This window comes from Strigops habroptila, chromosome 3 (genome assembly GCF_004027225.2).
Source record: "Strigops habroptila isolate Jane chromosome 3, bStrHab1.2.pri, whole genome shotgun sequence".
Taxonomy (NCBI): domain Eukaryota; kingdom Metazoa; phylum Chordata; class Aves; order Psittaciformes; family Psittacidae; genus Strigops; species Strigops habroptila.
In genome coordinates this window covers 44,901,268-44,973,356 of record NC_044279.2, presented here as the reverse complement: position 1 = coordinate 44,973,356, position 72,089 = coordinate 44,901,268, and the positions used below count along the sequence as shown (strand labels likewise).

At 38.1% G+C, this 72,089-nt stretch overlaps 2 protein-coding genes across 4 annotated transcripts in view; one reads left to right on the top strand and one right to left on the bottom strand.

Annotated features, from left to right (window-relative positions):
- The window catches only part of NTS (neurotensin), a 19,071-nt gene extending 512 nt beyond the window's left edge, over positions 1-18,559 (bottom strand). Inside the window, exons 1-5 of one of the 2 annotated variants that reach the window (XM_030478869.1) lie at positions 18,219-18,556; positions 13,890-13,951; positions 12,615-12,632; positions 7,480-7,704; positions 1-5,460 (exon numbers count right to left, since the gene is read on the bottom strand). The exon at positions 1-5,460 is cut by the window's left edge and continues 512 nt beyond it. In XM_030478869.1, the coding sequence (XP_030334729.1) occupies positions 5,314-5,460; positions 7,480-7,704; positions 12,615-12,632; positions 13,890-13,951; positions 18,219-18,279 (513 nt within the window). In that variant the 5' untranslated portion in view covers positions 18,280-18,556 and the 3' untranslated portion in view covers positions 1-5,313. Of the gene's footprint in view, positions 5,461-7,479; positions 7,705-12,614; positions 12,633-13,889; positions 13,952-18,218 lie in introns of both variants that reach the window. The other variant, XM_030478870.1, reaches the window with a different exon arrangement.
- Positions 18,560-37,762: 19,203 nt separating this feature from the next.
- Positions 37,763-62,136, top strand: RASSF9 (Ras association domain family member 9). Of its 2 annotated transcripts, none has more exons than XM_030478867.1 (2): positions 37,763-38,003; positions 60,769-62,136. In XM_030478867.1, exons 1-2 carry the CDS (start codon positions 37,957-37,959, stop codon positions 62,042-62,044), a joined length of 1,323 nt encoding a protein of 440 aa, XP_030334727.1. In that variant the 5' UTR covers positions 37,763-37,956; the 3' UTR covers positions 62,045-62,136. The 2 variants fall into 2 exon arrangements, with proteins under 2 accessions (XP_030334727.1, XP_030334728.1); XM_030478868.1 differs by lacking the exon at positions 37,763-38,003 and adding an exon at positions 38,331-38,346.
- Positions 62,137-72,089: the final 9,953 nt, after the last annotated feature.

Genomic DNA, 72,089 nt, shown 5'->3' with positions numbered 1-72,089 from the left:
GCTAAATGTTGGTGGGGGAGGAGGGAGGAATCTTAAATTCAAAAATATTGGATTACAAAAATCTGTTCTGCAGCTTGGATTTTTAAATAATGAATCTGAAAAGTTGCAATAATGATGCCAAGATTGTCTTTTAGAATATTTCCAGTCTATCCTCAAGATCATATTCACTGACGTAGAAACCCAGCAGTTTTTCATTCACATACTGTTCACATTCTGTTAGGCAGCTTAGACACTACATCTGGACTGAGGTTCTCAGGCTGCTGGCAGTCATTTATGAAAGCAATGTATAGACTATCTGGGAAGCCCCTTATGTACACAGAACAGAAACTTATACTGCAAAACATTCCTACAACTGAACTTCAAGAGTAAAACAGAAAATTGTTCCAGACTAAAACTGCACTGTATCTTTTGTGACAAAACAGATTGGTACTTGGCCCACTGGGAGCTCAAACAAATACTATTCCTTGCTAATTCAAGTCCAGTTATGTATAGTCCCATCTTTTCCTTCTGTATGAGATGTGAAGAGTCTCCTGAGACAACAGCTGTACACTCCCATCTACTTGGGAAAAGCAAATCTTAGTTGGGCAACTAACAGCTTCTGAAGGCTTTAAGTTTCTTAATAGCTGACACTCCTCCAAAAGTTCTTGGGTGGCTCCCAGGATGCCATTCACCATATTACCCCCTCAGAGGAGTCCTTCAGCCAGCCAACGCTTGCCTGCTAATGAAGTGCCACAAAGCTCTTTCTAATCCACTGTCTGATCATCGGGTCTGTGAGACCTATCCAAGAATGCTGGATCTGACTAGTTTTAAAATGAGATAATCCACATTGTGTTTTTGTGTGCCTTAATCTGACACCTGCTGGATTCAAGAGATTGGATGAGAATGTCAATTTTCAGTAGCAATGTATAAAAGCAAATATGGTTTAGCTCCTCTTGTCAACAAAACTTAAAAATGTGATTCAGATGTTCCCTGGCCTTCCAGTAAATAAAAATAATTTTATGTCTATTTATTACTTTATTTAGATGTCAGGGAGATTGATTTGTTTATTTATCTATTTACTATTTATTTATTTGCAGGTTTTCTTAGCCTTATTCATGACTTTTGAGTGTTTGAATTTGATCGCAATGAAAATCTCATTCCCCAGGTTCCTTGTGGAGATCAACCCCTCCCCCTACTTCCTTTGCTTCCTGGACAGCAAGGTACAAGTTCTGACTCCACAGTTATGTCACAGAAGTCAGTATACTTTATTTCTCAGGTTCTCTGCAACTCTTGTTTTATGACTGCCTTCAGCCAGTGCAGTATTTTAGATGTGGAAAACTTCAATGATCAGTCTAGAACCTTGGGGAATTTCAGAAGAACCTGCTCCTCTTTCTGCCCTCCTGCACTCAAGTATTATAGTGGTGGCTTGCACCTTCAATTTGATGTTGCATAGTGCAAACCGATAACTAATCTTGGAGAAGAGGCATAAAGATTAAGACCAAATTGTCATGTCTCCATTGTGTGTTAGTTAGGAGTAGTGTATGAGGCACAGCCACAATCATACTTCACAAAATTAAACCTTTTTTAATCTACAAAATTCACATTTCATGCACTCTGTTCACACCAAAGCCATTAAACACCTACCTAAAACACAGAACAAAGTTTCGACTCATAAAAGACAGAAAACAGCAAATTCTGTAATACACCACAAGCAAGACTCAAGAAATCTGAAGACTTATTTTATCACCACAATTAACCTTGAGAACAGTAACTATTATTTTATGTTTCTTTTAATGAAAAACTAAGAAATATATGCATCAGAAATTATCTAATTATTAATTTCTCTAGGATTTACTTGTATAGGGCATTGTTAATATTGTGAATGATAGCTATTAAAAATATATAAAATCAAATTAAATCTCAGTTACATTTAATTCTACATTAGAAATAACTGAGAAGTTTCTGCAATTGCTCTGTATGACAATATCCAATATTTTAGGAGTACGAGAAATAATGAAGTATGAAGTTTCTGAATAATTGGTATAATTATTCAGCTATGAACTTTGTAGAAACATCAGCAATGGAATAGGTAGGAAAAATGTACTCCTCTGCAGAGACAGAAAGTGTCTTAGTAATTGCCTTTATAAAACAAAATTGTTCATATCAAGAAGCAGTTCTTTAAGCCAAGGTAGCAATCTGAGTTAATGGTCTTCAAAACAACATTTTAAATTTAAGGTACCTATGACTTTCAGAAAAAAAGAAAATGAAAAAGAAAATAAAAGCGCTGTCTGAATTTAGAAATCTTTACATACTGTAAGAGCCTACTCTGGCTTGAAGTTTGTTCAGCACCCATTGCTGCTACAAATACAGCATTAATTTTGAAGGCAATGCACAGCTAGGGCCAAGGCAGGTACCCTGAGGATCCCACTGAAAGAATGTGTGAAATAGAGACAAATATGCATAAGCCCATCATTTTTTGTTTGTTTGGGGTTGGGGTTTTTTGGGGGGTTTTGAGTTTGTTTATTTTTTTTCCTGCTGTTATCCAAAAAGGAGGATTAAAGAAAGGCTGCAATTCCACAGCAGCGAGGTCATCAGGAGGTAAACACAGCTAGAAATGAGAAGGGATTTCTAGAAAATAAGGGTCCCCCAGACATCAAAATATCCCTTAACAGGTCTGCATACCTGCTTTAATCATATAGTTTAAGTGTGTTTTCTAACATTTTAATGCTTCTACGCTTTCTTTTCACCAAGGACCAACCAGCTGAAATGCCAGGATTGGCTTTTGCATCTTTACTGACCATGTTACAGTTATGGATATTGTTTCCTCCTCTAGTTAGGACAGTCTTTCGCTTTGGATAACATTCTTTGGCAGCTTCCTGAACACCTCCATCAGAAGCTGGAGAAAACTGAACAAGCTGCCTCCTCCAGTGACACACAGTAGCTGACCCTGTGTGGATTCACATTGTGCTGAAAGGAAATGGGTTATTTTAAGCCATTTTCAGCCAGTCAGTCTGGCTAGTCTGTTAACTCTGCACTGCAAGGAACAAGTACACAGTCACAGTATAAACCTCACTTCAGTGTGGAACATTACATAAGGGTGAAATGGCTACTCATCATCATTTGAGGTCCTCTGCCATCACCCTGAATATCTAAATCACCTCCAAAATGAAACATTGAAGGGTGGGTTTGTTTTTGAAAATTTTAATATTATCTATCAGATGACAACCACATTACCTTACTCTTTTTTTTTTTTTTTTTTTTTTGGCTCTTATGCTCTTAAACTGAACACCACAAGAGAAAAATATCATGGCAACCCATTTTTGTTTGTCTTACTCTTCCATATTCCCTATGAAATCATGATCTGAAGTTTCTTTCCTTTTTTCCTGTATATTGCTAGCAGTGAATTTTGGGATAAACTCTGTTGTGCTTTGTTATTTCAGACCAACAAGTAATTTAGAACTTAAAGCATCCATAATAGGACTAGGGAGCTAGTAGGTTTGTTGGAAAGAGGGATGTTTCTTAGCCACTTGAGAGCATACTGTGTCTCCAGTGAGAGCATATTGTGTCTCCAGTCTAATTCTATGACAGTTTCATAAAAAACCAAAAGGTATGAATCTACCAGAACCTTATTTAAGCAAAGTCCTTAAGCGCATTAAGCATTTAAAACATTGAGACCGAATGTGTTTAAGTGCTTTGCTGTACACAAGTTATAACAATTATTACAGTTATTACTGTATGCTCAGCTATATCCTGTGAGCACATGCATTTAGTGGCTATTGAAGAAATAAATGCATTAATAACATTTGCACTGAGAAAAGGAAATATAATTAACTTTTGCATACTAAAATACATTTTACTGTAATAAAACCCAACATCCCTGCCATGTAACAAAGTTGGTATAACCACTGGTATGGGTATGTTTTTTCTATGCATATTCCTGTATATGTTTAATAATAATTGACAGAAAATCTGACTGTGAGAGGATTTGGAAATTCTCTGAGTGTTTTTTGTTTTTTGTTTTGTTTTGTTTTCCGACAATTTGTTGGAACAACATTGCTTTGAAGAAATACCTCAAACAGAAAACAGGTAGGTTTTCAAAAGCAATGTCTGTGACCTTTTTTTGCCTCCCGGTCTGGGCATCCAGGCTTCATGGGTCTTGGACCTTTATTTTCACTGTTGTTGTGACTCCCAGTTCTTTCAAGCTGTTTTCGTCAACACTGGGACCTGGATCATTGAGATCCCAAGTCTCACGCACATCTCACAGACACAGAGTTGGAAAATGTCTTTCAGGTGGCACTTGATTCCTCATGGCTTGAAAACAATTTCTTCCATACTGGAAGCTTCCCTCTCCATCAGCTTCCAAGACTGTCTTTAAGCCCTGAAACTGCCTAGTTTTATTACAAATATGGCGAGGGACGGAAAGGAAATGCCTTTTAATTGTAAGTAGTTTAAGATGTTTTAATTTTAATTCCACTTTCAAATATCTCTTCCAAGTTTCTCATATAACCAGTTTAGTATTTTAACTTTAACAGTGACAGCACAGGAGCATGAATCAGCTTTTATTTTTTTTATTTTCTTTTTTCCTGAGCATTCTTTTGGTTAAGTAAACACTATAAATTCTTTTACTGATTTAATAAACCCTTTTCATTGTTTAGTCAGCGATACATAAGACTCTAAAGCAGGGTTTGTTCTCACTAGCATATTTTGTTAAAGTCTCATTTATGTGTTGTTTTCTTAAACTATGAATATTCAGTGGCAACTTAGGAGTCAAAAAATAAAAATTTATTTACATGCAGGCTATTTAAAACATGAATTATGAAAGTGCCGTTTAATAGTTAAATGATAGTGTTTGCTTCCTTCCTTCGACCTAATCCCTAAAAAATTAAACTGGCCAATACATAAAATATTGTGGTAGTTCTGAATAATATATTATATAAAAATTTGCAAGTGTATATATGTTTCAGGTGTTGCACTAGGAAATTGTAAGATTCTCAGTGGGGTTTATGGACAGTATCAATTTTACTTCGTTTATGTTGGTGTGCTTTATAAAATAAGAAAAGACTACAATATCATTGGAAATACGTTGAAATCTCCGTTTTGTACAATACATCATGCTTAGAAACTAGATTTATTTGCAAATGTATTGGTCCAATTAATCTCAAGTAGGAAAAAAATCACAATCAAAACAGCAATTGCAAAAAAGACACAGTTATGTTATCAACTTGATGATTTTCTATAATATATTTCCACACACGTATGATTTTAGATTTAAATAAGATAACCATAATGCACAGTTACCTAGAAACTAAATATACATTGTTTTCTTCTGCTGCATCAGTAATATGAACTTCTCTTGAGTATGTATGGTCTTCTAGCTTTGTTCACATGCAGCTGCCGTTTCAGAATATAGGGATTTTTTCTTTTCATTATTTCCTTGTCTTGGCTTGAGTTCTCTAGATCAAAAGCATCTTGCTGAAGTAACTATAGGATGTAACAAGAGACATGTTACCAGCTTTTTTTGGTAATGAAGATCATAAATTCCTAGAAATTTTATAACACTTTATTTTAACACCTGCCACCAAGAAAAATCTTTACCACAACAGGTTTGAAAAAAAAAAAAATAGAGACACAAAACTAAGATCATGCTAAAGATGAGCTGGATCCTATGGATGTGGTATTTAAATTCCATTAAAACAAACAAGGTCATTGTTTTTGACTCAAGAGAAAACCTGGTATGTTTCAGTCAAATTGACTGAAAACTTCTTAATGATTGTCACTCTGTAATCACTCATTTTGGCCAAAGACCTCCTAAAACACCCACTGCTAGCCGGTTTCAGCTTTTGAGCAATATTTTTATCTGTGACTTCCTACAGCTAAAAAATCAAAACATGTAATAAATAAGAAATGAAATAAAGCACAAGAAAGCCAATATTTTATCAATCAGAATTTCTTATATAACTGTATTTTGAGATATACTTGGAGTTTTTTGAAGTATTTTGCTCAGATTCCATATTGCTTTATCTGTTAAGATTTCATCTATTCTCTCACCACGTTCTTGCATGGTCAAGTACAGTCCTGGCTGAAAGGCATTAGACTGAAAACATTTTTGTACTCATCCTGGTATTTCCCTAAGCAATCAAACTCTGTCACTCAATTACTTGATGAATGAGTGCTCATCTAAATTCTGTTTAAATGAACGGAAAGACTCTCATGATTGCAACAGACTTTGGAGTCAATCCTGGATGAATAAGATCACAAGAACTTCTTTCATTACATAAATTGTTTATTTCAAGCCTTCTTCAAGCCTTCTCCAAGCCTTCTCCAAGCCTTCTCCAAGCCTTCTTCCTCTGGCTCTATCCCTTCTTTTATTGTGTCTTGTAAACCTCTACACTGCTTAAGCTGAGAGAGGAATATTTTAATTTTTTTTTTAATTTCACTTGCAGTACTGTTAGGAGTGATTGTTCCCAACCACCAGAAGACGTGACGCAACTGTAAAGTAAGGAACTGTGATTATGTCATATGGGTTAGTGCATATAGTGAGTTCTATGATAGCTTCTTTTCAGCAATAAATGAAGATATGAAAAGAATCCTCAGAAAACTCTGGTTCTCAAAGATGTTGCAGTCTTTCATATGGACCACCCCAGCTAATATCAAGGACTGAGAATAAGCCTGTAAATACAGAGCTGTGATTCAGCTAATAAAAGAGGATCAAGATTCAGTCAGATTGCCCATGAACCTGCAATAGCTGAAGAAATTGGGTTTACTGGAAAGTGCGTAGTGACACCAAAATACCTCTTTTCACTCTGCAAAGCAGCTTTTAATGTAATATGTAACAACACATGTGGATTGTGCCCAGTGCGCTTCTGTATGATCATTGCGCTGAAGTATCACAAATGGACTATAAACAATCAATTTTTAAGAACAGCAATCCTCATACAATCACAATGTCAACTTCCAAGGTTGCCTTTAGGTGTGGAGAAGCAAAAACTAAGAGTTCCCTTGCTGGTTTCCTAGCAATGATAAACCTAGACTGGCTGGTAAAATTACATGTATACGTGGGCTTGTGGTCCATGCATCTTGAATCCAGTTTGCCTTAGGGCCTTGAAAGTGTTTTCAGAAACTCTGCCTCAGTAAATCTGCAGTAATTTCATGTCTGTTAAACAGATATTACTTTTGTGTTCTGGCATACAGCTCACTTTCATGTGTTTGTTTTGTTCCTTGGAATGGCTACGAAGAGTGGGGAAAACACATAGTTGAGAATAACTCATTTATCCATGGGTTGATATAAGAAACAGACACTCAACTCATAAGAAACTACATTAATTCACAGCTCTTTCAATAAGAGGCATATTAGAGGTATTAGAGAATATAAAAAATGGAAGAAAAGTTCAAGCAATGTGATGGGGATCACATGGGTATGGGTTTTAAAAAAAATAATTACAAATTGAGCCTGAGAGTTTAACAGCAGTTGAAACATGCATTTGTGACAGTTTGGTTTACCTCCCAATGCTGAAAGGTTCTGCTGTGGCAAACTTTTTGAAGTTGATATACTGTCAGCATTGCTTCCAAGCTGAAGCCATCCAGAGCAGCAGGAAACTGTCTTCCTGAAACAAGATCCTCTTCATCTACCTCTACTGTATCCCCCACTTGGTTGTTTATGTTGTTGACAAGATTGCAGACATTTAGCAGGGTCATTTTCCAGTAAGGAAGTTTTGCTCTGTTAATCTGGAAATACAAATACCTACTATTTCATGTGTTGCAATTTTTCTTTTGCTTTTTATTAATAATGTGTAACATTCAAATATTTTGGTAGGAACAAGTTCATGTGTCTGAAGTATTTTTTGTCTGCTCAAATTTTAGGCAATAATAAGAGAGTGCTAAAATTAGGGCAACTCATTTATTAAATACACCAAGTCTGCTTCCCTGCAGCCTTACCCCCCAGTTAGATATACACGATGAAAAACTAAACTGTTACCGAACCAGAATGGCAGCATTTCATAGACATTCTGCACAGGTGCAAACAAAAACACAGATAGAAATTAATATAATATAAATTCACAGGTGTAAATAAGGACAATGAGTCAAACCCACAGGATAAATTCCCAGTACTGTAATCTAAGGTGGATGCCTGTGGTTAACTAGATACTCCTCCCCAGTTCAGAACAAATACCGGTAATTTCAAAATTCCCTGATAAAAGGAATGGAGTCCCTGCTTCAGGGCAAGCTGTCTGATGAAGCTGAGTCTGAAGTTATGGATCTGTAAGCCCCAGGAGTTCTGGATGCTGAAGAGTCATGAGCCTGGGAGATGTGAACCAAAGGTCTACGGGCTTAGATGAAGATAGAGAAAAGATTAAACAGAGCTGTGTAAACAATGTATTCCTGATTTGGTAACTGGACTGAAAAATTCAGACCAACTGTATTTAGGTGTTCCACAATGGACCTCATTCAGAAATGCTACAGAAAGACAGAAACAGAGAAATTTCACCATGGTTTGTCTCAAATTTGCTTGCTCCAGTATCTTCCATTATTAGAGAGATATTTAACTTTCAAACCCTTTTAAAAAATGTTGAGAAAAAAAATTTTTACTTTTCACTGGTACTGTTCTTTCCAAGCAGTTGTGGCAACAGCCTGCCTTAGTTTTAATTATCAACAGAAAAAAGTGAAAAACCTAACTTCTACCTCTTTCGCTGCATTTCATGCCTTTGCTGCTTTCTTGGTTCTCCCACTACCAATTATTTCATTCAGATTATATTACTTTTAGTGGTGAGTATTGAAATTGCTTTTCTTAAACTGGAACTGGTGACATAGTAATCTCCAAATGTCAAATAGCAAATTCCTATTTATTACTGGCAAGGGCTTCCATGCTTTACCCATTAACTGAAATGGAGTTGCTTCTTTTCCTGGCTGTACAAAGTTAAATATAGGTATTACATTAACAAAGATATTTGCCTTTTATACACTAAAGGCATTAATTAAAAGTGTGTATGCAGTGTTTACTTAGCTGAACGTTAGGTTGTTTCTTTAAAATACTTTCCTAACAAAGAGGCATTGTATGCAAGATTTATGCATATTAACCACACTTCACTATTTTTTGAGGGAATAGAGAGAAAATGGAGAGGAATGGAGAAGAAAACAAGAAAAGCTGGCATCACTATCAGCATTAGTTATCAAAAATTCCCTTTTGGCCATAACCATTACTCCAATATACAGCTGATATATGCATGCTTTTCAAAATGAGAATAATTTAGCCCTTTAATAAAACCACTTTGTGTTCTTAGATTCCTGACAAGGCTCAGAGATAAAAAAAAACAAAAAAGAAAAAAAGATTATTTTGGTGTCTGGGGCTAAGAAGAAATCAAATCTTGCATCTGATTCAGAAGCTTGAAATTGGTTCTGTATTGTTTACTTTGAGCTCATCTGTTGTCCCATCTAGGTGCCCTAATTAGCCCATTGAATTATTTGAAAAGATGTGATAGGTTCAAAATAAAAATTAACCTCTTCACAGAACGTCTGGTTTAATTCAGAGAACTTAAACCAGCAAAAGGAGCAAGCATCCACTGCAATTTCAGAATCTTCTTTGGTCTCTTTTAAAATATTTGTGAAATCTAAAAATATGGAGCTTTCCAGGACAAATGAGGAGACTTTTCCAGTGCACATTTCTCTCCTGGGTATACTAAAGAAATGGGAGTTAGCACTACAATAGCTAAACTGCAATGAAGAATAAAACCTAGGGGCAGTGCTACATGAGCAAGAGAGAGTTCTGAGATTAAAAAAATAAATAATTAAAAATTTAAAAAATATTCCAGTGGATGGGAACAGAAGATAAAGGATAAGGAAATTTGTTATGCCTTCTTGTATAGGCATCTGTTTATAGCATCTGTTTGATGCTACCAACTGATGCATAATTTATAGCATCTGTTTGATCTAAAGTTACTCTTTACTCCCTTATATTAGCCTGGTGCGTGCCTATGTTTAAAGGAACTTTCCTCTGTATATTAGTAAAATACTTAAACAGCAGCTTCATTAGATGAAACTGGTCTTAGCTGCTATTTATGAGGTTAAGGGAGAAAAATTCGCAGTGCTGTCTGCAAGCATATTTGTTTGTTAAGGGAGTCTAATTCCCATTGACACCACACATGTATCACCCCAAAATATTTTTATTTGAGTACACCTGCTTCTGCCTTACGCTGCTGCCAGTTCACAGAATGAGACTATAAAGCATTAAGAATTTCAATCAAGAGCGAAATATTTTTTTTAACTAAACATGGAGCTCTCCAGGTCATGTCTAGTTACTGAACAAGCAGTCACGATACTTTTTCACTCCACTCTTACAGCAAGGATTATTACAATCAGACAGCTTTGTTTTATAGATAATTTGAAATCTCTGAGGCCCTTATCCTAAAGGAATATGTGAAAATGCAGTTTAAGATGACCATAATCCAAATGTTCAGTTACATTTCCAATGTGTGATATATTCTCAATACAGGTCTAAGGAATACCACTTACAGTTGCTAAGACATGTTCTAGAAAACACCTACACAACAGATCAAGGAACCCATATCTTCCAAGACAGAACTAATTATTTTTTTTAAGATTATCCTGAAAAATATCTGGGAATGATCTGAAGGAACAAAAGAGACTGCTGTATGAATCAGAATTTAAAAGCTATTAATGCTGAAGTGAATACGATGTATGCATTTCCATTTTTGAACATGCTTCTGAAATAAGACTCAGATATATGGTTTCCCACACCTCATATTACTTGAAAGATAATTTTAAATCATCTAAGAAACTGAAATGAGCTTGAGAATATTTCCTTCTTTGAATACAGGCTTGTCCCATGAAAAACTAGAGAATCTCTTTCCATTTCTAGTTAAATGATACCCCTGATAGTTTGCTTAAAATAGTTCTTAAGTTACAATGCATACCACTCAAATGCCTTTTTTTTTTGTTCCCCCACAAAAAGAAAGTTTCATTCTCTGCCTTTTATATTCTTGTCTTTATCTAGTGAAAGCAGATGAAAAACCTATTCATAACCAAGTAAAACCCAAAGTAATGAAGTATCTGTATGGTTCCTTTTTGGAGTAGTAGTTGAGTTTTGTTCAGCATGTAACCATAATAAAAATACTCTCTGTCCTTAAGCAGATATGGTATTGAGTTCTGTTACAACAGTTCTGTCATGGTGTATACTTATGTCTGCAAACATAATGAATTTTTATGTGATGATTGAGCCAGGAAGTCAGTAACTCCTATGCAGCTGTAACCTTGTCTGCCTCTGACAACAAGGCAAAACTCTCTGGCCACATACAGGCAGCAATAGGCATCCTAAAGGGATGGACCCTCAGAGGCTCCAAAGTTTTATTCTAGTGATGATATATTCTTCAAAGAAACACTTTTTTTTTCTTCTCCCCCCCCTCCCTGCCCCTCCCTTAGCTAATATCATCTCAGTTTGTGCTCAGGACATTCTTCATGCGAGTGATGGCTTCAGGCAAGCATTTAGGAAGCTGGGAATGGAGCTATTTATTTGATACAAAATAGAGCAGATAACTGCATAATCGTAGTACTTCAGGTTGTGTTGTCCTACCAGATCTTCCCAATGTGTCTTTGGGTTTTATCTTAGACAAAAGACAAAGCATTTTAGGGACCGGTTTGATTCCTGTATCTTCTTTGAGATTTAACAAAAGGGAAGGGTAATAAACTGTATTAAATGTTGAAGACAGGTTGTAATAAGCCTGGACATACTGCTTTAAAGATGGAAAGTGATTCAGAATGAATATGACTTTAAAAAGCAGTTTGAAAAGGGCCACTAGACACTGAACAGCTGTCTGTGAAGTCAAAAGCATATAGTAACTTTTTCTATAATATTGGTTAGGCTCCAAAGGTGTGTGCTTAAACTCTAACTGTAGTTTTGATATTATACTTCACAAGTCCCTACTTAGGAAGATTTTTTCTGTAAAATACTGCAACCACAAGTAATAATCCACTTTGCAGCATTTTTAGATCTGAGCTTTCATAAACAATTTTTGTTCCTTTTTTTTTAATTCTCTTTCCTCCTCTCCCTATCTTAACGTTATTTAAATTGTCTGAATCTTCCTTGTTGCTTATTACCAAGTCAGTGTCAAAGAGGTTTAATGTAATTCGACAGTAATTGCCCTCAACTGGAACCAAATCTCAGGCACAATACAAGACAGTTATTACACATATCATCAAATTTGTCTCTTACACCAGAACCACACTTTTGTTCTAATGAGGGTTAAAAGCTAGCAGAGGACAACAGAAAAAAAATAAAAAGAACTTGTCATTTCAGTAATGAATAGAATAATGTTATCCCTTTTGTAGAAAGCACTTATGTACACTTTTTAGTGGTTCCATCATGCCTTACTTTGATGTCAAGAGACAATATATGTCAAACTGCTGAATTCTAGGTAGTGATTTAAGCAGTATAATGTAGAATTAAAGCAATGTCTCCACCATGCATCTACTGCTTATGTCAACTTCAGGTGTCTCTTGACTTATGGTATATACTACAAAAAAATTGAATAGCAACCTATACAGTGTAAAACAACGTAGAAGAGTATTATTGCAAACACCACTACATTATCAGCTGGTGCACTCTATTTGTGTATTTTAGTTACCTGAGATTGCGGTCTGTGCTGAGAGGGAGGAAAAGATGGAAGTGGAGGTTAGCTTCACAGTTCTACTGAAGTCAGTAGCAGAAATACCAACAGCTGTAGGGTTTCCTCCGAAGCATACTATGCTTTGCCACACAGAGAAAGAACTACTTTTGTCAGCCTCCTACATTTCTATTTGTCTCAGGAAAAGAATATCTATTAATCTTTCTATACTTTAAAGAAGCAAGTGGCAAACAGGTTTATTTAGGATCCAATGTTAATTACCATGCCAGTAAGGAACATGGGAACCTAAGAACTGCCAGACCGGATCAAAACAATGTGTTTTCTGACCTCATTTCTTATTCTAGTCTATTCAAAGAATCCTGTGAAAAAGCTCACATAAAAGTAAATACAGTAAATATGGAAGTCTTCAAGGCAGGTTTTGTCCTTAACATTCAACTAGTCAATGACTTACAAAATTTTTTGAGGAAAATTTTTCGAGGAAAATTTTTCACTTCTCTTTTTATTTTCCATTGAATTTAAGCTTGAACTCCACTAGAACAAAGGAATAAAGCATTCAATCTTAAGCTCATGGCACTTGTTTCAGTGTTTGTTCTTTAATAAGTTGCTGAAGAAATATTAGACTATATATTTCTTAGATCATTTGTGGAAAATAACACTGTTAAGCCTCTTCAGTAGATATGTGCAACACTTGCTGCTTCACCTTGTCAATATGAGATTGGAACTGAATTTTTGTCTATTTGTATTAAATAACATGTACATTCCTCACAGTCTGGCAACTTATCAAGGAAATGTCATTTATGAAATTAATATTTTCACAGTCAGGTCACCCTGTTCCTGTGCTAATTCTATGATTAAATTCTTAAACCAAAATCAGCATAACTATTAACAGTTATTGCTTTATGACTGTCTTAATTTTATATGCATATAGGAAAAATTCTACACAAAAATAGCACTTATGGATTTGACTAAAGGTTAAGTTAGCTTTCATCAGGCATAATGTTATTGGAAACACATTTCCTCCAATAGATTTACGTCTCTGCACATAACACAGTTTTGACAGTTTAATGAAAGTACCAGTGTTACAAGTGAGGAGCACTTTTAGTGTGTCACATCAACGCCTTTAAATTTCCTTTGAACTGGAGAAAACATTGCACCAAAGTAATGTCTAGCACTGAACTTTTTGGTCTAGACCATAGGTTATTACTTTGTGCAAAGACTTCTGTGTTTGTAATGAGAATTCATTTGCTCTCTACCCATCAGAGGAAAAACAGTTACCTTTGATGTGTACATATTGGTCAATAAATCTGCTTCTAACGCTTTCATTTCCTCTTCTGAATCTGGGAATAAACCAGAAACATATGTTTATTATTTCATCATAAATCATGAACATTTCAAATTAGCACACAGAATTTAGGTATATCAATTAGTTTTGAAAACCAACCAAATAAAACCCAAACACACTAACAAACGTTTTAGATAAAAACACAGCAACACAAGCTACTGTGAGGAGTCTTCAGGCAACAGCAACACTACGCTAAAATGGATACTCACTACCTTTTTAAAGCACGATCAAGTTGATTGAAGTGAATGAATCAATTCGGTAATCACCAGTAGACAGGCGCACTAATCCTTTCAGTAAGCAAAATTGCTGCAATAGTCTTCATTCAAAATCAGTATGGGTTTCATAACTGCTATTTGTCACCTCTGTTTACTTTGGAAGATTTTGGATATTTTTTTCAAATAATATTTACTTCAGTAACAGCTAAGTATTTAGGTGAATGGCAGTTGTGATTACATGACAAGATTTAGTCTCAATTATTGTTGATGAAATTAAAAATATTTTTTCTGATATGAGGGAATTGAGCTTCATAAGTTTGTGATGTAAGGTCTTGACAATATATCAAAAGAAAGTATTCTGACTTCAGATTTTCTTTACTAATTTAATTCACCTTTGATAGCTCAGCAGACTTGCAAGACCTGTGATCTAGTAAATAGGGTTAAAATTCCTGTACAAAGAGCAAAACAGCCACAAACTTTTCTACTTTGTGCTGTACAGAATCACAAGAAAGATCTGGCCTTCAAAATGCAGCAGCAATCACAGCTCAAAGGTAATATATAAACAAATCGGTTAAGGCTTCAGACGAAACAGAGTTCCACATGGCTTTTAGCTTTCCTGGAACATCAGCAGTCCAAAGACAATCAATACGCTTACTTATATTTAAAACCAAACTAAACCGTAATCTACTCCATATTCATGTAAATCATAGAATCATAGAACGGTTAGGGTTGGAAAGGACCTTAAGATCATCTAGTTCCAATCCCCCTGCCATGGGCAGGGATGCCTCACCCTAGAACATGTCACTCCAGGCTTTGTCCAGCCTGGCCTTGAACACTGCCAGAGAAGAAGCATTTACCACTTCTTTGGGAAACCTGTTCCAGTGCCTCACCACCCTCACAATAAAGAACTTCTTCCTTATATCTAACCTGAATTTCCCCTGTTGAATTTTAAACCCATTTCCCCTTGTTCTGTCACTAGATTCATCTCACCTTCATTAAAATAATGAATGCTGTTGGCATGTAACACCCTACCACAGAATCTGTGGATAGATTCTGTCTATGCCTTCATTCTGATAGCATAGGAAGCCAACTGTTACATTGCTCTTAAAAACCGATCACGACCAATCTTAATATCAACATCTTACCATCACGATGTTTCTTCTTCAGGAAATTCTTGCAAACTTTCAATTGTTATTCACCTTCTTCTAATTTTAAGTCTAATTTATTTCTAATGGTTTGTACATAACTTCCTTCACTGTAAGTGATGCCCATTTGCAATATTTACCCAACTCATGTATTTTTTGAGAGCAATCACAGCTCTTTCTCAGCTCAGATTTTAAAGGTGTGCTTACACAGTGATTAGCAAATAAATGCAAGATCCTTCTGCCTTTTGGACAAAAACTATTCCCTGAAAAACCCATAAATACTTCACTGAATGGCTATGTCCATAGCTATTAAACCCTCACCTGTTCTCCTCTTTTGTAATAGCATTGTATTGCCTAGCTCATCAGAGTGGCCCTCCTCTGTGCCTGATGTGATCTCGAGACAGCACAGCATAGCACAGCTTGGATCAGAAGCCTCAGTACTTAGCTACCGTAGTGCTTACCATTAGCTACAGGAAGTAGCTCTCTTACACATTTTTTGACTTTCCTTTTTTTTTTTTCCTTTCAGGCTGAAAAAATCTAGTATCTCATAAAAACAAACAAAAAAAAAAAAAGTCGAGTCTTTTATCTTCTCAGACGTTTTCAACCACCGTGCTTCTGTTAAAAGGAACTTTAAATAGATACTTCTATTGCTCCCTAATCTATTGCATTTTGTACTGCTGCACTGCTTCTCGTTATTTAGGTCACCAAAAACTTCTGGGCGTTATGCTGATCTTCCTCTATAGTGATGCTCCTGTTCACCTTTGCATTACCAGCACACCACATTCATTCATTCTTACTTTTTACACTGAAGTTGTTATTGAAAACACTAAATAAGGCTGGTTTGTAGATCAGTATTACAGCAAGTCATTAGCAACTAATCTCCACCTTAATGCCTTTCAGCCCTTTCAGCACTACTGGTTGTCAGCGTTACCTGATCTGTTAACTGCTTTACCATTAGCCAAAGTTCTGCTGGCAGCACAAAATCACCTCAGATGAATTTCTACTAATGCCTGCAGCAGCTCCTGTGAATGTGTCACATTGTGACAGCATCATGATTTGTGGTGTCCTGGGTACCAGCTGAGGACAATGAAAGGACTTGTCTGCTTAGCACCTGTTTTTTTATATTCCATAGACTATGGAAGGTACCTTCTACACACCATCAAGGTAGAAAGACAGCTGCAGATGTGGTAGATAGGTGTTAAAAAACATTTTGAATGAGAAAAGAACTCTGGAGGACATTATTTAGGAGGCTGGTCAAGATTCCTGATGTGAAGAATCAAGCAAAGCTTGGAGGAGGAGAAGGTAGCACATTTAGGTAATTCAGGAGTGAAAGAGACGGATGAGGAGTAAAAGCATAAAAGAGCAGACTCGCAAGTCTCTCGGAGAGCAATATATAAAAAGTCTGGCTACATATTATTGTTCATATCAGAGCAAAAGTCACACAGTTTTATGTCCTCTTGATTAATTTCTTATTCATAAGAAATACAGCTTCTACTAATATATTAATGTTCGACAGGAATAGTTACATTCTACAGCTACACACTTTCCTCTGAAGGCAAACATTTTCAGAAGAAAATTAAAATGTATTATCATTTTCTTTATGACATAACTGTCCATATTTGTCAAAATTGATTTGGCCACTCCACACAAGCTTCATTACAGCATTTCTTATTTAAATATAATTTCAGATTCTCAAACAAATAAACCACCATGCCAGTTACACAATTTTGCTTCTGGGTTTTTTATGAGCCTGTTTTAATTTCCACTGAATTTTTTTACTTCAGTGGGCTTTCATTCAGGTTCTACAAACAGTTGAATTTGAAAATGCCTGACTGAAAATACTGGTCAGATATTTGTTTGAAAAGCTTCAAACACGTGGCGAGAAAAAATATTAAGCCTTGTCACTAAAATCACCAGTTCTCTACAATATACAAGAATGATTGTTTAAACTGTGATAAAATGTAGGTATTATGTGTATTACATTTTTATTTTGCAGGGGAATACAAATTGCAAGCTTTCATCTAAAGTGAGAATTAGGAATTCAGAGTCCTCCTGCATACTGAAGCTGAAAAAAATGAAGGTACTTGTAAATTTACTCTTTAAATTTTGTGGAGTTGAAAATAAAAGTAATTTGCAAGGTAGTTAAAATGTGATTTTGAAGCCCATTCTGCTTCATGTCTGTGTGTACACACCTGTTTAACCTCCACCATACCTATTTTTTGTTATAAAGTCAGGGCATAAATGACACACACTTAGCTGTGCCATTTCCCAAAGGAGCAGGCAATGCATTTCAATGTATGGTTCTCCTTTTTTTTTTTTTAGGTTTCTAAAGCAATTTCTCTGGGATTAGAAATACGTTAACCTTCCTATTGTGCAATCTGCATCTGATTCAACATTTTTTGTCATAATTGCAAATCAATTGCTAGCATTTTTTTTCCCCAGAATACAAAAATTGCATTTCTGTCACTAGAAAGTGACTAAAGTGCATATATATATTCTTGTCAGTTTGGATTATGGCAGCTATTCATATAAATTGCAGAAATTATAATTTCTAGGGTAGTTTGGAAACACATGGTATTCAATAAATCGCGAATGAGGTGTCATAATCGAGCAGATGGTCTACACTGACTTATATTTCCAATTTCTAATCTACACTATATGCCATGATATAGATGCTGTGGGGAGGAATAGCGTAGATGAAGGGAGAAAGTTATCAGAGGGATATAAAAAAGCGATGCTGACCAGAGCCGGTTACCAGGGCCAGCTCCTTGGTGCCTAGAGGGCACAACCGCTGCAGCCTGAGGCTACTTCACCTCCTTCCCCCGGGTCCTTCTGAAGGCTGCGAGAGCGGATCAGCGCCCATTGGCCTGGGGGACTTCGGGGGGCGATGCGGGGCTCTTACCTGAGCAGAGGCTGCAGGAGGCCAGGGCCAGCAGCACCACGCACATCAGCTGGGCTCTCATCCTTGCCGCGCCGCCCTCTAGAAAGTGAAGTCCATAAATCCTGGGGAGAGACGGAGAGAGAGGGAGAGAGCAAGAGAGAGAGAGACAGACCGACAGACAGAGCCACGCCGCTCCGCGCCCTCTGCACACGCGCTGGCAAGCGACTGCAGGCACCAGACGGGGCACCCGGACCCTTCCCCAACTATATAAGCCGCGGGGTGATGTCACGGCGATGCCGACATCGCCTCCTGATGAAGCTCCCTCCCTCCTCCACACCCGTCAGCCCCCTCCTCCCCCCAGCTCCCGCTGCCCCTTCCCCGCCTCTCCGCGCCCGCCACCGCCGACGCCACTCGCCGCCTGACGCATGCGGAGCCCCGCGGGGCGCGCAGCGAACACCCCGCGCCTACCGCCGCGGGTGGCGGCCGGAACGGCATTTTCCCGAAAGGGAGTTATCCTCTGATTTGGAAGAGCCCCGAAATAAAATGTCATTAGTATTAGTATCAGTATTATTCAAAACAAAGTTACCCCGCTGGTGGGACCCCTGACGCGCGCTGCGCCCGCGGTCCTCGTGCGGCGCCGTCTGATGCGCTTTGTCTGTCATCTGTCTTAGCTTTCCCTGCAGCGAGGGCAAAACCGGGGAGAGAACGGCACAGAGGGCATGGGCAGGGCTGTTAAACAGGGAGTGGGTAGGGGGGTGTGTGCCATGGGGCATGGGCAGGGGTATAACTCTGGGCATGGGCAGAGGGCTTACATCGGGCATGGGTAGCAAAGAAAAAAGAATACATAGAGAAGTCTGTGTGAGAGAAGGAGAGATGGAGAAAGTTAACGGGAAAGCCACTTGGCAGAGATTTTTCACAGATGCGCTAAAAAATTCTGATACCCGACAGGGCGAGACTTCCTATTACTTGTGAAGAACGCTTGCCATAAGCCAGCGGCTAGGGTTTCAAGAGAGCAAGCGCTGCGGAGAGACATTTCTCCTGACATGCACTTTTCCCGGTTGATTTTTACAACAAATATCTTTCCTGAAACGACCACCAAAGAGCAGAATCCGTGAACAACACCCAAAGCTCAAGACCCCGGAAAACACGCAGGGGAAGCGGGGCGGGAGACAGCGCACAGAGGGCGCGGAGTGAGCGCGCACTGCCGCGGGAGAGGAAACGAGGTCTCCCGTCTCCCCATCGCACGCCCTCCTCACACACGGCTCTCCAGCCTTTCTAGGTCTCAGCTCCCGAGGCGTAAAAAACACTGCAATGATCCGAAGTGGAAGGTCGGGCAGGGTAATCTTTGACGTCTGAGTATATAAACGTAACGCTGAAGACTCGCATCAGCCTCCATCATGCTACTGCTTTTACTGCCCTATTTTACTTTTTTTTTTTTTTACTCCGATAACAGACAAATGTTCCATCTGTTGAATGCAGATACTACGATGCGGAACATTTTGATCTGCGTGAATACATTTAAGGACAGATACACATGGCACACATAATAGGAATGCACTCCATGAATGGCAGATTCTGCTGGCGTGGATGTTCTCTTCACTGCAGAAAGTTCAAAACGCAAAGAGCAGTGGCGGGTGCTACTTTCTTCCCATACCCTCTGCTCCTGTCCATGAGGCTGAAAAGGTGCCGCAGAAGCAGAGAACTCACAGATATTTTTTATTTTTCTTTTTTTTCAAAATCCTGACACATGGAACACCTGGTGAGAAAAGTTTAATCAATTGAATTCCTTCTTCCCTGAATGAATTTTTGTACACATCAAAATCTGAATTTGAATTTGTTTTGGTTTATGATCAAATAAATACAAAAGGAAATGAGTGTGTTATGGTGGTGTTAGCTGTTTTAAGAACACAGAGTTTTGCATACAGTTGGGAACACATCTTTCTGTCCTCCTAAGAGAGAAATTAGAAGCAACCGAACAGACAAAGACTCGAAAACACGTTTATCACATTGTATGGGCTGTGCTAGTGTGCCAGAAAGTTTCAGCTATTACTCATCTGCCTTAGCACGGAGGTTAGATAGCCACTCACACTCCCCTCTAGTCCCATTTTCTATTATTTCCATGATGTAGAAAGACCAATCTGCAGCTGATTTTGCTCTGTGGGTGTTCTGCAGTTCAGAAAGCTCTATGAATGAGAATCATATTTCATAGATATTTTCTAGTGCCTACTCTCTGTCACAGATTTCTTCAATAGTGTAAGTGCCCATATTCTTGTATAACTGGAATTTATAGGAATGAAGATTTATTTTTTCCTCAGGAAGAGAGTAATTGCCATTTTTCCTACCATTAAAATCTGTAATTACTTAATTGTTGCCTTTTTTTAAATTTTTTTTTTCCTTTATGCTGAGATACTAATTATGAGTGATTTCAAGATGAAGGTATAGTATGTTATAGGATAATCTTTCTAATCATTGCTGTGTTTTCACCTTTTTTTTTTTTTTCTGGAAAATGACACGGCAGAAACTTCAGTGTTAAAAATCTCTGCTTTCTTATCACGTTGAATGTTCTTGACATATTATCTTCAAGTCCCCTGGATCAGGCACAGCTAAGCTTCAATGATTACATTTTTTTTCTCGGTAGAACTGAACTCTCTTCTCTTTCTCAGATGCTCCTTTACTTACTTTTTCTACCTCTTTCCTACACCTGTAGCTTGTACTGCTCCATTAAGAATTGCATATTAGGAATTTTAACCCTTTCAACAATTAATTCCCTAAATCACTTTGACTTCCTCGAGACATCTTCTCATCACATTTCTCATTGGGATGAGAAGAGAAGCTTTTTAAGAAACCCACCCTCCACTCCACCCCGCTCTTTCCACATCTGTCTCTCTCTTTTTAAATATTCCTTAACTAAACAAAACCTTTATAACTATTCATTACTGTCAGTCAGCTTGGGAAACTCAGTTTGTCTTTACCTGCCCTCAACATGTGATTTAAACAGCCTGTCCAGGCCTATAAATCAGCTCCATGCACAACTGTGAGGCATCTGAAGATGATGAAACAATCAGGCAAATGGCAGATTCATGAAAGAACAGATACAGGAACCTCTATTTAATTTGCCACTGAAACATAAAACTACCATTGTAATATATGGATGACACCAAACACAAAAGCCATAATCACCAAAAAGAAGGAGAAAATCATTCTGCTAATGATCCAGCAATAGAAAGTACTGGAGACTATAATAAAGAACAGTCAGTGTTCCATTTAGCAGTCTTATGCCTTGGAAACAGAAATAACCACATTGAGCATGAATGGAAGGCAATCAAGCTGTTCAATCCTGTCATTAGATATATTAATGTCTTAGATTTTGTGTGTATTTTTGTTTGGGTTTTTTTTGGCAAACATTGCAGTAGTCATAGAAGTATGGAAACTGGAAGAGGATCTAGAGGTGGTCAGCAAGACAAAATTTCACGCAGCGAACTGGCTCAGGATGCTCACTCACAATCTCAAATTCAAATTTGGTTGTGGTGATCAAGATGCTTTGCACCTACAACAGTTTGGCTATCAGCAGTTTAAATTAATAAACTGGGCAGAAAACTGGTGACTCAAATCAATTTCTGCCATATCAGGTCAAGGGACAAAAAGCTTAAGCAAAACAGCAGGTCAGACAGGGAAGGCTATTTAAAGCACATTTAAAGCATAAAGCACAGTCAGATGCTGCAGCTTGAATTTCTGAGGCATTGTAAGTTTTCAGCATCTCTTTCTTTAAGCTTAAAATATGTCTAGGGATTTTTATTCTGTTTGGCCATGACAATGATGCTTAAAAATTGATGGTGTATTCAACTTCTGAAGGTCCTGGAGATCGCCTGTGCTGCAGAGAATATCAGAAAAAAAGAATCAAACTCAAAAAAGGAGATGATGTTTATCATTCTGGATCATTCCTAAGTAAGTAAAACATTAAGCACCCCCTCTACTTCAAGCCCAAGCTCCTTTAGCTGTTCTGTGACTCTATTTTTTAGATTTGTGAGGTTGTGCACTTTAAGGAAACCTTTAGGAGTCAGGTGAATAAGAACTTACTGCTGTAGTAAAAACCCAAACACATTATAATCTGAATCAGAAATATTTCTTAATATGCAGCAAATCTATGCCACATTTTGTAAGCAGCTGCAAATCAACAGAAACTTCTTAGACATTTAATGAGCTATTTATTTATATTTTAAAGTTCCAGAGTTTGAAACTGTGAAAGTGACATTCTGTGTAGCCTATACATGAGGCCTACATGCATGGCAGATCTTTATTTCTTTATGCATTAATATTTCAAACAGCAACAACATCTCAGTACCCCAGGGGATTATGATTCTCAAAGCACAGAAAATTTTAAAGTAACATCTCATCAGAATGATCTGAAGTATCTTTTCTTCTTTTGAACTCTGTTTTGTTGTTTGGTTTTGTTTTGTGGGGTTTTTTTTTTTGTTGTTGTTGTTTGTTTGTTTGTTTTTTCTCCATTGAAGCACAGCCCTTTCAGGACTTATGGATTCTCTAACCCTTCTCTTGAAAAAATAGATTCTATATTTCCATTATTATAAGGCAAACACAACATGTATGCATCTGCAGTTAAAACCGCTAAAAATGTGAACCTTTTCATCATATATATATAAAAAACTGTTGGGAAACTGTTTAGGAAAAGCAATTTTGGATTAAAACAGCCATAAGGGAACAATCTTCCCTCCTACTCTTAATATCCATTTCCCTTTTTTTTTGCTATTACTAGAATCCTCCTATCTGAGCAAGCAAACATTGCAGTTAGAAGCGCCACCACAGTGTGTCATGGGAGTTATGCTTTGGGCAACTCCTCCTTACCTTCATCTCTCAGCAATGCATTCTCAGGCCAGACTGCATCATTCCTATTTTTCTAATTATGTATTTTCCCCAAATACCCAAGTTAATCAATTTTTCATTTCTCTCCAGTGAGCTATGAATATTTTAATTTAAGTTTCAAGATATAATATATACAATGGACATGGGTGAAAAACCTGATATAACTTTGTTGAAGTTTGCATATTCATATAATCTACTGTTCAACAGAGTGCTCATGCTTTGAAATTCCATGTTAAACAAATGAAATAGTTAGAAGATGCAAAATTATTGTTTTGATAGTGTTACTATTGGACTGATCAGGTAACAATGATTATCCACAGTTCCTGAAAGAGCAAAAATGAAATTGATCTGAATTCAGAGTGGTGACTGTCTTTTTCCCATGATATTCAGTTTTTGTCTGTAATTATTCTTTAGTTTTACCCGGAAAATAGTAACTGAAGACATGCAGTATGCACTGTTATATTACACTGGTTTAATTACATCACGTAAGTAGGAACTGGACTCCACATTGTGAAAGTGTTGAAATCATTTTGTTTTGTCATTTTTGCTGCCTTCACAGATTTCTTCAATAATCGTGCAGTTTCCTTGTATCCAAGGGAAAATTTCACTTTTACTAGTTGTTCAGAATCACACAGCCATGGGAAAATTTTGAGTTAAAAATACTAAGGAATATTTCTTCTGTGCACAGCAGAGGGGCAGCATGTTCTTATTACTGTAAATCAGTGAGATTATGCTGAGACCTTCGTCTTGCCCAGATATGGGTTCTTTACCAGGAGTCTTTAAGAGGTTTCCTAACAACCAGTAACCTCTAATTTTATTTTTTTATTTAATAAAAGGGAGATTCAAGAGTCATGGACAGTCTTCCACAGCTGTACTCTGGAATCAGTAGATTTAAGAATCACAGAATCATAGAATAACCAAAAGGTTAGGGTTGGAAAAGACCTTAAAATTATCTAGTTCCAACCCCCTCACCACTGGCAGGGACACCTCCCACTAGACCAGGTTGCTGAAGGCTCTGTATAACCTGGCCTTGAACACTGCCAGGGATGGAGCATTCGCAGCCTCCCTGGGCAGCCCACTCTAGTGCCTCACCACTCTAACAGTAAAGGATTTCTTCCTTATATCCAACCTAAATCTCCCCTGTTTAAGTTTGAACCCATTAGCCCTTGTCCTATAAGAAAAGACTAAGAATCACTGCGTTGTATCATAGAAGTGTTTCCCTTATTTGATTTGTTAGTTATTTTTCCTTCTGTAGAAAATTTCATTAAGCAGTGCAGAAGCACTGGTTTTAAAATTATTCTTTATATACAAGATGCTTAGTTTGACCATTTATGAGTAGACCATTTAAAAATCATTATTAATCTGATCGGGTTTTTTTAGGAGTAATCCTCAGAAGCAAAATATGAATTCAAAGAGCTGTGGTTTCAGTACTGTGCCAGAATGCACATTCCATAGACACACCCCTTTTGCAACTTCCAGCCTTTTTACCTTTAGATGGAAAGCATCTGTGTAATTTGCACATCTGTGAGCTGAAATTTGCATGCATAGCATTTAAGAAATTCCTTGGAGATTGAAGTGCAGACATCCCAATAGAGACAGACAAAGTGGTAATAAAAATTCATGTTACAACAGCAAACACAGGCAACCAATCATTTACAACATAAGCAAAAACATAACTAACAAAGAAAGCACCCTTTTTGAAAAATAAAATAAGGCTTTGCATCTGAAGAATATTTTGCATTTGCATTACGCCTTTCAATTTCAGTGCTTTACAAACATTAATTAACTATAGCCATGTCTGAACTAGAATATAGCTTATAAATATACACTGCACTGGGAAAAAAAACCTGTCTGTCATCTGTGGCAGCCTATGCCAGCCTTGTGTTTACTGGTAAGGCTGATCACAGGGAACGCTGAAGAGCTGCATCTCTGCCTCTAATCCCTTATCAAAACCATGCAGAGCAATGCATCTCCTGGACAGGTGTCATGACAGTAGTTCTACATCTGTGCTCACCATTCCTATCATAATGGCAATAAGCCTTGGTTTACTCATTCCCCTCTCTCTCTCTCTCTCCGCTCTTCCTCCCAACAGAAATATGTTAGACTGGCAAGAGAACAATTGTGATGTTATAACTGCAGGTAAACTAGGGGATTCAGTGAGCACAGAGCACTCACACCCCAGATTAACACAGTGGTGTCAGTCATACCTTGTGCTGTAGACATGATCTCAGCTTCAGACCGCCCCCCTGGTGCACTGATTTGTGCGACTGGAGTCATGTTTAATTGAGACCCAGAGGGGACTGTTTTCTAATCACTCAATGATGTAGCCTCAATCCTGCAAACACCTCCATACATGCCTAATTTTAAGAAAATGAGTAGCATGACTCAAATGCTAAAACTTAAGCTTGTCTGTAACTGTAAATTTCTTGTACCCACATTGAGGAACATGAATTGTTGATTTAAACAGTGACACCCGGATTGCAGCTCTTGATTTTAGTAAGATACCTGTGGAATACTTTGGGCATCAACTGAAAATACTATCAGTCAAAGACCACAAGTAGGTTTGAAAAGCATTACATTTACCTAGTGGTGCCTTGTAACATTTCACATTGTTGATTTGGGTAAAACTGAAACTTTTAAAAATCAAGAATAAATATTTAAGGCAAAAGAAACTTCAGTTTCTTCCTCCTTTGTTCTTCATTGTCCCCAGTTTCTCCTTGATGTACAAAATGCTCCAACTCTGTTCACTGGTAACCGTCGAGACAGCTTGATAGTCACTGTTAGGGCTGACAAATATTAGGGCTAACAAGTAAAGGATAGCTTTGCCTAGATGTAGCTGCAATGGTCTCTCTCTTTAAGGCCATATCTTCATGAGCAAGACAAAGCATTGGAAGTGAACCTCTCTGCCCCTAGTTCAATGAATATCCCTTAAGGGAAAAGGTTTACACAGACAAGGTTCCTTTGCTGTGCGAACGACCAGCTGAGATCTTAATGCAGAAAGAGTATTGTTAGATAGCATCCCTAAAGAGCTAAGGGGTATTAGAAGGTGTGCAGGAATTAAAAAACTTAGCAGATGTGGCATGTTATCTATGGCAGGCTTACAGAGGAAAAGCGAGTATGTGTAGTTCCTATTCTCCACAGTCTAAAGCCACAGAAGAGGGATGCGCATCGCAGACTCATGCCTCAGTTCAAGTGGCAGATGCATTCAATTAACTTTCTTTAAGCGTTTTCAGATATTCAGCACTTACTAGAATCAGAATCATATAATTGTTTAGGTTGGAAAAGAACTTCAAGATCATTGTGTCCAACCATAAACCTAGCACTGTGAAGTCCACCACTTGTCCCTAAGAGCCACATATACACATCTTTTTAATACCTCCAGGGATGGTGGCTCGACCGCTTCCCTGGGCAGCTTGTTCAAGTGCTTGAAAACCCTTTCAGTGAAGACATTTTTCCCAATATCTCAATCTAAACTTTCCCTGGTGCAACTTGAGGCCATTTCTTCTCTTCCTATCACTTGTTATGTGGGAGAAGAGACCAGCCCCCACCTCGCTCCATCCTCCTTTCAGGTAGTTAGAATCATAGAATCATAGAATCGTAAGGGTTGGAAAGGACCTTAAGATCATCTAGTTCCAACCCCCCTGCCATGGGCAGGAACACCTTGCCCTAAACCACGTGGTTCAAGGCTCTGTCCAACCTGGCCTTGAACACCGCCAGGGATGGAGCATCCACAACCTCCCTGGGCAACCCATTCCAGTGCTTCACCACCCTCACTGTAAAGAACTTCTTCCTTATACCTAGTCTAAACTTCCCTTGTTTAAGTTTGAACCCATTACCCCTTGTCCTACCACTACAGTCCCTAAGGAAGAGTCCCTCCCCAGCATCCCTGTAGACCCCCTTCAGACACTGGAAGGCTGCTATGAGGTCTCCATGCAGCCTTCTCTTCTCCAGGCTGAACAGCCCCAACTCTCTCAGCCTGTCTTCATACGGGAGGTGCTCCAGCCCTCTTATCATCCTTGTGGCCCTCTGGACTCGCTCCAACAGCTCCATGTCCTTTTTATGTTGAGGACACCAGAACTGTACGCAGTACTCCAAGTGAGGTCTCACAAGAGCAGAGTGGAGGGGCAGGATCACCTCCTTTAACCTGCTGGTCACGCTTCTCTTGATGCAGCCCAGGATATGGTTGGCTTTCTGGGCTGCAAGCGCACACTGAAGCCGGCTCATGTTAAGCTTCTCAACAACCAACACCCCCAAGTCCTTTTCTGCAGGGCTGCTCTGAATCTCTTCTCCACCCAACCTGTAGCAGTGCCTGGAATTGCCCCGACCCAGGTGTAGGACCTTACACTTGGCTTGGTCAAACTTCGTAAGGTTGGCATCGGCCCACCTCACAAGCATGTCAAGGTCCCTCTGGATGGCATCCCTTCCCTCCAGCGTATGAACCGAACCACACAGCTTGGTGTCGTTGGCAAACTTGCTGAGGGCGCACTCAATCCCCTGTCATGTCGCCGACAAAGATGTTGAACAGGACCGGTCCCAACACCGATCCCTGAGGGACACCACTCGTTACAGGTTTCCAACTGGACATCAAGCCATTTACCACAGCTCTTTGCGTGCGGCCATCAAGCCAGTTTTTTATCCACCGAGTGGTCCATCTATCAAATTGATGTCTCTCCAATTTAGAGACAAGTTGTAGAGAGTGATAAGGTCCTCCTTTGAACCTCCTTTTCTCCAGGCTGAACAACACCAGTTCCCTCAACTGCTCCTCATAAGACTTGTGCTCGAGTCCCTTCACCAGCTTGTTGCTCTTTGGACACACCACAGCACCTCAGTGATTTTCTTGTAGTAAGGGGCCCAAAACTGAATTCAAGATGTAGCCTCACCAGTGCCAAGTACACTTAGCAGGGAACACAGGACAACACTAACCAACTCCACAAAGTTTCTCAGAAACATAAGCATTAGAGATAAGGAGTTGGCTATTTTTTACACATTTGTTTATAAAAGGTAGTTCAGATTGCTGACTTCATCAGCCTTTGATCAGTGATCCTGTACATTTTCTTTTTGTGGAATAGGTCTTGCAGTTGTGTTCTGAAATGCTTACAGTGTGCAGACACCAGCACCATCCTAATATAGTCTACTGACCTTGTACCAGGATCAAATTCAAGATGTGTTTCTAACAGTAATTTTCACTATGAAGGAGAGATAGGACACTTCTCTGCCACGTGTAACAACCATTTCAGCTCCCCCTCGCCACTACAAAATGCTGCTAGATGTCATTTGTATTTGTAGTGCTGAACCTGTGCTTTTGCATATATAATTCAATGGACGCAGTTTCTTGCCAGATCATACCATTTGTAGTTATGCAGCTGACTGTATATCAGTCCCTGTCACAGATTTGTGCACCCAACCAACTAGATCTTTTTTAAGTAAGGCCTTCAAGCCATCGCACAGGCCTGCACAGTCAGTCATAGCCACAGTCAGGGACTGATTGTCTTCCCCCTAATGCTACATCTTCCAGCACAAGGGATATAGATAGGCTTACATAGTAAAAGTATCCATGCATATCAAAATCAGCAGGAGTTAGTTATCTGAACAACTTTGTGGATTTGAAGTGAGGCAATGCTAAATCAAAAGCCTCTATACCTTTTTATTAGATAACTATATTTCCTTTATATTGCTTCAGGAATTAGGATAGTAGCAGCCTAGGATGGAGAAGAAACCAGTGGCGTACATTCCTTTTATCTTCTAGAGTTTAAATGCCCAGGCCTTGAGCAATTTTCTTGCTGAAATAATAATTAATAAAATAGTTGGGGAAAAAAATACTTGACAAGAGGCACAAAATAGTTTCACAGGAGCAATTTGCTTACAACGAGGCAAGCCTCCTCCTTTGTGAGGAACTATACCCCAGTTCAATACAAGATAACAGCTTCAGGGGAAGATGTGCATCTTTTGACATATATATATACGCTATGTAAACTGTCTCATCCTGCTGCTTCTTTTTGGTCTGTCAGATGCAAGAATGGATCCTACATGGCTTTCTGCCCTTTGAAAATCATCTTGATACTACCTGGTCTGGAATGCCATCACTGGCATCTCGCCAGAAACATTCAGGCATGTAAAATCCTCCTAAACCTTTCATTAGACACCTATGTTCTTTATTGGAACTAATGCCAAATCTGTGATAGAGCAAATGTGTCTTTGATTTCTGAAGGACTCAGATAGTTTCGATTGTATTATTATATTTAAAATAGACAAAGACACTAGAAAATACAATAAAAAGTATTCTGCCCCATCTTGAGAGTAAGCTCAATGCAGTTTTACTTTTTTTTTCCTTTCATTTCTGTGTCTTAAGATAGTCCTATTTGAATTGCTTTAGTCTGAAGTTAACACCAGGTTTATTCTTAAGTTAATGTTCTGTGCAATAAATCTGCTTTCCAGCTAGGTTGAAAGTAAGAAATTCTTTTGGACATGAATTACTGAACAGTCTCAAGAGTTTTGAATTGGGTTTTTTCATCTAAGGGAGACAAAACACTTGTGATGTCCCAGGGATTGGTCTTTCCTAACACATTTGCAGTTGTTCATTTGTGTAAGAAGGCCTTGATCAGAAAAAACTCCCACTGGCTGCAAGGCAAAAGCTTCAAAAAAGCACACAGAAATGTGAATTTAATTGTCTCCAGGTATTACATCATATGCAGATTCCTACCCTTCTGGTTTTTTGGTTTTTTTTAAATAAGAAATTGAGTGAAAGAAAGATTTAGAAGCTGCTTCAACCCAGAATTTTCATATGTTGTGTATTAGATTTCTCATTCTCCATGATGCCCTAATTTCCTTTAAAAGTAATTCATGAGCTGGCAGTGTGCCAGTATAAGATTATGAAACAGCAGTTTTCTGCCACTATGGAATTATCTGTGATAGCTTCCATGTTCCCCTGGATGAGATGAGGTGGGGGTGGAGGGGTGTAAACATTTGCTTCTGTCCTTCATGAAAATAGGCTGCAGGGATGGAGTTATTCTATAATTTACGTAGGGTTTGAGTACTTTCCATGCATGTCTGGAATTTAGCAAGGGGAGAGGGCTTGTATCTTAATGTGTGTCTGGCCCACATGTAAGCAGACATCTGGAGAAGATCTCTGTGCAGGAAGACAAGAACAGGCATGCTGGAAGCATACATCAGGAAAACAATATCTAGGATTTTGGTGTAAAGTTGAAAAGTGATAGGCTTAATGGGTGCAGGTACTGACAGGATCTCAGGGACTAGCATTAAAGACTATAAGAACTCCCTCTGTAATGACTGCAGTAGTGTACACCTCCAGGGGGCATTTCTTTCATATGTTTGTCTCTAAAAGATGTTCTCATTCAGCAGACAGGAGCACTCTCAGAGGCTTGCTTCTTTCTGAAAATCATTTTCAGTTGCAACGGTCAGTTCTCCTAAATACTGTAAAATCTACTTAAATTACTTAAAAAATTAGTTCTTCTTTTGAAATATAAAATAATGAACCAAAGTTAAAGAATGAACCAATTGATCCAGCTCAGTTGAACAAGAGACTTCTGAAATACAGCCACAAGAAAAATAAAATATTACTTCTTTATATGTGTGTATTTGAGGAATCAAACCTGGCCATGAGCATGTCAACAGTTTATCTTTAATTCCAGTGAGAATGCATCACTCTGTTAAGAAGCAATCTTAAATACAGCATTCAAAAAAAAGGTAAACTCTATACAAATGGCATGAATATTCATTACCTCGGAGCCTGCCTGGTGGATACATGGTCCATCTCCTTCTTAAAGCTTACATGATTAAAATTTGAGTAGGAAGAGGAGGAAAAATGTAATTTTCCAGTTTGTGGTTTGAAACCATTTCTTTTCCTACTGTGTGAACCAAAATCTTGGGAGAGTCCTAATTAAACATAAACTTCAGAAATCTGTGAAATATTAAATAAATGGGACATTATCATTGCAGACCAAAAGGCATAATTAATAATTCTTTTTTTAATCACACAGTGGAGTGCAGACCATATCATCATTAATGGAGGGTTAAAGGCAGTGGGACTGGTCTGAGAACATTTCCATAGATTCTTCCTGTATCTCTTTGCTTTCTCTGTGTTTAAAAGTCTTCAAATCATTGAAGATAATACTGTCAATTGCTTATCTACAAATCTTATGCTCATCTTTTCTTATTTAGTGCTGCAAGGACTGTCATTGCTCATCCTTGGATGTAGGCAGCATAATAAGAAGAAACTTTTTTCAGAGCATGGGAGTAGGTGATAATATATTATGCAAATTTAGCATATGCCTTTTGAAAGAAAAAAATGCTATATAGAGACTATTTTATTAAAGATATTTAGAACCCTATATTATATTTGTATCAGGAGAGTATTTTTGTCATATTTTTAAATGAGGAAGTATTTTTTTTTGTATCTTTTCAACTTCTAAACCCTTCCAGTAATAGAAGTTTCTTTGGTGTACCTGGTGTGTTTCCAACGTGCCTTTCACAATGGATGCAGTTTGAACTAGGGGTCCTAGGGGTGTGCTCAGATCAGTTTTAGGTTTTGCGATAAATCCTCTACACCAAGTATTGGTGATCCAGATATAGTACTTTGGGATACACCAGTTTGTCTAAACTGCTCTCTCTGACTTAGATTGCACAATAGTCAGAGCTGTTACTAAGTCAGGCACACCAAAGAATACAACCACTATTGCAGCATGCTGCAACTGTCATGAAATGTTTCATAAGAGGATTTTTTTTTTTAAGTAAAGGATGATAACAGATCATTTAACCCTGTGCCATTTCCATGATTACTGTGCAAATCTGTAGTAGCTAAGAATTTAGTTCATGTCTCTTAAAATATTTTAATCAAAATTGCAGAGTGAAGAAAAAAGGTCTGCTAGAGAGCTGGAGAAAAGACACAAGCAGAGAGTCAATGTGAGGTAGTCTTTTTATCTCCAGCATCAGATAATCAGCAATTCAAGGATTTTGAAAGCTGAAAGCTTATTTGGACCATTATATTTTATAGACCCTGTAACAGAAGGATGTTCTTTCATAAACCTCAATGTTCACTTAATTTGCTTCAACCTCTTTATTGCAGACTGTTCAAGTACCTAACTGACAAACATTTACAACATTATGGAAAGAGTGGGAACACAAGGGAGGAGAGTGTTGGAAATTGAGAAAATGGTAAATTCAGTCACAGGATATTGTCTCAGTACCTAATGAAAGCAAGGAGAGAAAGAGATTTGGGGCTGGATGAAAAATGCCCTGCACCTGATGTCAAGTCATGTGCAGACAAAGAAATTGACTTCATATCTGGGGAACTGCTCTTTGCCTATGCTTAGGAGTACTTGGGGCTTGTAGAATACAAAAATGTTTGCAAATAGTTCTGTATTTGCATTACTGAATAAAATTCTACTTACAGGAGGACAAGCTGCCTGTTTTGTTTAGTGCTGTATAAAAGTGCAGGAAAATCTTTACATGAAACTCCTCTGCAGAGGTCACAACAGTTGAGGTGATGCTACATCTGGACCAAATCTGCAAGTCAAAAGTAACCTGTGAGGTTTACTGTACTTTAGGCTATGCCAGTAGTAAGTGAGATGTAGAGGAAGCAAAGGAAAAGAAAAAGAGGTTTGAGAAACACCTGGACTGAGGTGATAAAAACTGAAGAACCCAGGGATTTTTGTGACCTCTGTTGGCCACTTTTGTTCTCCCTGACATTTGCAGTCAGAGGGCAATTGTGTCATTTACTTACAAGTACAATCTTTTTGTGTGTGTTTATTTTAACTTTGCTGTCTGATTATTTCTTTCAGCAGGCCCTTGTACTTACACTGTGTACTTATACTGTTTCCTATTTATTTTCTCCATGATATAGATTATTGTAGACCTCATAATAATCAGATATTCACTTTTCTTCAGGCTCAAGTGTCTTATCTTTCTGTCTAATTTCTCCTCACATATTAACCCATTATGTATATTAACATTATCTTGCCATCATTTACTCTTCCTTCCCTACCCTTTCTCCTCCCCCACATCCTTTTTCAGATGGGCTACCTGGGGTGTTCAAAATGTAGGCTCAGAATGAAGTTTACAGTGGCATAATGAGTTTTTCCACTTCATTCTGTATTCCTTTCTCATTAATTGTTCACTCTTTTTTTTTTTTTTTTTTTTTTTTGGTTGGTTGGTTGGCTGGTTTTGGTTTTAATTTGACCTAAGGCTTTGCGTGAACTGCCTCAATTAAATTACATTTCCGAGATGTGACAGTTAAAGGTTTCTTTAGATTTTATGCTCAGGATATTACTCTGCATTCATGAACAACCTTCACTTTCCAGATTATCAACAGCCACCAGTCTTCTGCGTCCCTTCTGTAAATCTTCTTGAGTAAGTTGAGCAGCACAAATCCACAACCTCTCTGAAGATGGACCACCCAGCTTCCTGCCTTTTAATCATTATAATCCCAGCACTGACATTTCTCTCTTATTCTATTGGACCATCTAGACTAGTGTTTGTATTCATATACTTGGCTGCACTTAAAGCAAATATAAATATTTATAATGGTTTCAAATGAGGGAGCCAAGGTATAAGAAGCAGTCTACGCACAGTAATCTAGAGCAAGGAATGGGCAAATTATCCTGTTCCTAAGGTATCTTTTTCTGCCTCCATTGAGCTGCCAGAATGAGGTTGCACAAAGTGGCTGAGCCAATCTGGCTGCTTAGGGCTTCTCAGACGAGACATCTTCCTTCCACATCTCTGCCCACATTTTTGGCCACATGGTCCTGTTTGTCTCCACACATGCTAGTCCTGCCAATTGTCTGACACCTCAGTAAGCCAATTTAACTAGTTAGCCCAACAAAAAGCTGCTTATTCACTTTCCTGTGTCGAGTCCATTTTCTATCCATTTAAAAAGTTGAATTGTGTGAGCACAACCAGACCTGGCACAAGGAAAGTCTCAGGAGTCTGTGGCTGGTGGGAGAGAAATGACACCTCCCCATCTTTAAGGACAGCAAGCTATTAGATAAGACAGAACAATTTCATGTAAACCCACTCTTAGAATAGGTCTCACTGAGCTGCCAAGCTGCCCAAGGTCTTGCTCCCTCCACCTGTTTCCAAATTCTCCTTTCACTTTGCTTCCTCTCTTTCATTCTCTTAGCCCTGCTTATAGTTCAACTCTTCCTTGCATCAGCTCTAGAAATCACAGTCTGACTGATCTCGTCTGATTCTGAGGCAAGTCAACTTATCTCACCAATCAGCCCAAAACAGAAGGAACAAACTTTTGTTGCTGGCCTGGAATTTGAATGAGTTGCATCAGTTTACTAGGAAATCAGATGGGATCCCAGAGACTTAGTAAGATAGGCACTGCAATCAAGTGGAAGGTAAAAGAGGTAAGAAAGGAAAGGAGAGAGCAGTAGCACACTCTTTGTTGCACGTAAGAAGTGAATTTCAAACTATATCCATAGACTGACATGGTTAAAGCTGAGGTTTAAAGCATTGCTATGCTGCAGTATTTTTGCCAAAGAGATGTATACAACACCCAGTGTGAGCTCCTTTGGAAGATGGCAAATGAAACATTTCAATTTATTAACTTTAAGCTTTTCGATTAAGCACCCGAGATTTCAATCCAGATTTATTATTCAGTAAGCTTACCCAGATGGCATGTGATACTCTACTGTTTATATTTCCTTCTCCTTTAAATACCAGAGTGAATTGTTGACACATTTTTCTGATGATCTCAAGTTTGGTACATATGTAGTTTATGGAGTATTTTCAAAAACTGAGTCCCGTAAACCAATCTATCTGCCATTCATTCATTGCTTCTCCTAGGGGGTAGATATTGTGTCAGAGAACTATTTGGCTGAGCTTATCAGATCACGTGTGATCTCATTTTTAGGAAAAAAACTTCTTTCCCCCCCACCCCCCTTTTTTTTTTCCCCCCTCCTTTTTTCTTCCTCCATCCTCCAATTTGGAGTGGAGCAAGGGAAAATGGAACCATGATTTAGGCCTTCTATATTTTTGCATGAAGAAAGCATGATTAGAAAGTGACCATACTCAGGACATGAGCAGTGGTTGCTTTTCACATCCATGCATGGCATGCTGGGAAGTGCCAGAGCCCTGGTCTGGAATGTTGGCCCAATATTCCTGGAAGATCAGAGCTGGAGTTTAAAGAAAACTGAGGACATGTACATACAGATACAGATAGTTTGAGGCACTTTGGAAGTTTAAGGGCAAATGAACTGAACTGTTGTGTCAACACTGCCTACAAAATTAATCTGTCCCTCTGAAATCTTCTGCTATATTCCTGCTCTATTTAGAGACTGGTTTATGTACTGAGGAATGGAAATTCATGTTTCTTCTATTACTAAGGGAATTATCTGTGATTTTTTGTTTGTTTTCTTTATTTTTGTTTGTTTGGGGTTTTTTTGGTTTTGTTTTTGTTTTTTTTTTTGGGGGGGTGGTGTTGTTGGGTTTTTTTTTTTTTTGTGTATGAATAAACTCAGTAAGTCTTTTTGCCCCTTATGATATTTTTGTTTGGGCTCTGCAGATTAGTTGAATACCAAGTGAAACAGCTTCTATTCACTTATTTAGGATATACAAAATGTCCTTTGGTCTTGTTTTTAGCAAAGAGCAATGTTCCTCATTCTTAAGATTCTCTATTACTTCGTAAGACTTTATCATACACCCAGTTACTTTCTTCCTGGTTTTGGTTAGCCTAATTGTGAAAATACATAGACTAAAAGCCTTCTCTTCTTCTTCAGCTCTGAGGAAAATGTCTGCTGGAGTCTTTCCTACAATTCTTTGACTAGCTACATGAGTGTAACAAGCATTTTGACTTACTTGTATACAGCGACCCGGTTCCCACGTTACCTATCTTCGGTTGAAAATGATTTTGCATTTACTAGTAGAAGAGGAACAATTTACATGGTATTTTAATATTTGAATAAAATAAAATCATGAGATAACTATTCAGAAGTAATAAAACCAGCTACAAATATTTCCATTTATTTTCATAATGAAAAGTTAATATTATTCTGTAGATAAAGCTATTCCATTTTACCACTGCCCATGAAAACAGTTATTTGAATACTAATTATTCTAGGAAATTCTACACTGATTTGAATTTTATGCCAAATATGCCTTGAACATCTCCTAGGGACCAAAAAATTTTCCTGGTCCTTTAGATATAAAGAAAAACCCTTCTATGGCATACATAACCTGATTAAAAGCAAAATAAAAGACTTCTATGGACTTAATCTGTTTGATTTTATGTTTATAATGCCAGAATCAGACTACATAAAATCCACCCAGTCATCAGGGTAAGAAATCTGAAAGTTGTTTTGCTTCAGCTTCCCTATTTTTGTGTTATTTGGATGATTACCCAAACAAGGCTTTTAAGAGGCTCCCGTCCCTCTCTTTGTAGTTACAGCTCAGAGAATTTAGAGGCGTGGGACTGAACTGAAAATATGTTGGGTATTCCCAGAGCAGCCAGTAATAGGTAACCCATGGAATGGGCCTTGGCTTTGTTTTCTTCAGGCTGCTGTGACTATCTTGGCTGAGGGAGGAAAGGGGAATTTTAGGAAGAGAAAAAGCCTTTTTTTCAGATAAGCCCTTACTCTGGTAGGCTCCTGTTTAACCACATCCTCTGGTTAATAAAACAATTCCCTATTGTGCTGCACCTTTGGGCAGCCTCATAAATAATTTGCACTGTAATATCTGAGAAACAAGGCAGCAGGGGTGGGGGGAGTGATTTACATCTAACATGTACCTGTTGTATTAACTGCAGAAAGTAGAGGGAGGGATAGGATGAACTAGGACTGTGCTGGAAACTTCCCACCCACCTGCCGACCCCGGGACCTTCAACCACCGGCATCAATCAGCCTTTGGGGTGCCATGGCTCCGTTTTCCCTTGCTCCGCTCCAAATTGGAGGACGGAGGAGGAAAAAAAAAAGGAGGGGAGGAAAAAAAAAAAAAGGAGGAGGGGGGGGAAAAGAAGTTTTTTTCCTTCAAAAAGTTTTCCCTTCGGAAGCTTTACTCCAAATCTTTCGTTCCCAGGGGGTTCCAGCGAACAGGAACTGTAGCATGCGTTCATTTCCCTTCCGGCGAAGCTAGCTTAAAATAATAACAAAAAAGGTCCTGCAACATCACAGCAGGAACTGAGCCTTTCGCGTTGCTGCGTCGCTCGGTCTCTTCTAGGCCACGCTTATGAGCTTTTTGGAGGTGCATTTAGTCTGCGAAGCCTTTTCATGCAAATAGCCCGTTTACTTAAAAATCCAGGGAGGGTAGAGGGACCACAGCGGTCTGACTTTTTCCTTTCATCTTCCCATTACTTGTCCAACACCTCGCAAAGAGGTACTGAAAAGGCAGGTTATTGTGCACTAAGAACTGGTGCGACAACTGTTGCTTGCCCTTCATTAACGCTGGTGTTGGGCTGAACGACTTGACCTGAAGTGGCTGGAGCCTGCGGGGGAAAGTTTTCAGTCCTTTTGTTGTGTGTTTTTACCGAGTTCCCCACCGGAGCAAAACCCCTTCTTTCCCATTTGCTGCCTGGTGCCCTGAGGGTGACGAGGCTGAAAGTTTAGCAAGTTCTGTGCATAACTTCACATCACAGGAGCAAGTGCGTATTCTCCACCACCACCACCACCCCCCCACCCCCCCCCCCGCCTTTCTTTTTCCTGCTTCTAAACGCCTCCTTCAAGTTTGCAGCTGGGCAGGACTCCAAAGGTGCAGCAGCAGCAACAAGCCGGAGTTCAAAGTTAGCAGTAAATTGCACAACTTCCAGCTCATCGCTACGCTCAGTGACTATTAAGAAGCTGGAAGGCGCTCAGGGAAAAAAAATAGGGGAGAAGGGAACACCCTCGAATTGTTTGGGGATCGTGGATGTTATGCTTCTGCCACTGGGATCATGGCTCCCTTTGGAAGGAATTTATTAAAAGCCCGTCATAAAAACAGGTAAAGTGTGTGGGTACGTGGAGGAAAAGGGAGGGCGGTGTGGGATGGATTTCTTTTATACTTTTTTGGTGTATGTGGGGTTATGAGGGGAGAATGTTTCTCCGGAGTCACGCCGCTCCCGGGAACTGTAACGTCGGGGCTCACCTTCGAGTGGGGTCGGCGTCTGCGGAAGCAAGAAGCGCTGCCCCCACCCTACCGCCTCCCCGGACCTGTCTCTTCCCACTTCGCTCTGGCTCTTTTGAACCCTTGGCAGTATTTTCAGTGAGGGGAAGATAGCTTTTCCTGACTTTGAACCTCCCCCGTCTAAACCAAGGCGATCACTGGAAGCCCCCCGCGTGACCAGGTGAGACTCCGCCGGGGCTGGGAGGAAAGGCCCGCGGCGCCCGTGTTCGGGTCCTGCCTGCGGCGGCAAGTGTCGGCAGCCGGGGGGGTACCTGAAACCCCTCACCCGCCGTGGGGAAAAGCACGCCCGGTTTCTCCCGGGAGGGCCGCGGCGGGCAGGGCTCCGAGCCCCTCGCTGTCCGCTTCCCCCGACCGGTTCCCTGGGAGGGAGAGCCGCAGCCTGCAACCCTTTAGGATCAGCCTCTTTACTCGTCCGCTGGCTATCAGCTTGGGAGGTAGGAGAGCATGGTCTTCAGGCGTGGGCAGGGGGGATGCTTTTTGTTTTGGTTAGCTTTGGGTGTGAGCTGGACTTGCCTGCCTAGGGGGTTTTGCGTAGGAAAATAGTCGGGGTGACAGCTGTGGTCCCTCAGTTGGCTCCTGCAAAGTTACTTTATGGAGACTTCGCCCCTCACGTCGTGCGTGCTTTCACATGCCACGCACAGAGACTGGAAAAAAAAAGGAGTTATGTAATCATTTCAAGTGCTAGGATGGCACGAGATTTTTGAAGAGTAAATGTTGTTGGAGTGAGGTAAATTTCCCCGGACCCTGTGGAATTTACAGTGGCCGAACCCATCTAGCTAAGGTTGAACTGATGGTCGCTGAGATTTTGGTTCAGAGAGAAACTCAGAGATCGTTCATAATCTCTTCCTTGCGTTGACTGGTGCTCTCCACTGGAATTTAGTTCATACTTAAGGGTATGCAATGGAAAATCTTGTCCAGAGGGAATATAGTTGGACCCTAAAAGGTCTTGTAAAAATGTCCTGTGTTTTCTCCTGGTTTGGCTCTTGGTTTTCCCATTAGATACACTGAAAGTTATTCTGGGAGGGTTGTATATGTTGGGATGGTATGAAAATATTAACATACTATATGGAATATTCAGTCAAGGTTTAAAAAACAGAGTACTATTTGAGAATTTTTAATGTTGTAAATTACTGATTAAACAGTGTGTTTTGCTAATGTGTTTGGAAACAGGAAAGCTTTGATGTACTTCTCATGTGGCCATTTTATGGTTAGAAGATCTGGAAAGGTGGACGTGAACTTTTACATGAAATTACTTTTACATTGAGCCATAAATTTATTAGTATTAAAATAGAAGTTTTGCTACTGCTATCAGTTACCTGAATAACTGTGTTAACTCACAAAGCACAATTCCACTCAGTTCAACAGTGAAACTGTTTCTCTTTTGGACATGTAAAATATCTTCATAGTAATTGCATCAATCTCATTGTGTTTGCTGATATGACATTTTATTCCTCAGGAAAAGAGTGTCATAATCCAAAGTTTAAATAGGCAATAAAAATTAAAATAACAAAGGAACCATTACTGTGAACATCTAGCACTTTCTTCTCATTTCACACTCCTCCCCCCCAAAAAAGAAAGAAATTAATACCTCTAATGGCAGAGAGGAGAGGTGTTGTTGCAATAAGAAGGGGATGAAAGGCTTGTGACTACAGAAATAGGGACGTAGGGGGTCAAGAACAAAGCAAAAAACATAATTCATAAGACATTATTATCTATTCAAATATTTGTATTTCTGTGTATTTAACATTAGCTCTTGATATTGAATTTTGAGAATTAATCTTTGCTTATGCAGGTAGTAAAAGGGTCTTGTAATATGATTGAAGAGCTGTGCGAGAACTCTTTTTTCATTATAATTTTTTCTTTGTGAACTCATTTGAAACCTTGAAAAAGAATTCAAGTAAGCTTAAAATCGTTGACTGTTTAGAGCAGTAATTGGGGAATCAGAACTTGTGGCTCATTACCTTGTTTTAGCTTACCTACCTGTACTGAGGAACCAAAAAGGGATATACATATATGTTTAATCTGCTGCTTTGTTTATTAGGTCTAGTGATTGCCCATCTTTTTGAAGAAACTCAAGTTTTTTGCTTTTTACTGAAAGTTTTTGATCACCATTTGGTACATGCAAATTTAACTCCTGCTAGTTATAAGATAAGCAAATGAGGGATAAAATCTATGTTTACTGGAGGAGGACATAAAGCTAAGTCAAGGCAACAAAGGTAGTTGGAAGAAGAGCCAGAAGGAAAATGAAGGCGTTACAGTCATTTGCTCAGATAACTAGACGACACCTCTGTAATTAGTGCTTGCCTTGCGGCATTGCCAGAGGTTTCAGATCAGAACCCTGTTTTGCAGTACACTCTTCATATTCTGATAAGAAAATGTCAGTCTCTACCCCTAAGATCTAGGAGTTTAAATGAAGAGGTTATTCTTAAGTGTATCAGTGTATATGAGATATTTAAGCAGGTGGTATATGTTGGCTGTGATGCCACGAGCCTTTAGAAAAAGAAACTGAAATTAAATGTCAGGAAGACAAAACCTGTGCTGAGCTGATTCTAGTGTTTGAAAGATCTTCAGTCAGTATTACTCTCTTGGGTTACTGAAATCTCCCTCATGCAGAGAGATAGCACAAGGCCTAGGTAACCTTGTAACCTTGTAAGCCCTGATTTGATTTCAGAAGGGAAGCTGCTAGGAATGTGGCCTCAACCTATTTTTCTTGGGTAGAAAGGGAATGACTGATACCTTTTTTGAGAGTTGTTCTTTAAGCTCCTACGACAACCAGAAATAATCATAGTCCCCAGAGCATGTGTGTGCTTGTTAATGTGTCCCTTGGAGAACAATACACCCAAAAGGTAGCAAGGCCATGCCCTACCCACCTACAAATCCAAATGTGCTCATGCAGGGACAGGCTGTACCTTCTAAGACAATAAAGGAAAAAGGACAGTTTCCTGCAGGAGTAAGCCTCCATAACGTGAATAAAATCAAGTGGATTTATTCTCCTGGGTTTTGGAAGTGTGAGGAATGCTCAGCTCACATCATACTTTGGAAGTGTGGTGATGTGATGCTTAGTTGACGATGAATTAAACGAAGAGGCATGGAGTTCTTTGCAGATCTAGTACTGATCTAACACATTGCACCGCACAGAGACAGAACAGCACCATGTCCATATATGAGAAACAAATGCAAAGTATATATACTTGCATTGTTTATGCATCAGGGTTTCACATTGTGCACAATTTCCTGGTTGCTAAGTAGAACAGGAATTTAAACCCCATTGATTTTCTGTAAGATTAGGACTTCTTCGGTCTTGGGTGCTAGACTGAGTCACTTCCAAGAATGGGTCTTTAGGTTCATTTAAATACTTTAAATGTTACCCATCATCTCAAGGATATCTGGATCTACCATTGTCATACCTGCCCAGTGATCTTGCACCAAGAAAGCTGTCTCCATTGCTATTTCTTCCATTGAGGGCCTGTCCTTGGATTTTTCACATAAACCTTATGTAAATTTGTCAAAGCTCTACTGTTCCATGCAAGTCGTAGCCAGGGAAGTAGCAAACTGAAAGGGAGAGGGTTCCAATAATCCGATAATCTGTCTTCTTCACATAGTTGTCCTTGATACTGTAGGGCTGTCCTATTAGACGCAAATAGCTTGAGAAATAATTTTTGCCCATGTAGTTCATGCTAGTCCTGCGTTTACCATAACCGTTTGTGTGCTTTGTTGACATACAACACTTCTGAACCCAGGGCACTGTTTGATGGTGAAACAATTGTGTTACAAATCTGTTATTTAAATGTATTTATTGCTTTTGCTTTTGCTTTTCCTTCCCGGTTGTGTGTGGGTTTGGGGGTTTTTTTGTTTGGTTTGGTGTTTTTTTTCCCGTCCTCTTACTGACAATTTGTCATTGCCGCAGCAGTTAGCATAGCGTTTCTGTATAGGAGGCAAAGATTTACTTTGCCTACTCTTTATTCTACCTCTCTTGAATCAGCTCATTTCTGGTTCAGAGGCAGAAAGACAGACCATATGGATCCATTCTTGTGTGCAAATATAGAGGTATAGAGGGAGTTTTTCCTGTCCTGGCAGTCAGAGGCCCCTCCCCAGTGAGAGAAACATTCAATTATTCTCTCAGGTTTTATATTACAGTGCAGGGTAATGAATTAGATTAGAGACTTCATCTACCTGATACTGACCTTGCATTATCATGTTCCCTCCCCTTCTCCCTTCCTCCTGCCAGTAATTTCTCATCGCACCTAATTAGCACAGTGATTTGAGTATTACTCTGAACATCTCTACTGCTTTACGGTTGAGTACTGCTGTACATTTTAAGCCTTGGTGAAGCAAAACTGAAAATACTCAGCATTTAGGTTTTGACTGCAAAAGCTCTTGGAGATCAGCTGCTTATCTGAATGAACTGTGTATGACCTACACTGTAAGTCTCATGGGATCATATGAGATGTCTAATACGTCTCCTGAGGAATGAGCATACCTGGATAAAAGTCTGTATGAAGCTATAAAGGTGCTTTTTGATTCAAGACTACCAGGCATTTGGTATGTATGTTGGAGGGGGTAGCTAAAAGCTTATTTAGAATCACTGGTGCTATCTGAGTTAAACTTTTAGATTGAAAAGATGGTGTTTGGTTGGTAATGGTGGAACACATTCTTCTCCATATTTCTTTGAATGTGAGGTGTATTAGTGAACTATCAAAGAAGTTGTTCCTTTTTGAGCCAGAGTTCGTACACTACAACTTATTTTCTGGTCTGGCTTGTTAGCTTTGTCTCAGGGGTCAGAATGGTCGCACACATTTTCTAATAATCTTTGTTCATATTTGTTCACTTCACTTTCAGGAAGAGCTTTTCGTCTAGCAAAACACTAACCTTATTTCTAAAGAGTTAATTATCTACTGTTCCAGGAGGGCAGACAGCAATTTCATTCCAAAGGAGTAAATAAAATGAGTAATAGACGTGTGTAATACTACACCATCTAAAGAAAAAGCATTACTTAGGTTAAGTTGAAGCTAATCTGAAACACTAATGCAACATAGAGTCAGGCTGAGAAGATAAATTTCAGACACAGAAGCATGTTTTTAGTGATGCAGAAGGAAAATCTTGCTGGTCAGTGGTGAATGCCTATTTTACTGATGAAAAATTAGCATTTTACATGCAGAGAAAAGACTCAAGACATGTTGCTAAAATCTGTAATGATTTCAGTAGAGAGATGTAAGTTTTCAGACATGGGGATTTTTAAAGAATTCTAATAACCTTAATAAAAGGCAGTGATAATCACAGAGTAGTACCTCATGATTGACCTATGCTCAGAAAATCTTATGTTTTGTTTATTATATATGATGAATAATAAAAATTTAAAATTATGGTCCTAAACATCTTTATTTGCAAGCATTAACATCGTCCATGCTGTACAAGCCTTAATTAGTTCATCCAACTTCTGTATTTAGTATGTAGATAAATCCTTATTAATGGTGACAGAAAGGATGATGCAAGATAAAGTTTTTGTTTGAGACCGCAGACTAAGAGAAGCCTAGAAGCCTGGACATGTTGATACCCAGTCGCGTGCATAGGTAACAGAGCTATTATTGTCACTTGTGTTGTTTCTTAGATGTGTTATGATGCTCTCAAGATGGTGACTTTTTTGTCTTCTTCTGCAGTGTTACTGTGTCAGCAATTCCCCAAGTATCACACAGGACATAACAGATAAGAGCCAAATAGTTTCAGGATGAACAGAAAGAGTGACCAACCAAATAGAATTAAAGGGGAAAATAAATTACTAAATTTATTTGTGTAACAAAGGTCAGAAACATCCTCTGCACAATGTAGGTACTGTAGTTCAGTGTAATTTTCAGGTAGGTAAGACAGTGTACAAATTATTACAAACAAATGTCATGCAGAATTCTCTGAAAATTTATATCAGATCACTTTGCATCTGGTCTTTTTTTCTTCATCAATTATTCCATGCCTATGTCTCCCATTAGAAAAAATTAGAACTGAGTGCAGTGCAGTTCTAATGCAAATTCTGGCAATGGCATTTTATCTTCCAAGGTTGTAATTTTTCCATGGATGTGAAAAATTCTTGCAATAAAAATGAGAAATTTTCAAAAATTATTTCTCATGCTTATGTGTTACACATAAATATAAAAGTCAAGAGCTAATTAGTGATTTTGGAAGCTTAATTTTTTGGGCAGCCTTGTCCAAAAGAAAAATTTTGAGCACCATTCTGGAATTTGCCTCAAATAGGCACCAGAATGAACCATTAGTTGCCTTCTCCTGTCTCGATCTATCCAGAAATGCACTTAAGGTGCACGTGTTGTAATAGTAATAATGATACCAACTTTTTTCTGACCTCAGACAACTGATAAGCATAGTTAGTTTTCCTTAGCTGTAATTTGGGTGATAATATTTACACGCCTCAGGAGAATAAGTAGGGCATGACTAAACAGTGTAAAATCTGTAGATGTGTAGAGTATGAAAGATAGTAAATGGGAGAGGTATGAGTAGAATCTGGGAGTTCCTTGTTTCTAGTTTTTGTACAGTCCACTAGAGTTGGCTGCCATGCAGGAAAATGAGACTATGCTGTAGATTGTTTAGGTTTGATTTCACATGATTCACTGAGAAATTTTAAATGGTCTAAAATTTTTCATGATGTTAAAAACAGCTTGTGAGAAGGCTGGTAACCTCACAGAAAGGGAAATAAACAAAAAAATGCCATGTGTATCTTAACAGATTTTGAGGTGATTTTGTGAGGTAAACATAAGGAAAGAAAGCTAACTTTTGAAACCAAAAATCAGAAAAGAAGGTTTACACTGGTGATGATAATAAAGTTGTCATGTAATTATATTTTTTAATGCTTTGAAATCTAAGTCTTGATGTCATGTGGAGAGGAATAAAAGACACTAAACTTGAAAGAAAACTTTCCAGTGCAAGTTGGGCACGCCTCTCAAATGCATCTTTATTTAAAGATGTGTTTCTCTTTCACCAGCTTTTTCCTATTTCATTCTCCTGTCTGCCTGAAAACATGTTTACCTTTGTCAAGTTGAACCATTTCATCTGTAGCTTAGATGCTTGCTAAACATACATTTTTTGAGAATTAGCATTAGAAGAAGCTAGGCTGCCAATTTATTTCTTATATTGTAATCTTAGAGGTGATATAAACTTCTGTTTTCCTGAGTTGATCTTTATTTTTTTAATTATTATATTTTGGTTTGTTTGCTTGCTTTTCCACATTTAGCTGCAGAGTAATGATTGATAGGAGAAATATATATATACACACACACCAGAGAGTAGGTGTATATATATATATTTGCTATGAATGAAACACATAAATATAATTCATCTTTTTTGAGGGTCAAAACTCTTCAGATTAAGTTGCTTGCTTTATTCTCCACCCTAGCTGTTTTCATTCATTAATGTAAAGAATTCTGAGTTATGCATTTCCCATCATAATGAAAAATATGATTAGCTCTCTTGAAAAGCACAAATATTTATTTTGTTCTTCTTTTAATAATACAAAGTTAACAAAACAAAATAAATATGCAAAAAGTATAGCATTCTCATGTTTGGGGACAAAATCAAGTTTATAAAAATGTAATAATCTATTAGGCTTATTTTGTTTTGGTCAGGTGTAAATGTGTTTACCTTACTTTAACATGTAAAGATGTGTGATCTCAGTGGAATAATGTAGTCGAGTGAAGACTACTAATTTTTAAGAGAGTCTGCCCTTTGGTCTTGAACCTGCAATTTGCTCTGTGTTGATAGATTCCTTCATCCATGTGGAACACCTGACTTTGCTTTCCCCAGCTGCCTCCAAATTCAAAAGGATTATTTCTACAGAGGGTTGTTTCTACTCTGAAAGCCCTTTTAAACTACAGAATTTTTCAGAGCTACAGGTGGGGCACTGTTTTTATTACACAAAGTGTGCCTCATTTGACATAGAAAGTTAGCAGATTCTGCTCACTAATCAAAGAGGGATTATATGCCCATTTTCAGCTGATCTTGTTTCTGTTGGCTTCATAATTGGTAAATTGATGTTCTGAACTTTTGTTTCACTTGGACATTACCTTTTGGGAGGTTTCCTCTGTACTGATTGCTGATGCGCTAAGTATACTCTTTAACTTGATTATTGCTTCTATCACTCAGGGCCACTTTGTTCTTAATATCCTGTTTTACTGAAAAGATCTGTACAAATCCAGATTTCTAACAATTATTTAGGATTGGTATTGACTTTACTGCACTTTCCCAGCCTTCTGATACTTTAAGGTCTAGGTAGATAATTAATCATGTTTGTTTACCCATGAAAGCTACTACAGATGTCAGACAAAAGATCTGGGTTATTTTTGGAACTGCAGTTGTGGGTGTTCACAGTACTTGCTCTTACTGACACTCATACTGTTCATAAGATTCAGGTACACTTTAAAACACAAAAGTCAAGCTTCATCTTACTCAACTTGAGCCATTGAAAATATAGGTATCTAGTCATCTAGGTACTCTTTGTAGTTAATGGATACATCTAAACAGTTCCAGAGGGCAATCCATTCAGTCTTAGACAGGCTTTCAGTATGGGATTAGTCACCCTTTTGGAGGTGCCTATCTTATGCCACTGATTACAGAGGAAGGCCAGAAAATTATCTTTGACTACACATCTACATTTTAAATAGCTTAAGGTAAATGACATGAGCTCCACCCCAATCACCTTCAAAGGGAGGATCTTCATGGAGCATGCTCAGACTTTGTAGAGCACCTAATTAAACATCTTTTGTACCATTCATTTTAGAAATTAAAAAGGGAATAGTGAATGGAGAGGTGAATTACAGGTGGATAATGTATGATTAAGGGAGAATCATCTTAATAACATGGATGTCTTCCCTGCCCTGCCACAAAATTCCTATGTGATGTTGGGCAAGTCACATAAACCACAGTTTACAAAAGTGGTTACTCACTGCGTGCTCCTCATTTGCTAATTCAGTGTCCTGTAATCTGTTTTGCACAAGGACTGACCAAAGGAAGTTTAAGAGTGTCCTGCTTTGGACATCTCCGTAAGTATCAATTTAGTTAGCTAGAGTGGGATCTTAAACGAGTGGATAGCTTCAGCCCAAATCTTTCTGAGCTTTGATTTGTGAAAGGGAGTTCTCTCCCTACAAGAGTGTGTGGAGATACAATCAGTAATGTGTCAAATTCTGAAGCAATTGAATATCTGGTGGTAAAAGGCATATAGCAAAAGATTAAATTAAAACAATGTGTCTTCTATAAAGGGTAGTATCATATGTAGGAGAGATGAAAAATGGACACACACTGAACAAATCTAAGTAAGAAGGGCTAGACTTATGAAGAAGACTTTGGTACCTAAATGTCATTGTAGTCACCTAAGACAAGCTTTAAAAACTTCTGATGTTCACAAAATTATGATTAAAAGCTGAGGTAATAATATTTTTACTGGCAGCACTCCCCAGCCACCTATATTCCCATCATGTCCTACATGGTCCTGAAAATCTTGCAGTCATGTGCATCCCTCACACCTTACCAAAATTAAGAAAAAGGCAGTCTTTCAGCTTTTTTGGCCATAAAGTCCCATCTAATAGCCCTATTCAGAGCATGTGCAACAACACACAAAGTGCAACCAGGTGCCCTGGTGGCCAGAACACCCCCGTGAGATGCCGACACTGGCATCCTCAATATGTATTTGTCAGGAAAGTCCTGTCAAGTTATTTTAAACTAAAATTCTCTTGGTATTTCCTGTTGAAGCTGTTCCATTTTGTGCTGGCTCGTATGAGTTACAGTTATCCAGAAAAAGTCAAGGATTCATGTTGAAGTCTTCAGTGGGAGAAGGGGATCCAGCTTTTGGTTGCTGTTCTAATTTAATATTGTATTTTTTATGCAGCGAACATCTGAATGTAGTCTAACAGTACCTAAGTCCTGCCCTTTTGTTCATGTTTCTGAATACTTTAGGTCAGTTCCTGCTGAACTGGCTGATGTCAGTAAATCCTGTTGTTAGGAGCTGAACTCTTCCATAGCACTTTATGTGTAAGCTTAGGTGTCCAAGGGGGCAGTGGGGAAGACACCTGAAATTTGCAACACAGTATCTGCAATGCCTCAGTACCTTCTGTGGCTCTGGCAAAACTGCCTGTTGGCTCATGTATGCATTCAAGTGAGGCCAAGGTCTGATAACAGAACACACCTTGCTTTGGATATGCTGAATGATATTAATTTTTATTGAACTAAGTAGCATAGAAAGCTTTAACACCAATGCTTCGAATCTTTGAGTACTTGACTGCAACTTAAGCATATTTCTTTCTGCTGAAGCATTTGTGCATGGTATGCATACATTCAGTGTATAAACGAATATGTGACTGTTTTGTGTGATCATGTAATGCATTTGTACAGCACATAAGATGTACTGTCACATATCTTATTATAGATCTAACCTGTATCATCTACATGTAAAGTACAATAAAATATATTTAAACTCCCAAATCATAGTATATATAAACAGTATGTGCAGAAATAGCCACTTCCATAGACTGCACATATATATATGCTTCTACATTTTACAAAACTGGGTACATACAAGGGTACTTTAAAAGTCAGAAGTGAAAAACAGAATGTGAACATGTCACGGAAGAATGATAAATATGTATATTTCTCCAAACATCACAGTTGTTTGCATGGCAGAAGGAAAAATGTCTTCATTCAGCTGTCACTGTGGTATCCATTCAGCCTATGAAGTGGCTTGTTAGAAGTAAACTGCCTTTTTATCCTCCCTGAGCTATGAAGTCATCTGAGTTGCTTGTATGTTGAAAGGGTACCCACATTTGGATATGTGAAATAAAGAAACATGGGATTAATTTGAATGTTGACTCAGTCTGACTTTCTGTGAAGTAAAGGCAGCAAGTAGTGTGCAGTGTCTTTCTGGTGTCACAGCTCTTTTGGCATAATCACCATCCTGCCATAGATGCATCTTGCAAAACTGGCCCCATTATTTCTTGGGCCTGCCTTGGTCTTTGGCCACAGACACCTGGCCTTGTTTGGTGTCAGCTGTGCCCACTGCAGGTTTTTGGCCCACATATGCTACCACTGTTTATCACAAATCTTTTGCCAGGGATTACTATCTTTTCAGCTGCATCAACCTTTTGAATGATTTCTTCTTAAACTGTTCAATCACATTCACTTGGGTTATCTTAGATGGTTTAACAAGGCCCTTATTTTTATAGTCTCATTCATCATGACTTGTGGTTTGGAGGTCAGACAAACAGCTTAGCTCTAGTGACAGACAGCTGACATGGCTAAGAGCCTCTTCAGGTGGACCCAGCTGGAAACTCATTATTTGTACTCATTATCTCTGTTCTAGAACAGTTTGGGGACTTAAGTCATGAACATTTAAATATTTTAGGGTTCACATGACTTTTTATTTGAATCATGGAATGTCTTTCCTCTACAGTCAGCTTCCTTCATCTTCTCACAGCTAGAAATTGTGTGTGTGTTCTACTGGACACCATTCTCTACATCTCTTGTGTTCACTTTCTTCTTTACATTAATCCAGTGAATTTCCCATTACTCTTGATCTTTATGATCCAACATTAACCTTGCTTCTAGACAGCAATTCCTTCCTTCTTGCCTTCCCTACCTCTATTGCTTAGCTGGCTAGAACTAGTTTTGCAAGCTCCTGTACCTTTTTTAGCATATCCATTGCTAGTGTGAAACACAGTTGGTAAGGTTAACAATTTATTTCATTTGTTCAGTAGCTTCTTCAGAGAGGATGTGGTGATATTTCAGAGACGCTATAAACCTGTGTCTGCCTAATTACATATTGAAGCATGCATTGATAAGCAATTTTAGAAAATTACTTGAAAGCATGAAAGCATAAAAGCATAAGCTGTACAAATCTCTCAGATTGTTAATAGACACTAAAAAGTTTCAGGTTTCTTTTTTCAAATTTATGTCCACTCTTCTTGTTAGCATAATTATGTATCTAGTACATAAGAGTCCACTTCATCATCTCATCAATTTTTCTTTTCAGCTTTTCAAATACTGTAAGTAATGGAACACATTTGTCATTGAATTATCTTTCAGAATGTTTGAGGGAAAAATTTGGAAAAAAAAGAATTAATTGTAAATGAGGTCTTGATAGAACCCATTTTGAGGTGACATCTTCAATATAATTTAATGGAAGCAAATTACAGGGAAGATCATACAGTATAGTTTCAAAGTGTGGTGGTTCACTTTTTGCAAAATTTATTGCAATAAATACAGAGGAAAATCAAAGCCCATCCTGCCTTTCTCACTCCTGCGAAACTGTAAAGTGATACTCAAACTAGGATTTATGATATACAAAAGAAGCTATTTTAAGAAATCATTACATGTAAAAAAGTTAAGAAAAGGTGATGCTTGATGAGATGGCTGAAGAGATCTAAAGGCTTGATGTTGCACTGAGGACAGTCCTAAGCTCCCTTTCCAGGCTCCCAGCCACTCTACCATTTCCTTTGCACTGGTACTATTCTCACTCGACACTGCAGAACCCAACCCAGGGAGCACTGCTCACTACTTAATAAACAATTTTATTTTCCTTTTTGTTTTCTTGGTTATCTTGCTGCCTGTTTATCAAGCTTGAAACCCTCTGGATAAACTAGCAGAGCCAGTGCAAGCAAGAAGAAGTGAATGTCAGGTAGACACCAGATTGACTAAATTTCTTCATTATGTTTTAAATCATAAATTTGCTAACCTATAATACTAGATTTAGCAGTAAAAAATAGTATTTAGGATAATCACTTAGCTATGGTAGTAATTTTCTAAATAATTTTGTGTATTTTGTGGATGGGTCTGGTGAGCATTGGGGTGTTTGTTAAAAAAACAGAAGATAAAAATAGTGATCCTAAAACATTCCTTTTCTGAATCACGAAATACAGTGTCCAAACTCTGAAATTCACCACAGGGTGCTGTGAGAGCAGCTACAGAAGTAGTAACAGTAGGTAGCCGTCAGGAAAAGACTATAAGGAAGAAATGCTTTGCTGAGCAAAATAGCTTGAGGATTCATGAAAAGAAACCAAGTCCATCTGGACTTTCTTTCGTGTCATTGGGAATGAGGTTAACATCTGCTTAAAACAGAGCCGCTGGGAGTAGAGAAGAGGTACACTGAACTGTTTGAGCCATGCTCTGTATATAAGGATTCATAAGAAGGTAGCCATCCCAGCCTCCTTTTTCCTAGGGAATATTGGAAAAGTGGCACGAAATCCTACTATTTCCTTGTTTGTATCTTGCTCCTTTATTCAACTTACCTTATAGTCAGTGGTCTAAGTAAAGTGTGCTTTGTTCATGTTTTGGCAGTCCAGCCCCAACCTCAGAATGCTTTGTGTTTAATTCTTCACTGGGCAATATGTCAACAAGCCAAGGGGAGGGAAATAGTATATGTTTGCTTTTCAACAAAAGCTGAACTGAATTTCATGCAACAACAACAACAACAAAAATCCTTCTTTCAACTCTTGGAATTCCCCTCACTTCTTTGATCTTAAAAGCTCATGAACAACCAGGGTGTTTCTAAAAGGCAGTTATAAAAATTCTAATAGGAGAAGTTAGATAAACCAAATTTCTATTTGCTGTAATAGCAGTTCTAACTATTGTTTAGAAGCCTATGTTATAAATGAGCTATAAATGATTCTGCTCCCTCTACTATTGAAAGTGATGGAATTTTAGACATGTTCTGTACATTATTAATAGGAGCCCCATAAAGCTTGTGTAATGTAACCATGCTTAAATATGCATGGGCATTTAAATAGACACAGGTACAATATAGAAAATTGTATTTTTGCAGTGTACCAAAATTCTTGTGATAGATAAAAAGTACCACTGATATCTTCATTTGTCAAGTAGCAAGAGCTACCCCCTGGCCAAAATCAAGATGCAGCATTTGCTATATTAATATTCCTAAACTTTGTGTGTTGCTTCCTAACACAGGAATTTGAAAATGCCCATCTTCCTGTTCCTCCCATCATGGTCTAAATAGTTACTACCATTGAATATGTCAGTGTTTGTTTTGGCTTGGGAGATTTTCCTCGGTCTTTCACTCATGTATCACAGCTGCTTCCTCAGTAGCAGTTGCAATATACCCATCAAAGCATGTTTTCCCAGTAACGCAAATTGTTAATGTTATTGTTGCTCATCTTGTAAAAATATTTTGGTGGACAGCTAGTTCGGTCTTGTTTTCAAATTTCCACTGTGTCAGGCCGCCAGAAATACAGACCTGATACAATGAACATGTTACCTGTCACGGTATTTTGTGTACACAGCACACTTGCTGATGTTACTGCAATTCCAATCATTTTTTGACTAGAAGCCACTTACCAACCTTAAGACTTTGAAGATACAGTGGAGAAATGATGGTTTGTCTGACAGGAAGGCAGATTTAAAGTGTAGATGTAGTTTATAGAGAATGTGAACCCTTAGGGAAAGAGGTAAGACAGGAGAAAAGGGCAGGGACAGATGCAGTCTTCGTCTAAATGGAGGCTGCAGCCTTTGCACTTGCCTGTAGGTTGTTTGGGAGTGTAACTATGACACAGGGTAGAGCTAATAAGTGAAGGGGGGGAGCTAGTGGCCTTTTGGTTGCTTCTGCTGAAAATCTTCATTTGGACTTTGCAAATGAGATTTTGCAAGACAGTATCAACTACTGAGAATGTCATGTCAATACTAAATGGGGGAGCAGAAGAGTGTTCAAGATAATCCACCATAACTATCACTTTTATCTAGTGAGCAAGGTTTATAATTCCTCTTACAATGTCTTTTACTTCTTTCTTTTGGTTAGTGCAAAATTCTGAGTTAGTTCAAATTCTTATTTTCTACATAGTACAAATTTTGCTATCTATCTACTTATCCAATGACAGAATTATTACTGCCAGTCCTTGTTGATTCTATATATTGGCTGCTTTTATTTCCTTTACATCTCTTCTAAGTACTGTCATTTTTTTTTCTCTTTTTATTTTTCTTAACTATTGGTCCCAGTTCAAGCACCTATATCAAAACAGTACAGTTATTAGAACGAAGCACATGATCTCCCATGGGATTTTTGCTGAAGTCTGGCATTTCAAGTCAGCAAGAACTCTGCAATAAATGACTTAACTGCAATAAAATAATTATCTTAGAGAATTTTTTTTAAAATGTCATACCTTTCATGTTATTTATTCTATGATACAATTGTACTACACCATTCTGATTAAAAATTATTTAACAGAAATTTATCTTACAGCATTAACATACTGTAAAATGATCGGATGAACAGAAATTTCAACCATAGGTCATTGCCAAATTCTAACAGATGAAATTTTGCACAGTAGCTAACTGAGGTGATGGTATTCCTCTGCAGAAGGGTTTACAGAACTATGGTTTTAAGTGCACAAATGATAATTAATATAGGACATAATTTTCAGCAGCTGTTGCTAATTAAAATGTTCTATAAGGGCTTCCTGACAGTATGGGAATCTTGCTGAGTTAAAAATTTATGCATTTAAAAAGGAATTAAAAAATGAACATAAAATTATGTTAAGAGAAATGTCTTGTACCTAGCTAGTTAAAATAGAACCATAGAACCATATAATAGCTTTTGTTTAAACTGTTTTCTTGTTTCAAAGATCTGAAATGTTTCAATTAGAACATTCAAAGTACTGTGTATATCTGTACTTTTTTAAAAAAGTCACATAAATATCTAGATGCCAAATTTTATTTTAAATAAATGCCTATGTACATTTCTGTAAAGGAGGAAGCTTTATTATAGAGTAACATTGAATGGGTACAGAAACAGATGGTAGAGAGAAATCAGTTATTTCTTTTGAAAGAAGTATTTTGTTTTCATAAGTCCTGTGGTGGTCTTTCTATGTCTTCCTCCAGTATTTGTGCTACTCTGATTATGTATATTGAAGGGTTTTATTCTTACTGCAGTTAAAGCACCAGTCCTGCCTTGCTATGGTACTTTTTTTAGTTAGACATTGCCCTGGCTGTTGCGTGATGCAGAAGGGAAGAAGGAAAGAGTTTCTGACACATCATGTGTGGAATTTTATCTCCTGCATGGTATGGACATTAACTGTGCCTCCATTAATACTGTTTTTTAGGGATAGGGGAATGGGAATGCAGTTAGTTTATAGTCTGTCTTAAGTCCCTGAGGCTTTGGAGTAATTCCAGCTTCACTGGGTGGTGAGAGAGTAGATAATTCCTCATTGCTGCCCTTAGGAAACTCGGAAGCGAGTAATCTACTTACGCAGGACACAGACTAAGTATAAGATTCGGCCTTTTTTGCTTTTTGAGTGACTTTACAGAAGATGACAGAAAGTTGAGAAAAAAGGTGGATTAAATGTGAATAGTCTGAATAAAGTTGGTAGGAACTTTTAATATGATCCATTTGTGCCTGAAAGGTTGGAATAGTTCTGACCTTAGCTTTCATATGGGCTGTGTATTCTTTATATCTTTAATGTTTAAATTTACTGTCAAAAATCTGTTTGGGTCAAATTAAGTTAGAGTCTTTTCCAAGCAAGAGCTGCATTACATGGTACCAATAGCTTTACTTTTCTGTAAATTTCACAAATAAAAATCCCACAGAACCAAAACATGGTTTGAGCTTTTCCTTCAGAATTATTATCCACTGTCTCATATATGCTTTTATTTTATATATATATATAAAAACATGCTGAGATTTTAAAAAATAAATAATAAAAGCAATCTTATAATTTCTAAATGGAATGTGGTGACTGATAAACTAATGAGCCCTTATATATCCTGACATGTAAATGGCAACCAGTATCAGAAGCTCTCAAATAACATGTAGCACATGTCCTACACTACGAATAGAGGTTGTTTGTGTCAAGTAAATATCCCTCTAATATCAGCCTCTCCTTATTTCCAGCAAGTAAATATAATTAAAAACCATAAGATTTCTTTGCTAAGTAGCTATGGCTTGGAGCTGAGACACAGCGATAACAAGGTTATTAGCAAGTGCTCAAAACTGACGTGTTCTCTGAGCCCTTGCATATTGAAGAAACATTTATGGGTGCAGAACTAAGAGAAGACCATAGCGCAAATACACACTTGCCAAAATCCAGCAGCATGCTTAAAGACCATCTCCTTGAAAACACCAGATTATTAAATGTTTTTGTGGCAGATCTCCTTGTTTCCCCTGGATGTTTTATGCCATTGTATCATAAAGTTTTCCAAAGACAGCAAATGGCTCAGCAACTGAGCGTGCTTGGCTAGGAGACTGTTCCCTGCTGTGTGGTGTGTCAGGTAGGAGATGAGGCACAGAACATCTTGGTGAGGAACTAGGAGTATAGAGCTTGAGAAAGAAGAACCTGCTGAAAGGCACAAAGAGCACAGCCTTAGCCTGGGTCTGCTTGAAAGTTTTATGTTTCTTAGTGGACTCCAGGAAAGCACTGAAGCTCTAGGCAGGGATTTCACTGTAAGGATGCAGTAAGCAGCAGGAGAGTTGTCTCTTGAAGCCTTTTTTCTCCTGTTCTGTCACTTAGCCACTTTCGGTTTCCATTGAAGAAGTGAATTGTTCTGGGTGATATATTGACATAGTGTAGGGGTTTGTTTCTTAGAAGTTTAGAAGCAATTTGGTCTTCCTCTGGGGAGGACAGGACAACAGCAATGAGAGCTCTCGTCAACTGCGGACCCCATTCATGGCAGCCAGTCAATCATAAACAACAATTATTATCTCAATTGCTGCAGAATAGACTGTATGTTCAAATGTGCTACTGAGAGGGTTTACGCTGTATTTATGCAAAAAGGGATCTTTTCTTCTATTTTTTTCGAGAGTATGAAATTTGATTCATTTTCTGCACTGAAATGGACTAAATTAGTTATATCATCTGCTAGAATAGTACTAGAAACAATCCTTCTGTCATAAAGAATAATTAATTACAGATTGTGTGCGCTTGCAGATGCAATGATGAAAGAATAAAAGGTGGCATTATTATACTTAGAAGTACAAGAATATTCCAACCCACAAATATTTGTGCTAACAGATACAACTTTATGATACCCGATTAACAGTAATTCATACATAATAAGTAAAATCAAGATACTAAAACATTATTTCCCCAGTAAATTGGTGAAAAAAATGACTAAGATATGTCTCACAAATGGCTTTCCAGCATGACCTCTTTGATGGCAATTTTATAAATTATTAGCAGTGGTGTATATTTTAAAGTATTAATGTATTGCTTTGTATGCCATTTATTTTCACCCACAGACTTTTTATTCCATATAATTTCAATTATATGGAATATAATTGGGGGGGGACACAACTAATAAAAATTATAATCATAAACAAAATCTCAAGTTTTGAATCCCCATCCTAACACAGAATCATTCAGTTGGTTGCCTGTGATGTCTTCAAATTATTCACAAAGATGTCCTGGCTGTGAAATTTCTAGCAATTACCTAAGTATTTTTTAGTTACTCAGTTTCTTTTTTTTTTTCTTGAGGGTAGGAGAGTGATCAAGAGGGGAGAGTGATCAAGAAATAGGGTAATGTTGAGAAAGGAATTTTTATTTTATTTTTCTATGAAAAGTCTACAAAGACTTTGTTACAGTGAAGGGGGAGAAGAATTTTAGCTTTTTTTTTTTTTTTGTTCTCAGCAAAGGCAAAATATTCTTTTCGTGTTAACAATATTTCAGAAACGCTTATTAAGCTGCTAACTGTATGGTATGTACATAATCTAGTCCCAATAGAATGTTGGCTGAAATTAGTAAGGAAAAATAAGCATCTTCTAGACATGAAGGTGAAATTCTAAAAAAAAGGGTAATTCTTTTATTTGATTGGCATGATTTGTTGTCAAACTATATATAGCATTGTCAGAAAGGATGTTAAAGTTTTCAGAAAGATGTGTATGATATGTATGTTTTTGTGCTGGACATCCCTTGAAGTTAAATGAAAATCAAAAGTACTGCTTCCAGTGTCTAAGGTATCTCATGTTTTGACTTTGTGCAACCTAAGTACATGTTTTTGTTTTGACTGTACATTGCTGGAATGTATTACCTTTCTTCCCCTAGGCCTGAATAATAAATTAACAAAGTGTATATCTGACATGCAACAATCAGCTTGTGCTGACATAATGAAGACTTTGTGTGAGGTCTGTAACATAATTAAAATGTTTTTGTGGGTTATCATTAAGAGAAGCAAAGAGTAGAAGGCATGAAGCCAACAATCAAAACAACCAAACAAACAAAGAAGATTGGAAATGTACTTTTGACTATTCTTAAGCTTAAATTCCCATCTGTTCATGAGCAACAAGTGACTTTGCAAAAAAAAAGATAAACTTGCATCTTGTTGCAAGATTTTAAAATCATAGATGGATAAGTAGAACACTTCAGTGATTGATTCAAAAAGAAGAATTTAAGCCAGAATTGAAAGCTTTAAAACCTGCTTACAACAATAGCAATAAACTTTTGGAAAAAAAAAAAAAAAAAAGTTAAGAAATTGCGTAGTTAGTTTTGAAGAAGTTGCTACTGAAACTGTTTTACAAGAAAGCCAGTCTTTTAAGCTGGAAAAACACTTTAGCTATTACTACTCATTAACTGATAGGTTATTTAAAAATGATAGTTCTTTTGCTTCCTGTATAAAACTGTAGGATATGAAGGCCAAGGAATGAGTAAATATGAAAAGCTTGCCTCTTTGTTAAAATGATCATCTAAAAGCAAATCTTGATGCTGAATATAGTAATTTTCAGTATTATATCTCAAAAAAATAAAGGAAGAAAGGAATTGCTGTCAATGACCAGCATTTATTCAAGATGAGGAGTTACAAACTCTATCACATCTTCCTTTGTATTGAAATTACTTAATGGATTTCCTTATAAATGATAATAGGAAATTGAACAGCAAATGGAATAGTCAATGTCTAAACTAAGCTATGAAGAAAGAATGTGTAAGTCTTACATTTAGTAACCCTTAGTACATCTAATGCTGTCTGAACCATTCTTGTTACATTTTTCTCAGGCGATAAATCAGAATCTGATTTGATTACTCTCATCTGTATTCAGCTACCTGAAAATGAGCTATTTAGTTAAAGTTGGCCACATAGGTCTCTTGTAGTTAATGAAATAAAGAAACAGGTTAATTTGATGATTCATTCCAACGATAATAGATGGTTTAGGTTGTGGTGACTTTGTCCTTGGAGGTCCACTCACTTCTCATGACAAAGAGAAACTGATGGTGAATGTATACTGAAGTCTTAACTTTAAGATACTTAAGTGAGATGAATTCTACTTTGTACATGCAGAATCCGCTCTCCACTTCTATGAGGAAAGCACAGCTTAATGAAAGACGTTTCCTACTAGTAACATCTTCTTGGATCTTGAAAGCAAGTCTTTAATAACCGTTACGCTGTGACCGACACACTGAAGCTTTATTTTTGTTTGGTACTATCTATCTGAATTAACTATGATTAACAAATAATACAATGAATTTTACTTAAGAAGCCCATGGTAAGCCACATCAGTTTACCATTTTTTAATTGAAGATAATAACATTTGAGATTTTTTTTTTTTAGAAGTTATTAGAATTCCATGGCATTGTAAGATTATAAATGACTTGCTCTTTTTGATTAAAAAGATCAACATTTTAATGAGGCTAGTGAATAAAAATGAAGATAATATATGTATATATATAATATATAATATATATAATAATGTATAACAAACACACACAAAAAATAATGAAAGAATTTGCACTTTACAGTTCTGTTTTGATCCAAGAATTACAGTGATGTTCGTAATTCCTGTAAAAGGTGATGATATAATTACAAGTTTTATGTTGCATAGTCTATACATACATATATATATTTATGAGTATATATTTTCATGCATAAGCTACTCAATTACTTTGTGTACCTGCATGTGCACGTATTAATGCAGTGCTACTACTAGTTATGGATTTCAGTATGTCAAATTCGCTATAGACAAAATAAAGAAGAATCCTTCCCAAAAAAGCTCAATGTAAAGTCTGGGTAAGCAGGTGCATTGTAACTGAAAAAATAACAGGGGGCGATAAACAGGGAAAAACTATTGAAACAGTAATTCTAAAATGTTATTTTATATCCATATTGTTTGCGGAAATCCTCTAGAGATCCTTTTACAATAAACAGTGTATTTCCATCAGAAGCCTGCTTAACTCCTCCTGAAGTGGGAATTCTGTCTAAAAAATGAGTATAGCAAAAGTATTTATCAGTACACTAATACTATGGTGTATCTAGGGGTTTTCAGATTTATCTGAAGATTCACAGAGAGAAACTGTCTTCATAAGAAAGCTTTACAGGAGCCAAGAGGGAAAGAGACAGTAAGGTTCTTCTTAACCCACATAATGTTACTTACTGAAAGTATTGACTGGGAGAAAATACAGCAATCAATCAACCAAAAATGAGAATGAGAAAAAAAATTGGAAGAGTTTCAATCTTCAAACAAATTGCATAAGACTCCGAGAAGAATGCTAAAATACTGAGATAACACTCATTCCCTGAAATGTATTTATTGATTATAAAAAAAAAAAAAAACCTCAGGAAAGACACACTCTGAAATTATTGCTTCAAAGTCCCAATCCACTATTATTTCGTATGTTTTTATGCCGCCTTTTTTTTGTTTGTTTGTTTGTTTGTTTGTTTTTTTGTCAGTACTTTTATAACTTGAAATTCAATGACTGGTAACAAAGTTTTATTTCTAGGTCAATTACTTATGTACCACTAGTGAACATGGTTTGAAACACTCTATTTTTATTAATTTATTTTGCCTAATTTTATGCTTAACATAGAACCTAAGTAAGTCTGTAGTTTGTCTGGTTTTGTTTTGTTTTTATTTCTGTGGTGTAAAACAAATACTGTTTTATTTTACAGTTACAACTGACTTATGTTGCAATTATCTATGTAAGTTTCATTTAACTATCAATCTATCAACAGACAAAAATATTTCTATAGCATCTTGTATTTTGTAAGCCTAAATCCACTTAAAGATACTGACCTTTTAGCATGTGACATACTTAACAGTAATGTTATTTAATCTGATATTGTCTTTGTGCCATTGTGCCATTTTCTATATCTGTGGCATAAGCTTTCCTATTTTGAGAAGTAGTCTATGAAAACATTATTAATCTTCTGAACACCAGTTTAAAAAAATAATTACTGTAAAATGCTGGACTGTAAGAGGGAGCTATTGAAGTGGGAAAATGATGTCATTACTTAAACTAATCTAACAAAACACAGATTTTACAGAGGAATGTTCCAAGACCTGGAGCAATGTAATGCAGATTACCAAATTTTATCACTTGCTGTTAATACACATTTATAAGAAGCGTACAAACCCTAAATTTGATAAAAGACATTTTGTGTGAGATTCCCATTCAGCTGGACTAATAATAATAATAAAGCAGTAGCTGAAATGTGTGCGGTTTTCTTTTACTTAATCCAAAGATACTTCTTCATGTAATTTAAACAAGCATATTGTCTTGTACAGTAATACTGGAATTTTTCAATGTGGTAGTCACATCAGAATTATAGTTATTATTCATACAGTCTGGGCTGTTGATATATAATTTATATGTGGTCTCCTCTTGTTTTCCAGGTCTCCCAACAAGGGCATGGCTTCAAATGAAAGAGAAATTGTGGTTTGGGTTTGCCAAGAAGAGAAGATTGTATGTGGCCTTACAAAGCGCACAACTTGCACAGAAGTGATTCAAGCACTACTTGAGGAACATCAGGCAACATTTGGAGAGAAAAAGGTCCTTTTTGGAAAACCTAGTGATTACTGTATTGTTGAAAAATGGAGAGGCTCAGAGCGAGTACTTCCTCCCTTGACAAAGATTCTGAGACTTTGGAAGGCCTGGGGGGAAGAGCAGTCTAATTTGCATTTTGTGTTGGTAAAGTCAGATGCTTTCCTCTCATTTCCACTGTGGAAGACAGCTGAAGCTAAGGTAGTACAAAATGTAGAAAAACAGTGGGAGCTCAGTCCAGCAAATTACATGAAGATGTTGCCGATAGACAAGCAAAAGAAAATTGTGAGGAAGACTTTCCGGAAACTGGCCAAGCTTAAACAGGACAGTGTTCAGCAAGAGAGAGATAATATGGAGACACTGATTCATCTGATCATTTCCCAAGACCATACTATTCATCAACAAGTCCTTAGAATGAAGGAACTAGATATGGAAATCGAAAAATGTGAAGCAAAATTCCATCTAGATCGTGTAGCCAATGATGGAGAAAATTATGTGCAGGACTCCTATTTAACGATCAGTTCAGGTGAGGCTGAGCAGCAAGGGAGTAGACCAGATGATCAAAAAGAGATGCATGACTACTTGAGCAAAAGTGAGGGAATTTTACAGGTTGAAGAGAGACTGAAACATCACAAACAATTAATAGAGAAGCTGTGTGCTGAAGTTGAAAGAGAGGTACATGGTATATGCACAGAAAAAAATGAAGATGATGTTCACACAGAAGGAGCTGCTAATGCTGAACTGGAAAACACAAATTTGGAAAGTATAAAATGTGAGCTGGAAAAAAGTATGAAAGATGGTCTGAGAATCAACTCATACCTGAGCTGCATTCAAAAAGAACTTACATACAGGGACTTGCTGCTTCAAAAGAAGGAAAAAGAATACGAACTTCTTACAGAAGAATTTAATTTACTACATGTTAAAGACAACATTGAAACTAGGCTTCCATCAAATGAAGAACCATCCAAGGGTAGTAGCATGTCCAGTAACAGCATTGCTGTTCCTGACTTTGTTCATAGAGTGACTAATCTGGACATTAATGATACAGACTCTGACACTGGAATCAGCTCTACACACAGTCAGGACTCTGAAATAACTTCAGGGGACATGGTGCTGTTGTCAACATAGTTGAAAACAGTCATGCATTTACAAAAAATCATGTTTGGGAGGATATTTATAAGAATTAATAAACCCGTTGTCTTGAAAGTTCAGCCCTTCAAGATGTTAAAACTGTGGCACTGCTTTAGCAAAGTATACAGTGTCTATTTATGTGCTTAATAGTATACTTGTGCTAAAATGCATGGGCAGTCCCATGGGTTAACTGCTAATAGGTGCAAGATTGTTGGCTTTGCTAAATGAGGACACACTGTTTAGACCTTGTAATGTCAATACTCAGTGAAACAGCAACATTCTGACTGGATAGGACCAAAAGTCTGGACATTTGATATCCCTATTCTTTGGGTCCCCTTCTGCATCTCTAACTTTGTAGGAATGTGAATTAGAGATTAGACCAAACCAGACAAAGAGCTTGATTTTCTGCTCTGTTACATTAGCTTTATTCAGCTAGAGTTTCCCTGCTATGAAGCTGCTGTAAAGGAATATATAATTGAGCATGTAATCTGTTAAAAAAAAATTGTTATTATATTGTAGGACAAAAATAATGCGTTTATGCTATATATTTAAATTCAGTTTTGCGTTAACAGGGTGATATTTTCAAAAATATCCAAGTCTCATTTTTAAAATTTCCTTATACACATTTTTAGTTTCCATTCTCTTTCAGCAGCATTTAACTGCTTCTGAGATCCTTAAAACCCCTACTTATCTGCTGTTACCCTGTAGTTGCCCCAGTGGTGCTTAAGTCCACGTAGTTCCTGCCAGCGGGCATGTCAGAACTGCCTACGTCCTGCTTGTGCAAGATGCTCAAAACCCAAGATCACACCTAACCCCAGGGGCATTTTCAGCAAGGCTTTCTCTTGCCTATCTCACCAGTTGGATCCAGCGTCTTAGGCCTCCTCAGATCATGACTACCAAATAAAGCATAACAGATGGGGCAGGCAGCAACCAGACGTTTTTGGCTCCGGCTAGACACTGTTTCCCAATAGCCAGGTAGTCATCATTTTCACATAGCAGGTAGATTGTCACATCCTGCCTAATAAATAAATATTGGTGTGTTGTTCCCATTTCCCCCTCCCCACCCTTCCCCTCTCTTCCCCCCACCCCCGCAGGAGAATAAGGAAGGAATGTAAAACATGAGAATTTTACAGCTGTGTTGTTAACTCAAATAATTTCGCTTATGATGTAGTAGTTGATCTCAAATGCTTCTCCAGCATGTTGCTGTGAATTCAAAGTGAAGGTGTATTAACAGGTGTTCTCAGTTAATGAACAGAATTTCTAACTCTGAGCTATCAATCTGTTTAGTGCTTTTAATAAATGAATAGAACGCAGGAATATTTACAGTGTTTCTGAAGAAGGTTTAGCTCCATCAAAATTCAAACAGAATCTGGAATTAAAGGCCTACAAAGTAAATAAATGGACAATACCTATAAAGTATAAATGCAAAATACATTTCTTTCCCTTTCTGTATTACTTTTCTCTTAAATGTTTGTCAACAATTTGTTTTCTAAAGCGATCAAAGTGCTAGGACTCCTGATTAGCATGTATTTGATGCAAAAAAAAAAAAAAAAAAAAAGCCTTTTCTAAAAAGGCAATTTTTGCGCATTTATTTTTTTTTCAATCCTGGATATTATAAATAGTTTCTGTTCCAGGAAAATGTGTTAGTTGCCTTAATATATTTTGTGTTGTGTTTTTGTCATACAATGCTATTTGAATACTTCAATAATAATATGTCATATTTAGACTCATCAGCTCCTCATGGAAACGCATGTATCAAATATATTATCTTACCTTTGTAATAATTTATTAACTCAACTTGGCATCTCTTGAACCTCTGTGTTATCACTCTGACAAGTAGTAAGTACAGAGCTCTATATATTGAGAGTTAGCTAATGTATTCTATGAGTTCTTGTGAATTTAGTTAACAGTTATTTCTAATGAGTCATTTTTTATATAAATACTTAGAGGATAAAGAATTCAAACAGAATAATATTCACAGCTGTGCAGGCTAGTACAAGACACTTGGGGAAACTAATTTTCACTTATGCTCTATCAGATTTATTTCACTTATAGGAACTTGTACTGGTTCTCAGAACTGATCTTTATCCACGTTATGTGGCTGATATTGTACATCCCCTGCAACATGTAGATCTTAAGAGTATTACTGTGTTTTAAGAAGAAAATAGGAAAAATAGAGTATTTCTTAAAAAGAGAGCATTTCTTAAAAAATAAAATAATATTAAAAAATCCAGAGTTTTGAAGCGTGTATTTCAAGCTTATACTTTGAGATCTCAACAAACTTGATTTTTTTCAGAATTTAGAGGAATGTGCAAGATGATTGAAGGCTATGTGCAGTCTTTGTTGTTTATCTGCCTCTATACTTTTCATATACATGTTTGACATGCTTTTAGGATGCTAAAAGTGTATTTTATGAACATTTATGCTCCTCACTTAACTGTTCTTCTTTTGTCTCAAGTATCTGTTTCGTTTGGGTTTGGTTTTTGGGTTTTTTTTATTTATTTATTTTATTTCCTCTGTGAAAATGCACAAACACTTTGGCTCATTTCCTGTCATTCACTTAAGCCAGTTCCTTTCCCATCTTCACATTTTTGTTTTATTTTGTATATTTTTCTACAGATTATGTTATACTTACTGACAAAGAGGAAGATCAGAAAAGTCTTTCATAAGAGCAGACAAAAATTCAACTCAGGGAAAGGAAGTGTGAAATGTCAAAGTGAAATGAAAGGAAATTCAATCCATTACACTCATCGTAGAAGGTTTTTTTTTTTTTTTACAGGAAGACACATTTCATAGAGTTATAGAAAGGTTCACTTATAGTGACTCGATTCTAGTATAATGACTCCTTCCTTATATCTAATTGAAATCTACCCTCTTTCAGCTTAAAGCCATTACCCCTTCTGTCACTACATGTCCTTATAACAAGTCTCTCTACAGATTTCTTGTACCCCCTTTAGGTACTGGAAGCTGCTATAATGTCTCCTCAACACCTTCTCTTCTCCAGGCTAAAAAACCCCAACTCTCTAAGCCTGTCTTCACAGGAGACGTACTCCAGTCCTCTGATCATCTTCATGGTCCTCTTCTGGACTCCAGAAGGTGCTTGTTCTTCTGATGTTGGAGGCCCCAGAGCTGAACACAGTACTCCAGGTGGCGTCTCAAGAGAGCCGAGTATAGAGGGAGAATCACCTCCTCAATCTGCTGGTCACACTTCTCTTGATGCAGCCAAGGATAAAGTTGGTTTTCTGGGCTGCAAGCGCACATTGCTGAGTCATGTTGAGCTTTTTATGAACCAACACCACCAAGTCCTCCTCAGGGCTGTTCTCAATCCATTCTTCACCCAGCCTGTATTTGTATTTGGGATTACCCCAACCCAGGTGCAGGACCTTGCACTTGGCCATGTTGAACTTCGTGAGGCTGGCATTGGCCCACCTCTCGAGCATGTCAAGGTCCCTCTGGATGGCATCCCTTCCCTCCAGTATGCCAAGTAAACCACACAGCTTGGTGGTGTCGGCAAACTTGCTGAGAGCGCACTCAATCCCATGTTGCCAACAAACATGTTAAACAGTGCTGGTCTCAGTACTGAGCCCTAGGGAATGCCGCTCATCATAGGTCTCCATTTGGACATCGGGTTGTTGCCCACAACTCTTTGACTATGACCATCCAGCCAATTCCTTATCCACCAAGTCATCCATCCATCAAATCCTTGGCTCTCCTTAAAGTCAAGGATGCAGGAAAGTGTCAAATGCCTTGCACAAGTACAAGATGATGACGTCAGTTGCTCTTCCCTTCTCCACCAGTGCTATAACCCCATTGCAGAAGGTGACCGAATTTGTCAGGCATGATTTGCCCTTAGTAAAGCCATTTTGGCTGTCCCCAATGAGCTCATTATTTTCCATGAGCTTTAGCATAGTTTCTAGGAGGATGTGCTCCAGGATCTTGCTGGGCACCAAGGTGAGACTGACTGGTTTGTAGTTCCCCAGGTCTTCCTTTTTTCTCTTTTTAAAAAGGGATTATGTTTCCCCATTTCCAGTCATCAGGAGCTTCCCTGGACTCCCATGACTTCTCAGATGTGATGGATAGTGGGTTAGCAACTTCATCCTCCAGTTCCCTCAGGACCTGTGGGTACATCTCATCAGGTCCCATGGACTTGTCGACCTTCAGGTTCCCTAGATGATATCAAACCTGATCTTCTCCTATAGTGGGTGGTTCTGGTTTTTTTTCTTTTTTTTTTTGTTACTCTTGACATACCTGGCCAGATCTAATTCTACCAGGGCTTTAGCTTTCCTGACCTGATCCCTGGATGCTCAATTTATCTTTATTTCTTCCTATCCTTGCTTACACCTTCTGTAGGTTTTGGTTTTGTGTTGGGGTTTGTCCAGGAGCTCATTGTGCATCCACGCAGGGCTCCTGGTGGCAGAGTACACCAGGTTTCTCAGCATGAGTCCCGTGGTCTAAGTAGATGAACATAGGCTGTGCCACCAGTCCTGTAACCGTTTGTTGAATTGCCATATCCAACTGGCCCTTTCAAACCCCTTCCATTTGACTGGAAGGATTGGTGAAAAAAACACCTGCACTCCAGAGTCCAGAGCCACTCCCAGGGCTCTGTAATCCTTCTTGATACTCCTTAGACTGCTCCTGGCTTATCACTGGTGCTCACATGAAACAAAAGCAGCGTATAATAGTCATTGGACTGCATGAGGCTTGGTAGTCTCTTGGTGACATCCCTGATGCAAACCCCTGGTAAGCAGCACACCTCTCTAAGCATGTCAGGATGGCAAATGGACACCTCCATACCTCTCATACCTACTACTACTGCCAATTGTCTTTTAGTTGTGGTGGTTGTTACACGGGGAGCAGATCAGGTTGCCTTACTCAGCTCCAGTGTATCTCCTGATGTGATGGATCTTTCCTCTTCAGTCTGTAGACTGGCAAAGAGATTCTGCAAGGACACCTCAGGCTTTGGGGGAAGTCTATTCCTCCTACAGGTCCTTGCTATTGCAAGCTTCCATTCTTCTGCATTACTGCCCCTCCTCCCTTCTGTGTGTGTCACTGGAGTTTTTGGCTGTTTGGCCATGGGCTGTGGGTCCACTGCAGACTGTACTTGAAACCATCTAACTCCTCCTCAGCTTCCCTGCTGTTACTCAGCCTTCTCACCACCTCCTGCAGCTCAGCTCGCCTGCTGCAGGAGGTCCTCCACATGCAGCAGGTCCTCCACAACTAGGGTCCAGTTAAGATAAAGTAAAAATCCACAGCAGGTCTGTTGCCTGTCCCTGCCCCAGGAGAAAGGTCTGGGCACTCCCTTCAGTCTGAGGTCTGCACTGCAGCCTCTCCCTTCAACAGCTCCAACTGGGTGGAGGCATTGGCCTTTGCTGGTGTAGATCCTGCAGGCCCCCAGCCAGAGCTGCAGCCTTTGCTCCCAGACAAGTGCCTACCATTCTTCCTTGAGGGTCAGGTGCGGTGAGTGCCCTTGGCTTGTGCAGGTGGTCACAGAGTGGTGCCTGGTTACTGGGTTACATGGACTCTCCACTCAGCCAGTGGAGTATCCCTCCGTCAAAGAGACACCCTCCCGCATGAACTGCTGCACCAGCCATGGCTGATGCATCATGCCCCATTTGTCCACTCTGGTGGCAGTGCTCCTGCTTTTTCTTCAGAGTGAAAGGAATACTCTGGCGAGTAGGGGCCAGACTCAGCCTGTATCATGACAGTCTTGGGTGGGATAGGTTAGTCCCCGATACGAATCTCGGCAGAGATCTTCAGTGACTGTCACCTAGGCTTACAGTGCTGAAATGAATGGACTTGCCTAATACAAAGATCTTTGGATCTTACATACTTCTATAGCCTCACATATATATTTATAAACAATATAACTCTAACAATTTCCAGGGAACGCAATGTATACCCAAATCTCATGTTTCTGCCTGACTTTATTATACACTTTTACAAATTTGATGAAAACAGATGAGTCAGTTTAATTACCTGCTTCAGTTCCTTGATGACTCTTTCAAATATAAAACATAATTATTATTTGGTTATATATAAGTTTACAGTATTTAGTATCCATTTATATTCTTAAAAATTATGATGTAATTACAGAGTTATTGCTTTCTTTTTTTTTCCCTGCAAAACTGAGCAATTCCCAAGAACTTTTATCACTTCAGACTTATAGATTGTATAGTTGTCTTCAGATTGTGCATTCAGGGTTTGCTCCACCAGCTGTCTTGTGCTCCATACAGACATACATATTGCTAACACAGGGTATTTGATTATCTCATACTAACAGAAATTCACAGAGCGCTTCAACTTTCAGCTTCAGCCTGCTAAAGTTAATAGGCTTTACATTTATCTATATGCCCAGAATCATCATTTGTTAGTTTCTGTTTATTTCCAACTGTGTAAAGCCATAAATAGATGTAACAAATCATTATTACAAAATCATTATAATTTGTATTTCTGATTGCCTAATGGTGTTAATCCTTTGGATGAAGATTTAGATCCGTGCATCTAATTCAGCAAAGTACTGATATCTCTGACTTCAAGCAAATAGTAATTTGAAAGACTTTGTGTGTGATTCTGTTAGGTTTGCACGGCAAGGTGCTGGTAGAGGGCGGGCTACAGGGGTGCCTTCTCTGAGAAGCTGATGGAAGCTTCCCCCATGTCCAATAGAGCAGACCGCAGCCAGCTACAAGATAGACCCACTGCTGGCCAAGGCTAAGCCCATCAGCGACAGTGGTAGCGCCTTGGAGATAACATAATTAAGAAAGCGGAAAAGTTACTGCATGGGAGTAATTGAACCAAGAGAAGTTCACCCAAGAGTGAGAAGATGTGAGAGCTCTGCAGATACCAAGGTCAGTGAAGAAGGAGGAGGAGGTGTCTAGGTGCTGGTGCAGATTCGCCTGCAGCCTGTGGTGCAGCCCATGGTGAGGCAGGCTGTGCCCCTGCAGCACATGGAGGTCCACGGTGGGGCAGATCTCCACCTGCAGCCCATGGAGGACCCCTTTGTGGAGCAGGGGGATGCCTGAAGGAGGCTGTGACCCAGTGGGCAGCCTGTGCTGGAGCAGCCTCCTGGCAGGACCTGTGGCCCGTGGAGAGAGGAGCCCACACTAGAGCGGGTTTGCTGGTAGGACTTGTGACCTTGTGGAAGGGACCCACGCTGGAGCAGTTCATGAAGAACTGCAGCTCATGGGAAGGACTCATGTTGGAGAAATTTGTGGAGAACTGCCTCCTGTGGGAGGGACCCCATACTGGAGCAGGGAAAGAGTGTGAAGAGTCCTCCCCTGAGGAGGAAGGAATGGCAGAGACAATGTGTGATGAACTGAACATAGCCCCTATTCCTCTTCCTGCTGTATCGCTTGCACAGAGGAGGTAGAGAAATTGGGAGTGAGGTTGAGCCCAGGAAGAAGAGAGAGGTGGAGAAAGGGCGTTTTAAGATTTCATTTTATTTCTTATTACCCTACTCTGATTTAATTGGTAATAAATTACATTAATTTCCCTGAGTTGAGTCTGTTTTGCCCATGATGGTAATGGGTGAGTGATCTCTGTCCATGTCCTTGTGTCGACCCAGGACCTTTCATATGTTCTCCCCCCATTCAGCTGAGGATGGCAGTGACAGAGCAGCTTTGGTGGGCACGTGGTGTCCAGCCACGGTCAACCCACTACAGTGATGCATATTATATTTTCTTTAATAATATGCGAGCATTCCATGCTAAATTCTTGTGACTGTTCATTCTGTTAAAAACCAAAAAACCAAACCCAAGCCAGTAAACACTTATTATTTTCCATTTTTGTCTCATGAAGCACTGGTTTTGTAATAAAATATCTTTGGTAATGATAAACATTTTCATTACCAGTGCAAGTGGAATATGCACTGAAGAACAGAAGACACTAATTCAAAGGGCTTTTATCTAAACCTACCTTAGACCATCTTTTCCTGTCTCATGAGTCTAGTTAGCTTGAACGGAATATAAACGACTCTTCTTCCAACAGTAGCATGCTCATAATGATTACACATACAATATTTTTCTTTTCCTAAAGCCATGGTGTTTATCCTTCTGGGTATTTTACTACAACATTTAAAAGGCAACTAGCTTATTTGGCATTTTGTATTCTGAAAATAAATATGCTTGCTATCTTTCTCAGGGCTCCATCTGACAACATAAACATACTTAAAAAAATGTTTTACTACATTTCTAGTGTCCATAATATAATCATTTTTCTATCTATTAAAACTGTTATTTTTTTCCTAAAATGTGTTTCAATTAGTATAGTTATTTTTAATATTATATTGTTGTTACGATATAGTATTTGTGAAACACAGTACTCTCATTCCAAAGTTTTTTGGGTTTTCTTTTCGTTTTTAATTTATCAAGCAACTCAGAATATATTATATTTTGTCAAAATCTCATAATCCTTTCTCAAACAAAACTGTGCATGACTGAAATTATTATCTTCCAAAGAGAGGACTGCTGGTATATAAAATACAGTCATTAAGATTTTCTTTCTAATACTTAACAGATTTTAATATTTAGTTAATATGCCTTACATCAAACATTGGTTTTCAGAGACATGATCACAGAATGATTTTCTGGAATCAGATTTATGGCTGCCTTGCATATCCGACAGATCAGGTCTAACTTGAATCCAGTCACTAATTTCAATGGAAGCTGTTGATAATGTTTTACAAAACTTCAGGTTTAATTCAAGAAACATTCCCAAATCAGAACCTATAGTTACCCTTTTGGCAGTATTTCACTTTTCCTGAATTATTAATGAAGTGCTAACATTTCATGCTACATTAATTTTTTATGTGTAAAAAAAAAAAAATAAATTAAAAAAACCCTCAAATTTCAAACCTGACTAGAATTTATATCAATTTGCTGTCTTATTCATGTGAAATTTGAGGGGTTTTCCATCAAAGATTCATTCAAAACCTGAATGATCATTCCATTTCCAAAAATATTTACATGAAGAGCTTTTGGGTATGCTACCTTCGTCAGCTGAATCCCATATAAGGGTGGGAAAATGTCATCTTTGTGTATGCAAATACAGGTTTTGCTTATGCAATGACTATATGCAGATTTGGCTTGAGTAGCCTGTAGGTTGAGATTTTAATTGACCTGAATATTTGAAAACTTAACTTCTGATATTTAATCCATTCTCTGACATCCATTTTTCAGGAAATAATTATTTCTGGGGAGAGAGGAATTATTTTATTGATACATTAAGATATTATTTATTAAATATGTTTTATTAAGATATTTATTACAGAGATCATCTTGCTAGGTTCCAGTTAATATAAAATAAAAAGCCCAGATGGTACAAAAAGTTCACTGTCAGCTAGAAGTTCAATTTAATCCTACAAAGTATCAAGGTTGGATAGATCATATAATATTAACTCTGGAGAAAGTCATGCAGTTATTTGCTATGATAAAAAAATGTGTACGGATCCACAATGCAAAGCATTAGAGCACTATACAAGATAGAAAAGAATCTGAGCACTTTACAAGTGCGTTCCTGAGAATACTACGTCAGCAACTTTGTTACAGATTATAGAGAGAGAGTTAGTTGCATGAGGAAGTAGCTATTAATTCCTGACTGTGTATTCACAGTTGTTGCTAGGCCTAGAGAGGTACCTTTTGATTTAGAGACTTTTTGTTGTTCATGAGCTAGAAGTAGTGTGGACTCCTTTTGTATTAGGCCATAGCAACAGAAAAATAAACAGTGTTCATGTTGATTTTAATTCTTCCGCAGGTTGCCACAAACTGGGTGAACATAAAATTTATTTGCCTATTTTTTTCCACTTCTGATTTGACTCAGCTCCATAATTTACCTCTGTATTTGCAACTCCTTGCAACTTCCATTATGTTCCTATCTGCATTTTTCTGATTTATTCACTGGTTAGATCAGATTTTATTTAGGGTATTATTTTCAACATCAAATATCATGGTCTTTTATTTTATGTTGATTCCTTTTTGCTCAGATCAGCTGTATTCGAAGTTCTTATTTCTGAGTGCATGTATTTGTTTTAAACTGCAGATTTAGCAGG

What these genes read in the sequence shown, in the direction of transcription:
- RASSF9 (XM_030478867.1), top strand. Translation starts at nt 37,957, where the DNA reads ATGGCTCCCTTTGGAAGGAATTTATTAAAAGCCCGTCATAAAAACAG. An exon ending in AAAGCCCGTCATAAAAACAG is followed by an intron (nt 38,004 to 60,768) that starts GTAAAGTGTGTG and finishes CTTGTTTTCCAG; the next exon opens with GTCTCCCAACAAGGGCATGG.